The sequence below is a fragment of the Physcomitrium patens genome, chromosome 23 (genome assembly GCF_059467195.1).
Source record: "Physcomitrium patens ecotype Gransden chromosome 23, ASM5946719v1, whole genome shotgun sequence".
Lineage (NCBI taxonomy): Eukaryota > Viridiplantae > Streptophyta > Bryopsida > Funariales > Funariaceae > Physcomitrium > Physcomitrium patens.
This window is the reverse complement of record NC_143432.1, coordinates 4,303,166-4,375,254: the sequence shown is the minus strand read 5'-3', so window position 1 is coordinate 4,375,254 and position 72,089 is coordinate 4,303,166. Positions and strand designations below refer to the sequence as shown.

The 72,089-nt window shown below is 33.9% G+C and overlaps 3 protein-coding genes, 2 long non-coding RNA genes and 1 other non-coding gene across 16 annotated transcripts; 4 read left to right on the top strand and 2 right to left on the bottom strand.

Moving 5' to 3' along the window:
• The first annotated feature begins 1,610 nt into the window (after positions 1–1,610).
• Positions 1,611–2,517, top strand: LOC112275622 (protein DELETION OF SUV3 SUPPRESSOR 1(I)). Of its 4 annotated transcripts, none has more exons than XM_090246488.1 (2): positions 1,611–1,908; positions 2,226–2,517. In XM_090246488.1, the coding sequence occupies exon 1, from the start codon at positions 1,659–1,661 to the stop codon at positions 1,887–1,889; it is 231 nt and encodes a 76-aa protein (XP_090102614.1). In that variant the 5' UTR covers positions 1,611–1,658; the 3' UTR covers positions 1,890–1,908; positions 2,226–2,517. The 4 variants fall into 4 exon arrangements, with proteins under 4 accessions (XP_090102614.1, XP_024361902.1, XP_024361906.1 ...); XM_024506134.3 differs by having other exon boundaries at positions 2,219–2,517; XM_024506138.3 differs by having other exon boundaries at positions 2,150–2,517.
• A 19,718-nt stretch (positions 2,518–22,235) lies between these two features.
• Positions 22,236–35,141, top strand: LOC112276010 (protein MICRORCHIDIA 7). 8 transcript variants are annotated; one of them, XM_024506926.3, is made up of 24 exons: positions 22,236–23,208; positions 24,194–24,269; positions 26,375–26,803; positions 27,685–27,759; positions 28,146–28,180; positions 28,426–28,504; positions 28,722–28,814; positions 29,094–29,178; positions 29,456–29,531; positions 29,872–30,000; positions 30,270–30,368; positions 30,697–30,798; positions 30,996–31,157; positions 31,326–31,421; positions 31,631–31,682; positions 32,004–32,115; positions 32,234–32,310; positions 32,822–33,051; positions 33,223–33,279; positions 33,524–33,666; positions 33,905–33,980; positions 34,121–34,264; positions 34,442–34,500; positions 34,693–35,141. In XM_024506926.3, the coding sequence occupies exons 3-24, from the start codon at positions 26,392–26,394 to the stop codon at positions 34,754–34,756; spliced, it is 2,457 nt and encodes an 818-aa protein (XP_024362694.1). In that variant the 5' UTR covers positions 22,236–23,208; positions 24,194–24,269; positions 26,375–26,391; the 3' UTR covers positions 34,757–35,141. The 8 variants fall into 8 exon arrangements, 7 of the variants coding, with proteins under 7 accessions (XP_024362694.1, XP_024362688.1, XP_090102748.1 ...); XM_024506920.3 differs by lacking the exons at positions 22,236–23,208; positions 24,194–24,269 and adding an exon at positions 24,774–24,957; XM_090246622.1 differs by lacking the exons at positions 22,236–23,208; positions 24,194–24,269 and adding an exon at positions 24,774–24,957 and having other exon boundaries at positions 25,121–26,803.
• Positions 23,487–24,303, bottom strand: LOC149986493 (uncharacterized). The gene is made up of 2 exons (XR_016500295.1): positions 24,169–24,303; positions 23,487–23,950 (listed from the first exon to the last, which is right to left on the bottom strand). It is a non-coding gene; the product is annotated as an uncharacterized LOC149986493 (long non-coding RNA).
• Positions 35,142–38,954: 3,813 nt separating the features above from the next.
• Positions 38,955–40,964, top strand: LOC112276035 (large ribosomal subunit protein uL4). Its single transcript, XM_024506978.3, has 3 exons — positions 38,955–39,767; positions 40,049–40,407; positions 40,548–40,964. Exons 1-3 carry the CDS (start codon positions 39,029–39,031, stop codon positions 40,662–40,664), a joined length of 1,215 nt encoding a protein of 404 aa, XP_024362746.1. The 5' UTR covers positions 38,955–39,028; the 3' UTR covers positions 40,665–40,964.
• A 954-nt stretch (positions 40,965–41,918) lies between these two features.
• LOC149986492 (uncharacterized) lies at positions 41,919–43,832 on the bottom strand. The gene is made up of 2 exons (XR_016500294.1): positions 42,676–43,832; positions 41,919–42,572 (listed from the first exon to the last, which is right to left on the bottom strand). It is a non-coding gene; the product is annotated as an uncharacterized LOC149986492 (long non-coding RNA).
• TRNAG-CCC (transfer RNA glycine (anticodon CCC)) lies at positions 42,682–42,752 on the top strand. Its single transcript has one exon. It is a non-coding gene; the product is annotated as a tRNA-Gly (tRNA).
• Positions 43,833–72,089: the final 28,257 nt, after the last annotated feature.

Genomic DNA, 72,089 nt, shown 5'->3' with positions numbered 1-72,089 from the left:
AATTATACACACATACACACATATATATATATATATATATATATTGAGAGGGTTTTAAAACAAGTTTTCAAAAACTACAAGTATTTTTTTGTTTTTACTTCTTTTTTTGAAATTAAATAATAATATTATTATCTTTATATATATATATATATATATATATAAAAATCTTTTTTAAAACATTTAAAAGACATTTCTTTCAAATGTATTTTCTTCTTATGATATTAGATTAACTAGTAATTACAAACTAACAAACTATATACAAACCATATACAAACCATTTATAAACTATCAATTAGAATAAATATAATTATACCAAATGACTTTTGTATAAGATTAATCTATAATATATATGATCAAAGATTTTTTTTAGTAGAATATATTATTTTTTTATTATCATTTGATATATATATATATATATTTATGTATATATATATATATATATATTTATGTATATATATATATATTTATGTATATATATATATATATTTATGTATATATATATATATTTATGTATATATATATATATATATATTTATGTATATATATATATATATATATTTATGTATATATATATATATATATATATTTATGTATATATATATATATATTTATGTATATATATATATATATATTTATGTATATATATATATATATATATTTATGTATATATATATATATATATTTATGTATATATATATATATATATATATATATACATATATTATTATATCATTAAAAAAATCAATACATGAACTTTTGATGTCATCTTATTTTTAATCAATTAAAAAAATTACAAGATTTTTTTATTAGGTATGATTCTATCTATTTTCAAAAAGTAGATGTTTAATATTATATATAAATAGTAATAGTAAATATATATTATTAATATTTATAAATAGTAATTATATATATGTATATATATGTATATATATAAACTTGGAATTTTAGAGGAATGTAATGTAAGTAGCATCAACTAGTACCACTTAAACATTCTGAATTAAAAATATCTTCCCCTTGTCCTGCATCATTATCCTACATAATTGTGAACTTTTTATATTTTAAATTATTTTTGGAAGATATGCTTTATTACAGATTTCCATATTAGATGTTAAGTTTTATTAATATTATTTATTAATTTCTATTTTAAAAAATGTTAGTGCACTTGAGAATAAAATAAATATATTTACTGATGTAACTAGTAAGATGGTTGAAGAGAATGTTATACATTGTTTTTGAATTTTGTTTTAAAACAATAAATAAATAAATAAACCTCCACTCAAATGTATACTTTATTCTGGATACTGTAAATCATCAAATTCATGTACTTCTTACTTTGCTTTTGATTGATAATGAGTTTGATACCTTCAAAATTAGTTTGGGTGAAATAAATAACGTGGTTAATAACTAGTTCTATTTAAATATCTACACACAAGCTTGTGGTGTACGGTCTACTGAGACCGTGTACCTTAGTAGATCTACGAAATGCACAGAATTTGACGAATGAAATTAATAGATGAAAGTATCGTTGGATGACGGACTGGACGCAGACCCTCGCGAGCGATGGAGCTTTGTAAGCTGAGCTTGGGTTAGGGTTTGGTGTAGGACTCTCTGATTGATCGGCAATCGTCAACGGTGGTAGCGTGGAACACATCGTAGCGATGGCGGGGGCTACTGGTGCTGCGGCGACGGTGAAAGAGGCTGTGGAAGACCCCAAGCTGGACGTATTCGAAGATGACGACGAGTTTGAGGAGTTCGAGAACGAGGTGTGGGACGACGAAGACGAGGGGAAAGGCGCCTTGCAACAATGGGAGGACGATTGGGATGACGACGATGTCACGGATGACTTCTCCTTGCAGCTCAAGAAGGAGCTCGAGAAGGTGGACAAGTGAATGCACTGTGATCTTGAAGGTAGGCCTCTCTTCAATCGATGACCATGTGCTTTCCCTTCGTGAACCAGTCGGTAATACAATACCTAAAATCATGCTGATGTAATACGTAGGAGTCTTCTGATTAGGATGCTCTTCGACCACACAAGCCGCTTAATCTTGCACACTCTACAGGTGAAGAGCTGCATTGTTTTCTATTTAGATCATTCTTGATATTTTGTCGTACGTGGGCCTTCTCTAATTTGTTGATCTTACTTCCGTAGAGATTGTAGGGTATTGTTGGAAAAACCTAGAACATCTGCTTTCTCCGTGTTTTGATATGCGGGTTGCAGTTTCCAGTATTGTCGGACGATGCTACTTGCAAGGGAAAGGGACGACAAGAGCTTCGAGATGAGGAAGAGCTTCAGCTGTAGGTTTAACCCGTGGATGCCTCGTTCCTCAGGATGAGGCACGAACTGAACTAGACTGCAGGGATTTGAACTTGGGTAGGAGAATCTTATATAATTTCAAATTCTAGAGTGACAATTTTTCTTTTATGATTGGAAAGGGGGAAACTTAAAATTGAACTTGTTATAATTTTGATTCCCTATGTATGATCTGCCTTAAGGAACAGTTGGAAGCTTAATCTCGAGGAAGTGGATTACTGTTGCTGTTTTTGGTTGTTGTTGCTTCCAAGCGGATCCGGACTGGTCTTCAAAGAAGTTGAACAACAGTACCTGTGTTTAATCGTTTCTCCCTCTTTCTAGTTGCCACTTAGATTCATGCTCCAGTTCTCAATTTGGTGACTAGTTTTATTATGTCTTAAAGCCCGCTTCTTCTTCAAAATCTGCCTAATCTTTTCTCACATTGTTTATCTCGTTTTATTCGACAACTACAGCCTGTAACACTGGGCAGCACCCACAAACTGTTGCATAGATGTCTTCCCAGCAACCTTTTCAGCATTTCAATGCGCATTATGACTTTGCTCGTATGTTTCTTTTATCACTTACAATTTCAAGCTAAATAAATAATGATATTAGTCTGCTATATCAAGTCTACACTACGACAGATGTTTGAGTTGGGATGAAATGGCTTAGTTTGAGTAATTAGAAGATGGTGTGCTTTAAGCTTGCAGTTGTACACCGAATTGACTAGCAATTTATCTTACATTTGAAATAAGGTAGACGAATACAATGTAAACCGAAGAATATAATTTATTTTCGTTTTCCAGAAACCCATTAGTCTTTATACGTCAGTTCTTACTTTTCTGGAACACAAAGGCTTTACTACACTTGGTGATGCTTGAAAGGATGAATATGGAAATCCTAACAAATTGGAGATGCTTTCACATGAATGATATGATCACCTTATTACAGCCTTTGTTGGCTAACAATGAGAAATTTTAATTACAATTCTTGTTGGTTCCAATCACATGTATATTAAGTAAGATGTTCTTTGATGTGTTTTTAAACATCATGGGGCTAATGTGTAACCAAATATATTTAAGACTTTGAGGCACAAAAAAATGTTGAATACAAGCCATGCTTCTAAAAAAAAAAAAGGTTAGAAATGTTTATTATCTATAGTCTTCCAACTTTACTAATGAAATGCTTTCTATATGTATGATTTTTGCTATGTATTTTTGATATTCAATATTATATTTTAGATTGCCAAGTCTAATTCTACTATACAATTCCAATTGTTGCAACTTTTACATCCTTTATTAAAATAATTACAAATATAATTTTGCACGGAAAAAAAAAAAAAAAAATCACAACATAAAATTACAAAATACTCTTGTTGTTGGTAAAACTATTTCATAAAGTTGATCATGGTGTATTTTCATATTCATGATTAAGTTGTTAATTAAAATTCATATTTTTTATATCTTGTTTCTTTTTCTTTTCTTGATGTTACAAACATCTACTGTGATTGACACATAAATAGAAGTAAATAGAATAAATCTGTTTTAAAGGATTGTATAAACTTCTTTGAATAAAACACAACATTGATATAAGCAAATACAAAAATAATACTAGGATTTGTATATTCCATCTATTGACAAATGTTTTTCTATTATTTTTTAAATGTATATTATAATTTTAAGTACATGTCTTAGCTTCCACTGAGATATAAAGACTTTAAAATTTTCTTATAGTTTTATGTTTTAAGAACAATGTCTCTTAATATAACATCACAAAAAATAAGAGACTCAAATGTATTAATAGTTAGACTTGTTTTAAAAAATATACATTACAAATATTTTAGTTGAAATTCTTATTATTTTATACATTTTAAGTTATGATTTTATATTTATTGATATCTGTTCAAATATAAAACTATATATATATATATATATATATACCTACACACATACTAATACATATTTGAAATACTTTATTTATGAATTGTTACAAAAAAAATCAAGGATTAAATAAATAAAATTTAAAAATAAAATTTAAAAAACTGAATTTAAAAATCTCAACATTGTTAATCACAGCACAATTTTTAAAATTATAATGTATTTAATATGTTTTTAAAATTATATTATTATTATTATTATTATTATTGGTTATTTATGAAATAAAGTAGAAATAGCAAAAAATTAGAAATAATTTGTATCATTATGCATACATTTTTTTTTTTTTTTTTTTTTCATACAGAAAATCATGAAAACAATTAAGACATATACAAAATTCAATATGACTGTTTAATAAACTACTTTTTCAAATGATATAAAACAAAATCAATGCCCAGACAAGTTACATATTTATGGGCCTGTTTCAATAATGATTTGTGTACTACAAGCATATAAGATGTAGCAAACTAAAGACTTCTAGTTGGTAAGATTGATGCACTAAAAACAATGAAAATAAATATTTAGTATTCTAAAGCCTATCTAAATTTAAAAATATCCTTAGTATTCTAAAGTCTATCTAAATTATAAAGTTTGTAGATCTTTGCATCTAAGTTGTTTTGGTGTTGCATTGATGAGTTTATTATGTACTATCAAATAAATTAATCGTGATTATATATATATATATATATATATATAGAACAATGACAAACTAATGTGTTTTGCTATTAATGTTTTTTAGATTTTTAATTAAAAAATACAAATATTATATATGAAAGAGTTACTTCTGTTACTTTCTAAATTCATTTTTTTCTAATAATAAAAACCTGTATTCTATCATAGTTAGCAACCATTCATTTATAAAACTCATTATGCTTAAAAAATGTTTGTTAAATTTGATTTATGTTATTTTTATTCTTTGTAAATAGTTATAAGAAATCTTCTGAAATTCTTAACAAATAAAAAAGATATATAATTTCAAATATTTATATTAAATATTAAATATCTAAATAGGTTTTTGAAAAGTAACATATTACATGTGATTTAAGTGATTTATATGGAATTTCAAATAATTTAATAAATTAAATAGATTACTAGTCATATTCAAGGAATTAAATAAATTGAGTCATTAATTGTAGTTGCTAAAGTAAATCTATTTTGATAGAATAAAAATATAATATAAGTCTAAAACATAAATTTTAAACATACCTAAACAATAATATCTTTAATTTTAAATAGCAAATATGAAATTGATTCAAAATGCAATCTTTTTTTTATTTTGCTATAAAACCATTACATATGCTAGGCTACAATATATTTCTAATAGTAAAAAAATGCAATAGAGTTGAATACTATGACCTTATTTGTATAAGTTGACCAATTTGAAAACATATTGATTTTGATTTAATTTTTTATCATTAAATTATATTGATTAAAGTCAAGATACTAATTAATATATATATATATATATATATATATATATATATATATATTTGCATTTATTTAAGTATAGTTTTGAATATAATAATATTAAGATTTATCTTTAAAATAGTGTGTTTAATTCAAAAAATTAGTAGATTAATGATATTCATATTTATTGTCTAAATAAATTATGATATTTATTTAACAATTGAAAAACCTTATAAGAATATAGTTATATTTTTATAGTAAAAAATCATAACCAATGAGATTTTTGTTGTTTCTTATGTGGTATTATTTTTTATTCTTCAATAATAATATTTGGTAGAAATGTGAAAGTAATAGAATAATTAAAAATATAAATATATATATATATATATATATAAACAAAGAACTTATTATTATATCCATCTTGTTTGTTCTATTTTATATAATCTTTTATAATAAGAGATACAAATCTTTGTAAAGAAGTAGTTTTTTTGTTTTTGTTTTTGTATTTTATTTTATTTTTATAAAAATTATTTTTTTATAAGTTTTTTATAAAAATTACAACTTTATTATCTTTTAAATCAAGCATAATATTTCTAAAAGATTACTTAATTAATAAAATATAAATTTTAAAAAATATATTTTATTATAAAATACTTTTTTACTCCAATGTTTTTATATTATTTTTTAATAAAGAATGTAAAATATCATATCCAATATTTGATACTTTGGATTAGATTAATTTTGTTGAAATCTAACATTATCCTATTCTTAGTTTTCAATGCAACAATCCAAAATCTAATGTATATTATTATAATATAAAATAATACCAAGTTTTAAATTTTAAAATATTTAATATATTATGCAACCAATTAAAAAGTTAAAAATATAGCTTTTATGATTAAAAAAAATCATATTTAAAGATGAAATAATTGTATTTTGTTATAAGTAAGAAGAAGAAAAAGAAGAAGAAATATATTTTTTTGTTGAATTCAATTCAAAAATAAATGTGACTTGTGATTGAGTATTATTTTTGATTCACAATTATTATTATTTTTGGTTAAAATGGTATTTTTTAATGTACATAAAATTGATGTCAATTAAATGTGATTTTTTTATTATATATATATATATATATATATATATATATATATATATATTATTGTGGAAAATTTGAGTATTTAAATCTCTCATAAATAATTTATATGACAATCCAACTTACCTTAAATTCCATAATATTAAAGTCCTCAAATTTTGATACTTTAGTATATAACAATTTATTCATAATTTTACAATAAGAAAATACTAAATATACTCCCTCAATACTCTATTTCTATCCCTATGTGACTTTTAGGCTTCTTTTAAAGCACCTATAATGCTTAATATGATTATATCCTTCAAAATAGAATTTCCATCCTCTCCCTTCATGAGATTGTTAAATTGCCCCTAAATCACCCATGACAATGCCAAGTATATCTCTAAACCTCCAAACATTGTCAATTTCCAAACCTTCAAACATATTACTTCTACTTAAGAATTCTTATCCATCAAAAGAAGAAATGGTGCACTTTGTAAAGATATTTGTTTACACTCAAGATTATTTGTTTACAACTCTATGCTTTGATTTTCCTCAAGAGAAGATCATTTTAAGGTGTGATCATAGAAGCAAGTATAATCCAACAAAAAACCTAATAGATGCAAAGCAAATTTGCAAAGAATCTATGCAGAAGATTGATTGATCCTTTCAACTCAATGGATGCTTTTATAAGTCAAATGGATTTTGGAACATTATAGTCACCAAATATGAATATAACGACAAGCTTTTAAGCAATATGGCTAGACATTCTAGTGCATGGCGTCTTAAGCTTGATCAATGTAAAATAATGCAGTAAATGGCTACTACTAGCAATGCTTCAAAGGACATCTTGCTAACTTTAAGGCAAGTCAATCCAAATACACAAGCAATAGCATTACCATTTATAACAAGAAAGTATATATCTAAAAAGGTGAACCTAAAGGCTGCTTAACAATCCATACTCTGTCAAGGACAAAGACTCGATGAGGGAAAATATACACAAAAAGGCTATCTCGATATAATAAATCAAAATATAAACAAGTATGTATATTAAAAGGAAACTGGAATGGCTATTGCCACAAGACAAGAAACTAAAGACTCTTGAACCTAGACTAGACGCAAGAAAAGAGTTGACAAGAGTGAAGAAGCCTTCACTCTTGTCTCTATATATACTATCTAACTAGGGGCTACGTGGCGACGTTCTATAGGACCTCCAATATGTGTTGACTTTGTAGGACACATGCCTTGACTTACAAGGCAAGTTTTTCTACGTGTGGGCCACATAGTTAGCTTGATCTTCAAGCTAACAACATGTGTGGCACATGGCCAACTTGTTGACCACGTTTCTAATCCAAAAAGTCAATTAAAGACACCTATGAAGTCAAAGCAGCATCTAGGAAGTTTCTAGGAAGCTTCTATATTAAATATTATAGAATTAACTTACTTTTATCTACTTTTACTTACTTCTACCTATTTCTATATGTAATTATTAGCTTACATGATTATGGCCGTGACATTACCCCCCCTTCTAGAGACGAGTTCCACGAGGAGCGGTCATCATATGTTGAGGAAATCTATGATGCGACGAATTGTATTCGCCACATACTTTGATCTCTGTTTTCTTCGAAGATGATTGATAGGGCCTCTCAACCATCGGTAGTATCTCATACCAGGGCGGGAAGACCACCCAGTTATTTGATCATTGTTGAGGCCTTCGTAACTTCCTTCGAATAGAATATTCGGAACACCATCAGGAGTTGTTCCTACCTCTAGCAAAATCACCAAACATCGAGAGTCCCTTCCCAAATCGTGATACCAAACGCATTATAACTCACCATCTATTCGAGGAAGAACATGTCGTTCTTGAAGATGTTCATCTCGATTGCGTCGTCTTGAAGGTTGTGACAATCGTAATGTCTCGTCCGGTAGGTCAGCAAACGAAGGTTCTTGAGTTGAATCCGCTGGTTGTTGGCTCTCCATCTAATTAGCGTCACAAATGCAAAGAAGTTACAAACAAGGATAGGAAATTGAATGTTATCTTGCCTCAATCTTGTCTCTTTTATAAGAGAGATTTTCATCTTAGTTTTGATGGATGTCGTTGATGAAAAACTTTGACTTTAGCTGATGCATTTGCTAGATTCCTGGATGGCTCCCATGTGCGTTCACTAATATCATATCCGCGCCAATGAACAAGATATTCCAGCTTATTTCGGCGCCGCCTTGAGTCTAATATCTCTTCCACCTCAAATTCTTCATTATTATCTACTTCTATAGGAGGCGGTGCCATTTGTCTTCTTTCTTGTATATCCACTGTCTTATATGGTTCAAGAAGAGACACGTGGAATACAGGATGGATCTTCATTGACTCCGGTAGATGTAACCGATATGCAACTGGGTTGATCTGTTCAGAAACAGAAAAAGGGCCAAGCCTACGATAGTCCAACTTGTCACAAGGTCGAGTAGTCTTGATATTGCGACGAAGTAGCCATATCTTATCACCCACATTGATTTGTGGTTGCTCCTTACGATATAGATCTGCGTTTATCTTTTGTCGTTCTTGAGCTTCCTTCAATTGCGTCTTCATTATTGCATATAACTCGGACAACCGATTTGCCATATCTTCTGCTGCAGGATTATCAACTTTTGAAAAATCAAAAGTATCAAGTCGTGGATGATAGCCATAATTGGCAAAGAAAGGTGTTTGTTGCGTGGAAGAATGTACTGTATTATTATAAGCAAACTCTGCCAATGGCAGAAGGGTTGTCCAATCATCTTGTTGGTAGTTGATAGTACACCTTAAATATTGCTCCAAGACTTGGTTTACGCACTCTGTTTGTCCATCAGTTTGAGGATGGAAAGCCGAAGATAGCTTTATGTCTACTTTTAAAATCTTGAAAAGGGTCCTCCAGAATCTTGACACAAATTGAGTTCCCCTATCTGATATGATATCTTTAGGTAATCCATGATAGTGATAGATATTATCAATGAAAAGCTTAGCTGTTTCTTCACCTGTGATAGATTTTGTACATGGCACAAAATGTGCCATCTTGGTGAAACGATCTACTATCACAAATATAGAATCATAAGATCTTGAGCTTGGAAGATATGTGATGAAATCCATAGAAACAAAAGACCATGGTTGTTTTGGTATAGGTAATGGCTGAAGAAGTCCGTAAGGTCGATGACGAGGAATTTTTGATCTTGAACAAATATCACATGATTGTACAAAGTCTTTGACTGACTTCCACATTTATGGCCACCAAAAATCTCTTGATATGAGTTCCAAAGTCTTATTATATCCAAAGTGCCCTGCTGCTGGAAAGTCATGACGTGCTTGAAGAACACGTAAACGTGCTTCTCCTTCTGGAACATATAGGCGTCCTTCAAAATATAATAGATTATTTTTGAACTCGAACTTAGAAGGATCATAAGACTTGGAAGAATTATTCTCGATATCATAAATAAGAGGGTCTGAGGACATACTGGACTGGATTTGCTTGAGAAAAGTTGAATCAACAGTCAATGTTGATTTCATTGCTCGGAGATGAAATTGCTCCGGTTTCAAGAGGACCGTTCTTTGTTGCTCAAAAGCTGCATCTCCTTCTTTTGGTGCAAAATAAGAATGTCTAGATAGGGCATCGGACAAACCTTGTTGTTTTCCTGGCCGATAAGTGATAATGAACTCGAATCTTGACAAAGACATACTCCAACGAGCTTGACGACGATTCAACACGCGTGCTGACATGAAATATTCGAGGTTCTTGTGATCTGTATACATAGTGACTGGACTAGAAGCGCCTTCTAGATAATGACGCCATTCTTGAAAGGAATCCACGATCGCAAGAAGTTCTTTATCGTGGATCTCATAATTGATCTCGGCTGCTGAGAATTTTCTTGAATGAAAAGCTATCGGATGAAGTTTGTCATCTGTTCCCATTTATGATAAAACTGCACCCAAGGCAAAATCTGATGCATCTGTTTCCATAAAAAATACCTTGGAAAAGTCAACACGATATAAGACTGGTGCAGAGACAAACGATGTCTTCAAGGCTTCAAATGCTGCTTCCGCTTCTTGATTCCATTGAAATTTATCTTTACTAGTCAAGCGTGTAAGTGGAGCTGCAACTCGTGAGAAATCTTTGATGAAGATCCGATAGTAATTGGCAAATCCCAAGAAACATTGGACATCTCTTACTGTCCTTGGAATCTTCCAATCCATGATTGTTTGGACTTTCTTAGAATCCATCATGAGACCATCATTTGAAATGATGTATCCTAAAAAGTCAACTTGAGTAGTGTGAAATACACACTTTTCCATCTTGGCGTACAATCCTACATCTCTAAGTTTTTGTAATACTTGACGAACATGTATTTCATGTTCTTCGACGTTCTTAGAATAGATCAGGATATCGTCTAGATAGCAGACGACAAAATTGTCTAAGAATTCATGAAATACATCATTCATGAGATGTTGAAAAGCAGCTGGTGCATTCGTGAGTCCAAAGGGCATGACATTATATTCGAAATGTCCATACCTGGTTCGAAACGCAGTCTTCCATTCATCTCCTTCTTTGATCCGTACTAGATTATATGCTCCTCTTAGATCTATTTTTGTATAGATCTTAGCTTGATTCAATTGGTCAAGGAGTCCTGATATCAAAGGTAATGGATACCTGTTCTTGATTGTGATCTTGTTGAGTCCTCGATAATCAATACACATTCGTAAAGATCCATCTTTTTTCTTTACGAATAGAATTGGAGCTCCTACTGGAGATTTTGAATGGCGTATGAAATTCTTCGCTAAATTCTCGTCAATATATGTCTTGAGTTCAGCCATCTCATCTTGCGATAAACTGTAAATTGGTCCAAATGGTGGCTGAGTTCCTTCCTTGAGGTCGATTGAACAATCATATGGGCGATGCTCAGGAAGAATATCTGCATTCTTTTTCTCAAAAACGTCTTGATATTCCTGATATTGACTTGGAATGCCAATTGAAGTCTTTACGTTTTCAGAAATAGGTGCAGCATAAATAGCAAAAGTTGATCCTTCTTTTGCTGCGTGTATAAATGCTTTTGTACCTATCAGTACGGGTTTTACTATATTAGACTTATAATTTTTTACTTGGTTGGTAGAACTATTAATAACGCTTTGGAAAAAGTCAAGTTTACGTGAATTCCAATCTATTTGAGGGTTATATTTTTCTAGCCAGGATAAACCTAAAATAACTGGATTGGACGGGGATTTAATTATGTTAAAAGCTATGTAGCTATCATGACTGTCTATTGTTACTTTTATAGGATGAGTTTCATGAGTGACATCTCCAGAAGACAAGGGACGACCATCTATGACTTCTACATGTACTGGTTTAGGTTTCTGTACAAAAGGTATTTTACGACTTTTAACAAATTGTTCATCTAAAAAACATGCTCAGGCTCCTGAATCTAATAAAGCAGAGGCTTTGTAATTCTTAGGTCCTAAATATAAGTCTATTATAAAACAATGAGAGGATTTTGAGGAGAGGATAGGACCTTCATTAGGAATTGTACAAGGTTCCTATTGTAGCTGGACGAATCCGTTTTCTGACATGTTGTCTTCTTTGACCGTCGTACCCCTCATTTTATAGTTGCGTCGTTTCTTTGGACAATGTTGAGTAGTGTGCTTAGGTTCTCCGCAATATAAACATAATCCTTCTTGAGGACGACGAATCTTTTCTTGCTCAGTTAGGGATTTAAAACGTGCCGCGTCAATTTGCATGTCTTCTACTTTTGAATGTACGTTTGGCAAAGATGTTGATGTTGCCATTGAGTAATAACGTTGAGGTTCCCGTGAATGATTCTCAGATTGAAATTCGAAAAGTCGATTATCACATTTTACCACAAAATCGATTGCTTGACTCAAAGTTTGAGGATCAGGTAAGTTGAGCATCAATTTCTTTACTTCGTATTGCAATCCATAAAGAAATTGACTAATGAGTGCAACATCATCCCACTTGATGTCAATTGCAAGTTGTCAAAATTGTGAAGCATATACTGTTACTGAGCGATTTTCTTGTCGCTAAATTCGGATTTATTTGTTGCAACACGAGTTGCATCGTGTTCACCATACATAGATCGAAACTCCGCCAAAAAAGCTTCCAAATTGTCCAATATTGGATTTCGTTGTTCAAGAAAAGACGAAAACCATGATAATGCAGAACCAGAAAGTAGAGTGCCAATAAACTTGACTTGTGATCCTGGAGTTGGATAGCTTTGCGGTTGAAGTTCAATTGCCAATTGTACTTGATTGATGAACCCTCAAAACTTTGATCTCGTACCATCAAATTTCTCAGGTAAGGCAATTCTTGGTTCTCTAGTGCTTATAGGGTGTTGTACAATTGGAGAAGGAACGTGATTTGTTGTAGATGTTGAAGCAGCTCCGATCATCTCTATATCTCCAATTTTTGCTATTCTTGTTCTTTCTTGTGTTGGTGAATTGAGTTGATGCATCGCAAGCATTAACTCCCTCATTTGCTCTTGCATTTGTGCCATTGCACTCTTCATTTCAACAAGCTCTGCCATAATGACACTAAGAAGAAAAATTTGTTTGATATTGCTCAAGACAAAAGAAAAGAAAGACTTGATAACAAAGAAGATACTAAGAACAATATCAGTTTAGAAGTGGGTAATCCGCAAACTTCTAATACGCTTATGTCTTGTCAAGAGAAAGGGGTAATCCACTCTTACTCAAGAAAAAACAAAGCTCTGATATTGTAAGTGTACTCTTGTCAATCTGTCAAGGACAAAGACTCGATGAGGGAAAATATACACCAAAAGGCTATCTTGATATGATAAGTCAAAATATAAACAAGTAGGTATATTAAAAGGAAACTGGAATGGCTATTGCCACAAGACAAGAAACTAAAGACTCTTGAACCTGGACTAGAAGCAAGAAAGGAGTTGAGAAGAGTGAAGAAGCCTTCACTCTTGTCTCTATATATACTATCTAACTAGGGGCTACGTGGCGACGTTCTATAGGACCTCCAATATGAGTTGACTTTGTAGGACACATGCCTTGACTTACAAGGCAAGTTTTTCTACGTGTGGGCCACATAGTTAGCTTGATCTTCAAGCTAACAACATGTGTGGCACATGGCCAACTTGTTGACCACGTTTCTAATCCAAAAAGTCAATTAAAAAAACCTTTGAAGTCAAAACAGCGTCTAGGAAGTTTCTAGGAAGCTTCTATATTAAATATTATAGAATTAACTTACTTTTATCTACTTTTACTTACTTCTACCTATTTCTATATGTAATTATTAGCTTACATGATTATGGCCGTGACACTAGTCCAGGTTCAAGAGTCTTTAGTTTCTTGTCTTGTGGCAATAGCCATTCCAGTTTCCTTTTAATATACCTACTTGTTTATATTTTGACTTATCATATCAAGATAGCCTTTTGGTGTATATTTTCCCTCATCGAGTCTTTGTCCTTGACAGATTGACAAGAGTACACTTACAATATCAGAGCTTTGTTTTTTCTTGAGTAAGAGTGGATTACCCCTTTCTCTTGACAAGACATAAGCGTATTAGAAGTTTGCGGATTACCCACTTCTAAACTGATATTGTTCTTAGTATCTTCTTTGTTATCAAGTCTTTCTTTTCTTTTGTCTTGAGCAATATCAAACAAATTTTTCTTCTTAGTGTCATTATGGCAGAGCTTGTTGAAATGAAGAGTGCAATGGCACAAATGCAAGAGCAAATGAGGGAGTTAATGCTTGCGATGCATCAACTCAATTCACCAACACAAGAAAGAACAAGAATAGCAAAAATTGGAGATATAGAGATGATCGGAGCTGCTTCAACATCTACAACAAATCACGTTCCTTCTCCAATTGTACAACACCCTATAAGCACTAGAGAACCAAGAATTGCCTTACCTGAGAAATTTGATGGTACGAGATCAAAGTTTTGAGGGTTCATCAATCAAGTACAATTGGCAATTGAACTTCAACCGCAAAGCTATCCAACTCCAGGATCACAAGTCAAGTTTATTGGCACTCTACTTTCTGGTTCTGCATTATCATGGTTTTCGTCTTTTCTTGAACAACGAAATCCAATATTGGACAATTTGGAAGCTTTTTTGGCGGAGTTTCGATCTATGTATGGTGAACACGATGCAACTCGTGTTGCAACAAATAAATCCGAATTTAGCGACAAGAAAATCGCTCAGTAACAGTATATGCTTCACAATTTTGACAACTTGCAATTGACATCAAGTGGGATGATGTTGCACTCATTAGTCAATTTCTTTATGGATTGCAATACGAAGTAAAGAAATTGATGCTCAACTTACCTGATCCTCAAACTTTGAGTCAAGCAATCGATTTTGTGGTAAAATGTGATAATCGACTTTTCGAATTTCAATCTGAGAATCATTCACGGGAACCTCAACGTTATTACTCAATGGCAACATCAACATCTTTGCCAAACGTACATTCAAAAGTAGAAGACATGCAAATTGACGCGGCACGTTTTAAATCCCTAACTGAGCAAGAAAAGATTCGTCGTCCTCAAGAAGGATTATGTTTATATTGCGGAGAACCTAAGCACACTACTCAACATTGTCCAAAGAAACGACGCAACTATAAAATGAGGGGTACGACGGTCAAAGAAGACAACATGTCAGAAAACGGATTCGTCCAGCTACAATAGGAACCTTGTACAATTCCTAATGAAGGTCCTATCCTCTCCTCAAAATCCTCTCATTGTTTTATAATAGACTTATATTTAGGACCTAAGAATTACAAAGCCTCTGCTTTATTAGATTCAGGAGCCTGAGCATGTTTTTTAGATGAACAATTTGTTAAAAGTCGTAAAATACCTTTTGTACAGAAACCTAAACCAGTACATGTAGAAGTCATAGATGGTCGTCCCTTGTCTTCTGGAGATGTCACTCATGAAACTCATCCTATAAAAGTAACAATAGACAGTCATGATAGCTACATAGCTTTTAACATAATTAAATCCCCGTCCAATCCAGTTATTTTAGGTTTATCCTGGCTAGAAAAATATAACCCTCAAATAGATTGGAATTCACGTAAACTTGACTTTTTCCAAAGCGTTATTAATAGTTCTACCAACCAAGTAAAAAATTATAAGTCTAATATAGTAAAACCCGTACTGATAGGTACAAAAGCATTTATACACGCAGCAAAAGAAGGATCAACTTTTGCTATTTATGCTGCACCTATTTCTGAAAACGTAAAGACTTCAATTGGCATTCCAAGTCAATATCAGGAATATCAAGACGTTTTTGAGAAAAAGAATGCAGATATTCTTCCTGAGCATCGCCCATATGATTGTTCAATCGACCTCAAGGAAGGAACTCAGCCACCATTTGGACCAATTTACAGTTTATCGCAAGATGAGATGGCTGAACTCAAGACATATATTGACGAGAATTTAGCGAAGAATTTCATACGCCATTCAAAATCTCCAGTAGGAGCTCCAATTCTATTCGTAAAGAAAAAAGATGGATCTTTACGAATGTGTATTGATTATCGAGGACTCAACAAGATCACAATCAAGAACAGGTATCCATTACCTTTGATATCAGGACTCCTTGACCAATTGAATCAAGCTAAGATCTATACAAAAATAGATCTAAGAGGAGCATATAATCTAGTACGGATCAAAGAAGGAGATGAATGGAAGACTGCGTTTCGAACCAGGTATGGACATTTCGAATATAATGTCATGCCCTTTGGACTCACGAATGCACCAGCTGCTTTTCAACATCTCATGAATGATGTATTTCATGAATTCTTAGACAATTTTGTCGTCTGCTATCTAGACGATATCCTGATCTATTCTAAGAACGTCGAAGAACATGAAATACATGTTCGTCAAGTATTACAAAAACTTAGAGATGTAGGATTGTACGCCAAGATGGAAAAGTGTGTATTTCACACTACTCAAGTTGACTTTTTAGGATACATCATTTCAAATGATGGTCTCATGATGGATTCTAAGAAAGTCCAAACAATCATGGATTGGAAGATTCCAAGGACAGTAAGAGATGTCCAATGTTTCTTGGGATTTGCCAATTACTATCGGATCTTCATCAAAGATTTCTCACGAGTTGCAGCTCCACTTACACGCTTGACTAGTAAAGATAAATTTCAATGGAATCAAGAAGCGGAAGCAGCATTTGAAGCCTTGAAGACATCGTTTGTCTCTGCACCAGTCTTATATCGTGTTGACTTTTCCAAGGTATTTTTTATGGAAACAGATGCATCAGATTTTGCCTTGGGTGCAGTTTTATCATAAATGGGAACAGATGACAAACTTCATCCGATAGCTTTTCATTCAAGAAAATTCTCAGCAGCCGAGATCAATTATGAGATCCACGATAAAGAACTTCTTGCGATCGTGGATTCCTTTCAAGAATGGCGTCATTATCTAGAAGGCGCTTCTAGTCCAGTCACTGTGTATACAGATCACAAGAACCTCGAATATTTCATGTCAGCACGCGTGTTGAATCGTCGTCAAGCTCGTTGGAGTATGTCTTTGTCAAGATTCGAGTTCATTATCACTTATCGGCCAGGAAAACAACAAGGTTTGTCCGATGCCCTATCTAGACATTCTTATTTTGCACCAAAAGAAGGAGATGCAGCTTTTGAGCAACAAAGAACGGTCCTCTTGAAACCGGAGCAATTTCATCTCCGAGCAATGAAATCAACATTGACTGTTGATTCAACTTTTCTCAAGCAAATCCAGTCCAGTATGTCCTCAGACCCTCTTATTTATGATATCGAGAATAATTCTTCCAAGTCTTATGATCCTTCTAAGTTCGAGTTCAAAAATAATCTATTATATTTTGAAGGACGCCTATATGTTCCAGAAGGAGAAGCACGTTTACGTGTTCTTCAAGCACGTCATGACTTTCCAGCAGCAGGGCACTTTGGATATAATAAGACTTTGGAACTCATATCAAGAGATTTTTGGTGGCCATAAATGTGGAAGTCAGTCAAAGACTTTGTACAATCATGTGATATTTGTTCAAGATCAAAAATTCCTCGTCATCGACCTTACGGACTTCTTCAGCCATTACCTATACCAAAACAACCATGGTCTTTTGTTTCTATGGATTTCATCACATATCTTCCAAGCTCAAGATCTTATGATTCTATATTTGTGATAGTAGATCGTTTCACCAAGATGGCACATTTTGTGCCATGTACAAAATCTATCACAGGTGAAGAAACAGCTAAGCTTTTCATTGATAATATCTATCACTATCATGGATTACCTAAAGATATCATATCAGATAGGGGAACTCAATTTGTGTCAAGATTCTGGAGGACCCTTTTCAAGATTTTAAAAGTAGACATAAAGCTATCTTCGGCTTTCCATCCTCAAACTGATGGACAAACAGAGTGCGTAAACCAAGTCTTGGAGCAATATTTAAGGTGTACTATCAACTACCAACAAGATGATTGGACAACCCTTCTGCCATTGGCAGAGTTTGCTTATAATAATACAGTACATTCTTCCACGCAACAAACACCTTTCTTTGCCAATTATGGCTATCATCCACGACTTGATACTTTTGATTTTTCAAAAGTTGATAATCCTGCAGCAGAAGATATGGCAAATCGGTTGTCCGAGTTATATGCAATAATGAAGACGCAATTGAAGGAAGCTCAAGAACGACAAAAGATAAACGCAGATCTATATCGTAAGGAGCAACCACAAATCAATGTGGGTGATAAGATATGGCTACTTCGTCGCAATATCAAGACTACTCGACCTTGTGACAAGTTGGACTATCGTAGGCTTGGCCCTTTTTCTATTTCTGAACAGATCAACCCAGTTGCATATCGGTTACATCTACCGGAGTCAATGAAGATCCATCCTGTATTCCACGTGTCTCTTCTTGAACCATATAAGACAGTGGATATACAAGAAAGAAGACAAATGGCACCGCCTCCTATAGAAGTAGATAATAATGAAGAATTTGAGGTGGAAGAGATATTAGACTCAAGGCGGCGCCGAAATAAGCTGGAATATCTTGTTCATTGGCGCGGATATGATATTAGTGAACGCACATGGGAGCCATCCAGGAATCTAGCAAATGCATCAGCTAAAGTCAAAGTTTTTCATCAACGACATCCATCAAAACTAAGATGAAAATCTCTCTTATAAAAGAGACAAGATTGAGGCAAGATAACATTCAATTTCCTATCCTTGTTTGTAACTTCTTTGCATTTGTGACGCTAATTAGATGGAGAGCCAACAACCAGCGGATTCAACTCAAGAACCTTCGTTTGCTGACCTACCGGACGAGACATTACGATTGTCACAACCTTCAAGACGACGCAATCGAGATGAACATCTTCAAGAACGACATGTTCTTCCTCGAATAGATGGTGAGTTATAATGCGTTTGGTATCACGATTTGGGAAGGGACTCTCGATGTTTGGTGATTTTGCTAGAGGTAGGAACAACTCCTGATGGTGTTCCGAATATTCTATTCGAAGGAAGTTACGAAGGCCTCAACAATGATCAAATAACTGGGTGGTCTTCCCGCCCTGGTATGAGACACTACCGATGGTTGAGAGGCCCTATCAATCATCTTCGAAGAAAACAGAGATCAAAGTATGTGGCGAATACAATTCGTCGCATCATAGATTTCCTCAACATATGATGACCGCTCCTCGTGGAACTCGTCTCTAGAAGGGGGGGTAATGTCACGGCCATAATCATGTAAGCTAATAATTACATATAGAAATAGGTAGAAGTAAGTAAAAGTAGATAAAAGTAAGTTAATTCTATAATATTTAATATAGAAGCTTCCTAGAAACTTCCTAGATGCTGCTTTGACTTCATAGGTGTCTTTAATTGACTTTTTGGATTAGAAACGTGGTCAACAAGTTGGCCATGTGCCACACATGTTGTTAGCTTGAAGATCAAGCTAACTATGTGGCCCACACGTAGAAAAACTTGCCTTGTAAGTCAAGGCATGTGTCCTACAAAGTCAACACATATTGGAGGTCCTATAGAACGTCGCCACGTAGCCCCTAGTTAGATAGTATATATAGAGACAAGAGTGAAGGCTTCTTCACTCTTGTCAACTCTTTTCTTGCGTCTAGTCCAGGTTCAAGAGTCTTTAGTTTCTTGTCTTGTGGCAATAGCCATTCCAGTTTCCTTTTAATATACCTACTTGTTTATATTTTGACTTATTATATCGAGATAGCCTTTTGGTGTATATTTTCTCTCATCGAGTCTTTGTCCTTGACAACTAGAAGCAAGAAAGGAATTGACAAGAGTGAAGAAGCCTTCACTCTTGTCTCTATATATACTATCTAACTAGGGACTACGTGGCGATGTTCTATTGGACCTCCAATATGTGTTGACTTTGTAGGACACATGCCTTGACTTACAAGGCAAGTTTTTCTTCGTGTGGGCCACATAGTTAGCTTGATCTTCAAGCTAACAACATGTGTGGCACATGGCCAACTTGTTGACCACGTTTCTAATCCAAAAAGTCAATTAAAGACACCTATGAAGTCAAAGCAGCGTCTAGGAAGTTTCTAGGAAGCTTTTATATTAAATATTATAGAATTAACTTACTTTTATCTACTTTTACTTACTTCTACCTATTTCTATATGTAATTATTAGCTTACATGATTATGGCTGTGACATACTGTCATGGATTAACTTTGGGAGGAAAATTTGCACTTTTACTAAAGTCAATAGTATTGATCAAATGGAACACTAGTTTTTTTCACACCTTGGTTGGGTGAAGCTCGCTTTCTCCTATCTTTACATCCTAGTCATGGATTGCATGTATAGAACAAAATAATATTGATATGACCATTTTCAACATCTCTTTTATTATTGCAATTGCCTTCATACAAGAAGAAACCAAAATGTACTACTAATAGGTGCTTGAATTATTCACAAGTATTTACAAGGACATCAAATTAATAACTATTGTAACTGAGTACAAACTAACTTTCATAAATGCACTACCAATAATCTTTTTGACTACCACATTGCTTCTCTATGTATGACATATTTAAAGAATGTGCTTCCAAGCTATAAGAAATACTTTGAAACAAAATAAAGATTGGAGAACCTTTTAGCAATTGTAGAAAAATATTATTAAGTTGCCAACAATTGAAATCTTTATTACACAATAAAATATATTTTTTCAATTGTACATGAGAATCTTGGGTGCACTTTAGTAGCTTAAGACAATATAGTTAACAAATAAAGAGTGCTATGTGATGGCCTAGATAAATCGTGCATTACATTTCGGAAATGTCAATAGCTCTTGAGCAAAAGGCATGCATTCCATGGTAAAAAAAACTACCTACAAATCTCCACCGTAGACCTCAGATGTTCAAATTTGACTTTTTTAAGCCTTTGAAAATCATATTAAAGAAATTGAAGCACAAGCAAAGATAAAGTGGATTTGAGTTGGTTACCAAGGCAACCACAATCTATTCATAGGTATTGCAAGACATATCTCATTTTGTGCATTCAATTTAGTCTTAAAACGTGTCGAATATGCTCAAAAAGAAGACCTCACGAAGTGCTCTTATGCTTTTATGGCTATGATTGGCTTGCCTTCTTACTACCAGATATGGAGAAAATTAGAAGCAAAGGTGCACATGTCGGTTTATGATTTCCATCCTCTTTGGTACCTTCTCAATGTGCAATAGCTTAGACTGGAAGCTAGATCTACATATGAAGGTGTTTTAAACAGTACAAAAGTAGTGCCAAATATGGATAGCCTTAGACCCATCTTTGATGAGATTAAAGGCACCTATGAGATCTTAGTACCCCATGAGTAAGAACATGTGCACAATCAACTATTGGATCTAGCATTGTAGACAATGGCATTAAAGAATCTACCAATGCAGCATACTCGTGGATGTCCAAAAGGCTCAACTAAGCAAGCACCATATCCAAACAATTCTGCAGTTTAAAGAAATCCATCTCAATTTGAATTAGTCTAACCTGATGCATCTTCTCAAGCTTTGGACATAACTCTTATATAAAAGTGTACAGTATGTAATCAGAGTGGCCATAATGCATGTACTTGTTTTAATTGTATTGTATTCTCACAAGATCAGAGCGTAACATTATAATGGTTTGAATGTTGTAGAGTTTGGAAATTCAAGGATTTAGGAGTTGACAATATTTGGAGGTTTGACAATGTTTGGAGGTGTATTTACTATTCTCTTTATAATATTAAAAATAATACAAGAAAATACATTGTATGTACAACTCCAACACACAAGTAAAATATCTTTTTGTTTCATATTGCTCCACCTTGTGAATAACTTTTCTTTCAAACTGTCAATATGTTTTGAACACTAAAAGAATTTTAAAAAGATAACTTCAAGAAATTGTTCCAAAAACCAATCCCATAGTTTTAAAAATGTTTTTAAAAAAAAAAACACTTGTAGGAAAAGTAATGGCAAACCCCACCTAACTACTTATAGACAACACAATCAATAAGAATGATTTGAAGAAAACTGCACACAATATCTCAGACAAGTCCAAACAGAATCACAGCAGAAACCCTAGATATCTAACGACTAGCAGCGAGGAAACGAGTGCATTACTTAGAGCTCCAAAACCTAATTGACTTGTTGAGTTAGGCTCTGCAACACGATTCTCATTGTTTGTGGGAAAGACAAATCCTAGTCATGTTTTTTTTTGCTTTCTAGGAGACCCCACCTCATGTAAAATAATTGTGGAAAGACTGGAAAGACTGGATTAATCACTGCAATGTGCCGTCCCCATATTCCCCTATTGATTCTAATTTGCAGAGTTTTTGCAAGTCATCATTTCTAGAACTACACACAGTATCCTGCGGACTGCATCGTAGGGTTTCCGGCGCTGCATAAAAGTCCCGAAGAATCCCGAAGAACTGGTCAGTCGTGTTGCCTGACTCACACTTCACATGATGCGGTTGTGTTCATCTCCGGCGTCTATTCCTTCTCTCTCACGCAACCTGAGCAAGTCAAATGATACGAGAACTATCCTAGCCTGCATTCCCTCGAGGTTGTGCAGCCACTTCCACACACTGCTTATAGTATAAAACGAATCTCACGTGTTTTGTTTTTCTCTTATCCTTTGACGAGGCTCCATTACAGTTGGCCTGAAGCCGACTTGGCCTCCGCTGAGAATATTCCGACGGCTGTCAAGCAAGCGTACCGAAGCCGAGGATGAAATTCGCAGTGGGGTTGATGAGTTGGAGAAACCATCAAGCAGCAAGCGTTCATGATACTCGAAAGGAGTACCATCCTCGCACCAACAACCTCTTGCAGTGAGAGATTTTCCATGCACGGCGCATGTACTGCGAAGGGTCTGGTCAATTGGCCGCATACATGGCCGGCGTGGTCACATGGATCATTTCCCTTCCCCCCCTACGTGTCGACAAGGGTTTCTGTTCTGCCTGGCAGAGGGCGATCAGATGGCTCCAGTCCATCAACCAGAAACAGACGGTGCGAGTACTTCAACCAAACCGTCCTTAACTTTTTTTGAATTCGGTGGGTTGTTGTTATCTGAAGAAATCTTCTCTGGACTGGTGGTTGCCCCTTCGTTTTTGCTACCGGCGTCTTCGGTGGGGGATTGCTGGTGCTCTGGCGATTGTAAGTAGCAATCGTTGAATTGTACTGTTCAAAAGAGTTGCGTGATGGTGCTAACGACAAAGCCTCAGTCGAATTTTGTATCACAAGCTGCAGTAGAACTGGAGATGCCCATGCGATCTCTTAACAAGTGGCATTGTCGATGTTCTCAGTCGTGTCTCGTCATCACCTTGATTTAAGATTTTTATCTTTATTATTAAGCCATTCTTGTCAGAAATTGTCTTCCATTGATTAACGTAGAACCATGTGTTTTTCCTGCTCTTTTCGTAGGAAATCGTATCTTATGTATTATCAATTTCGTCAACTAAGCGGATATACTAGGTCCCCTAACCTGTGGGAGAATTTAGATAGATCTGCAAATACAGTGTTTCTTGTCTGCATCTAACCATGTACTGTAGAGACTTGAGTTCATTAAAGAAATTCGAGGAACACTCCACATACTGTTGCTTTACACATACTCTTGTGGATTCTCTTAGGATTTGAAAACATGTGGAGCCTGCATTTTAAAAAATGAAAAAAGTAACGAAAAATCCAAATCCACACCCTTGAAATCTGTCAGTTGCATCCCTTGATGTTATACCGACCCCATCGAAGCTCCCTGAAAGAAACAAAGTATGTAAACCACTGTAAGGAAAATAAGAAAAAGAGAAAAAAAACACAAAATTATAGCAGACACCTCTCAATTGTCCGCAAAGTCTTGGAATCTCTGAAACATATACCAGTGCATAGGCTTGTATTTTTGGGTTTTTGCACCACTACCAAAGCCTGAGCCCCATAGGAATTTTGGAGGTTTGTGATCATGCGACAGAGACTCACACTCTTTTCTTCTCCCATACTGCAGTTGACTTTGCGGAATGCGACAAGCGCAAGGCTTTCGAACGGAGTTGACACAATCTCGGTTTAGTTTCTGCGCTGCAGTAAGTTACCGCTCTCTACTGAGGTCGGTTCGAAACTTGGATGACGTCGGGTTTGTTTATCCCTTTGGCAAATCTCCCACTGGAACTTTCGCTGGAGTTTATGAACATTCTTCGGTGACGCAAGCGCCCAGAATAGATGCAACTGTATATGAAGTCCAGCTTGGCTCAGTCCAACGTCATGCCAGCAATGGAGTCTCAAGTGCGAAGCAAATTTGACTCGGAAGTATGCAGAGACGGAATTGTTGATGGCGTGATCCTCGGAGGGTAAGGAGTTCGATGCGCGGAAACCAGAACCAGTCCTCGCGTGTGGCCGTGAAAAGCAAGGATGGCGAACCTACACGGGAGCTTGAATGAACGAAGTTGAAACTTCATCGTCTTCCTTTCCTCTAAAAAAAAGTCCTTGGGAGCTCCTGGGACGGAAAAAGGCTCGTCGACACATGGGCACGGAAAACTGCGAACGATTTGAGAAAGCTCTCGTGGCCGTTGTGGCCCCTGTCTCCTCTCGGAGCGTGTGGGAACTCTCCCTCCATTTCGGTGCACGGTACCAAAATGCAGTTGTAGAGACGATCGGCAGATCCTTTGGTGCCGTACGGTAGTAGTTACGGTACTCCCAGGGTTTCGAAGGTTGAACGTGGTGTGGTGTGGTGTGCCGGGGCTACTGATGGTTAGGACATGTGCGGTGTTAATGGTGCGTGGTTTCGTGTGAATTTAGTTGGCCCACTTGGAGCATAGGAGGACTGCTTGAGAGCGATACTTTTTTTTTTCTTTTTTTTTCTTTTTTTTTCCATCATTGTAGTTAGACCCGAGCTCACACACTTCGTTCTTTTTCGTGTCCTGGTTGCGTGGCGTAGTTGGGACGGTTTTACGCTGCTTCGGGCTTTGAGGTTGAGATGGAAGGACTCAGAATGGAACCGTTCCTTTGGTTTTGAGCGTGGATGTGCGGTTTTGTCTCGAAAATGTGGCACTTGAAGTGTGTCTGGTTCGGTGAAGACGACCAAGGGGAATGAGTGAGTGCTGAATTTGCACGAGGTTCGTAAGAAAGTGAGTGGAAGGTGAGATTAAGGCGTGAAGGCCGGTTCTTAGGCTTGGTGTGCTCTTAAATGAGCATTATTGAAGGTGCTCAGTATCTGAGGGACAGCTGGTGGATGGAATTGGCGTTACGTAGGTTCATTTCCTGCTTCGTGTTGCGTTAGTATGTGCTGAATTTGCAGCTGAAGTTAGTGCTGGATTTCGCTGACTGTCGGGTCGTTTAGACAATGATTAATAAATGCTTAGGGAAGAAGTGGTAGACTTGGGCGTTTTTTTGAGCTGGTTAGCTGCCGTTTCAACTTGCTTGCTGTGAGCACTCAAGGACTCCAGGTGTTTCTTGAAAGCAAGCTAAGTATATCGAAAACTCGTAATGCTGGAATGCTCGTCGCGCAGCTCCTGGTGCTTTTGCAAGCAATAATTCTTCACTGCTCTCCAAAGGGGTCTTTTGTGACCTTCTGTCAGGGAATGGTAAGGGTGCATGTTCGCAGCTTCAAGCGACTCCGTACATACACTGCATAGAACTCATCTTGATTGCGGCAGTTTTCTGTGAGGCCCTCCAGGACTGTATTGGTTCAAGTCATTCCGTTCTTGCGAAGCTGGTAATGCCTACATGATTGGTTTACTCCGCTTGCCCACGAGGAGTAAAGAGAGAACGAGAGGGATTTATTGAACAGGTACATCGAGGTCCGTCAGAAGGTGACTTAGGCGGGTGCTTATCTCAAATATATTTGGTTTGATGACTCTAAGTTGTGGTACTGAGAGAAAAATTGACTGCAAGTCGTGGTTGGTGCTCCAGCAATGCAAATAGACTTGAAAATGAATAACTTCTGATTAGCGGTGTATCCGTCGTACCGAGAAGCCGAACTCCGACAGCAGTACTATAGACCGCCACAGGCTCTTTTTTCTTTGTAAAAGCCAATTATTAAATCTTGTTCGAGTTGGCCAAATATAGGTTACTGACCTCAACAGTACTTCGCTCTTGCAAAGTCTAAGCAGGTGCTCAGTTGGAGTCACATACATGATCGCTTTAGCGAACAATGTTTGAGTCCGCCCTCTGTGTCATATATTGGATGTAGGTATACAGGGTGCAGCAATGTCTGCACTGGGAGAAGTTACGAAGGAAGAAGAGGCAGATGAGATTTATGAACTCAGTTCCAGCAGTACCAACAGTGATGATCTTAGAGAAGAGGAGGAACTGGTTAAAAGAGTCAGTCCGCAAGGAAGCCCTTGGAGTGAAGGATTTTCGCATAAGAAGCAGAAAGTAGAGCCTGTGAATGTTTTGCGATTGAATTCATGGAGATACGAAGACTTGAAGAATGAAGCGCTTGGGGATTTAGGCCTTGATCATGAAGCGAAGGTCGATTCGTTGGTTGCACTACCTTTCTTCCCTCAACCCTCTCCCGATGAGTCTGCGCGGAAGCAGACCGAGTCTCGAGCTGCCTGCAAGCAGTTTTGGAAAGCTGGGGACTATGACGGTCAGCCTGCTATTGTCATGCAACAAGCAGGTGAGAACTCTTTATCCTGCAGTCTTGTGCTGGGATTTGTTCTGATGTTGGCGTGATCACGTGAGAAAATGGAATTCGCTTCTTGTACGAATCTAGAATTATTTCTCATACTTTATTTCTGCTACTCAAACTCCCTTGCCCTATCAACAACCCCTTGGAGGCCGTCAATAGAGTGTTTATTACGTATATCCTTTTGAGTCACTCCTTCATGTTCTCATTTCTACAATTCCTCCAAGTTCCAATCCTCTCGAGAAGCTACTTGATGCATAATCCCAACGTCAGCAATCAATGCCTAGAAAGAAAATTGTGTTGTTCATAGTCTCCACTTTCAGCACTACTTATGAAAATCTGTCGATTTTAGACGTGCACAAATTTAATAAGTGCTGCTTAGTGCAGACAATATCGTCATCCGTTGTTTAGCTCTAGATTATGAGGTCGGCATAGAGTGTAGAGAGAAGAAAAGAATTAACCACAAGTAGGAGCAGCCATGTTATTTTGTCTTTTCGGGATTGGTACCATAACTATCCACCTTGGTACTAGGCTGTATTATTAGTGTATTTCAGAATTGAATTTTTGGTAGATGGAGAATACTCGGTGTTAGTATGGTGCTACTATTGTGATACTCGGGTTGATACTTGGGGTGAAGGAGGTTGAGGTCTTAAAGCTGCTTGACGAATCCGGATTTTTATTTCTTTCTTTTTGTGCAAACTCCGCTAAAACTAGCCTCGAATTGCGAGAGGTAGCACTTGAGAGGCTAATTTACGAAGAAATAGCAACGCTGATTGGAAGTTTGAAGAAGCGACATTGTCTAACTAGTATCCCCCCCTCCTTTTTTAAACAAAAAAATCTTGAATCATTAATTTTCTTTTTTGTCCATGCAGGTGCAATTGATCACGTTCGGGTTCACCCAAAGTTCCTGCACTCCAATGCAACCAGTCACAGATGGGTGCTTGGGGGTAAATTCCACTCAATTCGTTTACTTTATGTTCTAAGAGGGATTCAATTTGCTAGAGTAGTAGTTTGTAAATATTCACTGGATTCATGTTAATTTATTCGCATCTTGTTTGTGAATATCCTAGTTGTGTGTATATTGACAGTTACATCTGCCGGTTTTGTTCTTGCTGGGAATTGCTATGTAGAACACAAATACGGTAGAAATGTTAGTACACGAAGCTTTTGTTAGCATGGCTACTGATGCCTATTATTCAAACTTAATGGTGAATGCTGAACCTGTTTCTCTTTGAATTTGTTTTTAATTTTGGAAAGAGATCCCAGCAGAAGCTTATCCTGATTGCCTTTTACTTCTTAATTTACATCTAAGAATAAGGTAGATGTTTTGCAGCTGTTGCTGAACTAGTGGACAACGCTGTGGATGAGGTACGATTTGTCTTCATAGGCAATATGATGGTTGGAGATCCTGGACAGTTGATGGCTGATAAACTTGACCATCTTGCCATTTGGAGTAGTGATTGATTCATTTGGCTTGGAATTGTTATGTTATGCGCTATGCAGCATGCTAAGTACTGCTGCACACTATTTGTCCCTGATCTCGCTTCCGATTCAGAGGTTTATTAGAATTTAAACTAACTCATCAGTAGTATCTCATTTCACACATCCTCCAGGTTATGAATGGCGCAACATTTGTGAATGTAGACGTGTCCTTACACCCGAGGAATCGCTCTCCTATGCTTGTCATTCAAGGTGAGCACTTTCTGCTGACGCTCAATCCTATGGACTGAAGCAATATATCTGTGTTCTTGACTACAATAGAATGGTCCTCCAACTTTCTTTAGCATATGCAAATACGCAAAGTTGTTCTTCCAAATCGTGTTCAATTTGTGATGCTTGCTGGAAAGTCACTGTCGTTTTTACAGCTGTATTATCGTCGAGTCTACTTCACTTAAACGTTTGGTTTTAGATGATGGCGGTGGAATGACTCCCGACCGAATGCGTCAATGCATGTCTCTTGGATACTCCTCAAAGAGCAAAAGTGATAACAGTATCGGCCAATGTACGTTCTTCTGCCTTACAATACCATTTCTTTTTCCCTCTATGCCCAAATTCTGATACCATTTTCTTGGTTTGTTGTCTGCACCGAACAATTTTAGACTCTTATATTGACATGCTTTTTCCCTTGCCGGGAAGGCGTTTGTTTACAGTTTTGAATACTTTTTGCGGTGTTTTTAGTCGACTTGCTATTGCTATTGCTATCGCTATTCTTTCTGGATCAGCTTCTGCTTTCAGATCACTGAGGTAGATATGATAAAATCTTACTTGCTCAACTTCGCAGATGGAAATGGTTTCAAGACGAGTACTATGCGTCTTGCCGCTGATGTGATTGTCTTTTCTCGATCTCGTGCTTCCAATGGACACAGGTAGGTTAATCCCTGGACTACTTAGATCTTTTACGAATTGATAGTTTTAGATAATGTTTTAACCTGTTTTTTCTCTTTTAGCCTTCATTGTGCTTTTCATGCTTGCTTTGAATTGTCTTTTCACACCAAATTTTTTTATCATGGTAGTGCATAATATAAAGGACTCTGTCTTGTTCATGTCAAATCAATGCAATTGGAAAATTCTCTTAGTTTGGCAATCTGTGAGTTCTTGTTTTTTTTTGACGACGGGATTATTTTTATTCTTGTTGCCTCACAGAGCTACTCAGAGTATTGGTATGCTATCTTTTACTTTTTTAAGACAAAGTGGTCATGACGACATTATTGTTCCAATGGTGAGTGCTGTTGCTGCCATCAAAGATAATTTTCGTATCTTTGATTGTCTTTTCCGAAACATGGTTAGAATGTGACATTGCTTGAAGAAAGATGAGAATTCTTTAGCTTAATACTGGAGTTGCTCCATTGAAAGACATCCTGTTGTTTCATGTTTGTTTCAAGTTTTCATGTTATTTTTGGTTTCATGTTCTCGTGCAGAGTGCATGTGCATTGATTACCCCCCTCTTCCTTTTACAAGAATTTGGGAAATTTACAAGTTTTGATAGTTACATTCAGTCAAGACTGGAATGATTTTTTCATGTATAATACACTCTCAGAAGTGGTGCTTACCCTGTGCAGATCGATTATGAAGTCGGAGACGGCGAGGTGTGGAAAATAATGAGGACATCTTTGAAGGACTGGACCCACAATCTGGAAACAATTCAGACCTGGTCTCCTTACAACACTGAGGAAGAACTATTTGATCAGGTTTGTTTTGTACAAGCTTGGTACGTTACCTGCTGGCTTCGAGCCTTGTAGTTAGGTGTACGGATTCCTGAAGGAAACGTAAGGTTTACATTGAGTTCAATTTTAAGCAGTATCGCATGTACTTCAAGTTTCCATCTCTTGGAATTTTAAGACCTTACCATTATGGTCACATCAGTATTATCATGTTCGGTGTTTCATCATACAAGGGACCCTTAAGGTTGAGAGACTTGAGGTTTACACCCGTCATACAAATCCTGGTCCTACTGCAGTTTACAGGAATGATGGACCATGGTACAAGGATTGTTTTGTACAATTTGTGGGAGGACGATCAAGGTCAACTCGAGCTAGATTTCGATACAGATCCCAATGTGAGCAATTCAATCAATTTGAACCTGAACGTGTTGAAAACTCCAAACACTCCATATACTACAGGAGGTTGAGTGCTTTTAGTGGAATATTATTGTGGCCACAATAGTTCTATCAACGGTGGTTGTGAACATTTTTATAGTTTCTAAAATGGTCAAAATTGCTGCTGAAAATTTGGAAGACTAATTTCTGTTGTGGCCTCTTTTGAATAACTCTGGCCTATACTATATGGAATTGTTGGTGCAGTATTCTTCTTATTCAACAATACTAAAAGTCCCAATTTCAGCATAGTTGTAAGAATGGCATAATTGAGCGCTTTGGGAATTTTAGGATATTCAAATCAGAGGAGCTAATCGTGACGAGAAGAAAATTCAAATGGCTCAGCGATTTCCAAACTCCAGCCATTTCCTCACTTATCGTTACTCCTTGCGGGTATCTCAAATCTCTTCTTTACCGTACAGCAACTCTTTACATCCAGTGTCCCGCTATCACATAAACCTGCCACTAAATTTTACGTTGGTCATATTCTGAAAAATGTTATTAAGTAGCTCTTCCCATTTCTCGTCTTGCATTTTTTTAAAGTTGAGGCTCACGAATCAGTTTCGCTGGCTGATATGATGGTGTGACAGAGTTATGTCTCCATTTTGTACTTGAAGTTGCCTCCCAAATTTAGAATCATTCTACGGGGACAAGAAGTTCAACACCACAGCCTTGTAGACGACTTGATGTTTACTCAAGAACTCACATACAGGCCACAAAGTGGGGCTGAACATGTTACGAAAGAAACCGATGTAAGGGGTTGCCTACGTCTACTATTCGCATACCAGAGCCATTCCCTTTTACTTTGAATATTTTTTGGCGTGTAGCTATTGATTTTGTCTTAATTTTCAATGTTGAAAAGTGAAACTCAGTATTCTTTGTGTAGTGAAATAATATGTGTGTGATTTGGGCTTATGCAGATGTTGGCAGTTGTGACCATTGGGTTTGTAAAGGATGCCAAGGATCATGTAAACATACAAGGTTTCAACGTTTACCACAAAAACCGGCTAATTAAGGTAATGGTTGGACTATCATCCAATTCTACTCTTATGTTATGGTTTCGAAATGTTGAGTAAATGTTCTCTGATTTTTGGCTTACGTGTCACCTCAATCAGAATTGGTTTGAGATGACATAGGATTTTGGCTTGAATTCGTTCTTTCATGCCTAAATGTCTTACATTAGATAGATAAATGGATGTAAATGTGATCCTCGTTCTTTTTGTAGCCATTTTGGAAGATTTGGAATTGCACTGGTAGCGATGGGCGGGGCATTATAGGTAAGTGAATGTCTTGCTTGCAGGCCTTTCTATTATGCTTTTTGTTGTTTTACTGGGAAGCTACAGCAGAACATGGGTCAGAGTTGATTAGGATTTAGTGAAATATGGAGAATTAAAGATAGGAGGTGAGAGTTCAAAAGTACAAATCATTGTATTTGAAAGATCGATCAAAGCCAATGCGAGAATATTTTCTTGGAAATTTCGCAGAATGTTGACACCTATATTTTCTTGTATGACGTTACTGATAAAGTTCATGGTTAGCACTGCCTACGAGCTTGAACATATTTTATTCTGTAACTAGAGACTATCATTTCTCTACAGGAGTGCTAGAGGCCAACTTTGTGGAACCTGCTCATGATAAACAAGGCTTTGAGCGCACTACAGTGCTGTCGCGACTAGAGTCACGCTTGTTGCAGATGCAGAAGAACTATTGGTCCTTCTCCTCAACCTTGAGTTCAGCACATTTTAAGTGTAGTTAACCTCTGGTTCTTTTCCAACAAATCTTTGCTACGTGTGTAAGCCCTAACATTTCATCACGTGTACCTCTACAGGGCAAATAATTGTCATAAAGTAGGCTATGTAAGCAAAAGGAGTAAGAAGAGTATTCCACCTGCCCCTCTGTCTGGAGGTATATCTAACTATTTATGTTTTCTGTGGCAAATACTTATTTCTGTGGCAAATAAATATATTACACTACCCATCGTTACAAACACAGATTTTGCACTGTGGTAGTCCTCTTTCTGAGCTCTAGGATGCTTACATGAAATCTTGTGTGTGTGTGTGTGTAGAGAGCTGTCTTTGTTGGTCTCTTTGTAGTTGTCTGATTTTCTTTACTGTTGGAGTCTGTATGTTGCATATTCGTGGTTGAAATACTGTGATCAGTGATTTCAATTCTACAAGTCTGCTTTTACACTTCGTTTAACGGTGATGTAGAGCCTTAATTTGTTTCCTTATAGTTGTCTAACTATCTAGGTATAAGCTAGACCTGGATTTTATTGCATTTACTCTTGAAAATATGCTTCGTATGATGTGATCTCTGGTTTTCTTGTGTCTTTTTGTGCATGTGTTTTTATATGATATCTTATTTTCCTGGTGTCTGTTTCCATGCGATTAATTTATGCAATGCTTTTGATTTGCAGATATTATCATGAATAGGGGACAGGGGTCAACAATGTCATCTCCAATTTCAGACCCTTATGCAGAACTTCGTCTCTCTTTGCCTACCAACACATTAAGTGAATGCCGGAGAGGAGGAGGAATTTTGCGGACTTATGGAGAGGGAACATCAGGAAGGCTACGGCTTGAAATTGAACCTGCCGCCGCAGTATCTAGAAGTGGATCGCTTACCAATGGCATTTTTGTTGCGAAGGTGCTTCCAAAACTTATATTGTTTCGGCTTTGCCTTCAAACTGCAGGAAATGATATTTTTAGTTGTAGGGAACAGATGATCCTTGCTCTGTGAGTGATTATTGCACACTATGTCTATTGGTGATTGGTCTTCTCTGTTTTCTGCTAACCTGTTCCTCCCATACTCCTGCAGGTTAACGACTCTGTTCCGAAGGATAGCCGGAAATCATTGGAAGATCTTGGAAGAATGGTGTTGTCCTTGCTCTAGACATTTGCTTAGAACTGCATCAGCATTGTCATGGTTACGTCAAATTAGGTTTCTAATGTGGCTGTATGAATCATGGTTGTACAAAATTGTATGTATCAGGTGTTGTTGGAGTCGTGAAATTATTTACTCTTTTGGAGGTCTAATGAATTGAGTTACAGTGCATGGCATTAAATAGTGTTGTCTAGCTGTATTGGTCTTATAAAACATATCATGGTCGGTTGTTCAGTTTGTAAGGAGGGCTGCTGCTGCAGAGGTTTCCCATCCTCCACAGGAACAGCAGCGTCCAGCAAACTCGAATAGTCATAGAGCATCAATGGAACTTGAGATACTGAAGCAGCTCAAAGATGAAAATGATCAAATTCGAGGAAGGTCATTATCTTCCAGCAACCCAGCTTCTCTTCTAGATATAGATTGTGGTTGCAGTCTTATTTTCCAACATAGTTCTCCGATTTGTACGATTTCTGTAAGCATCGTAATCACGAATTTATCCTTCTATAAGTCAAATTTGCCTTTCTCGAATGGACAAATATATTATTCTGTTGTTTGAATTGCAACGAATTTTTCTATTTGAGATTTAGAAACAGACTCTCCCTTCTGCTGCCTACAGATGTCAAAGGTTGGAGGAGGCAAGTGAGCAGAGTCTCATGTTTGAAGTTGATCGAAATCGTAAATTAGAGGCTCAGGTAAATTGTCTTGTTCTGTCTGAAGTTGATCTTTTACTTTTGATATCTAGGCTCTTAGCAATTAAGAATGAAACTTGACGATCCTTTTCCTGATGATACATGCATGTGGAACACCTAATGTTTATCCTTGGCTCGCACAGCTTCTGGATCTAGAGCAACAGCAAGCGGTTTATAGGCGCAATTTAGAGAAATGTGTTCGAGAACGGGATAGTCTGCATATTGCATTGGAGGAGGAGCGACAGATTCGAGAACATGATGATGAAAAAATGAGAAAGAAACTTAAGGTTGGTTAATACATTGACATTCATTGCATTTGACTGCAGCAGATGCAGCTTGTGCGGATTCCCTCGCTGGTAGTGTCATTATAGTTGAACCTGTTGCACGGAAATAAAACTCTTATCTTGTCGTTTCAAGTTATTAACCTGGATGTTTTTGTTTTATTTCATCTTCCTGGATAACAGGTAGCACTCCTACGTGTGCGAGAGCTGGAATCTGAAAACCACCGCTTGCGTTTCTCAAGGTGCTGAATTCGTAGTTGTAAGTTGGTGGTTCGTCCATAAAAGCATAAAAGAATTTTGTGCATTCTTTTATGTTCAGACGCATTGCTCTTTGTACAGTTATTTCATGACCTTGGTTCCTCTTCATCGCCACGGGTGCGCTTGTGGTGAGCAGCGGTGCACTTAACAAACTGGTCGTGGTGTTATTGCTGCAGCCGGGTAGGGTTTAGCTTGATCTTGCCTCCACCTCTTACCACCATTGCAAAAATGGATGTCTGATCGGGGTGAGCAGAAGTTTTGTTTTGTTTAAACCCAGTTTAAACATTCTTACATGAGGTTTGCAACTCTGAATCACTAAATCTTTGATCAGGGAAGCTGTGCTATTTTACTCCTTTTCTCAATCTCAGGCTGTAGATTTCATGGTCATATTTTTACATGTGCATTTCTTTGGGAAGAGTTAGTTTCTTGCACAATTCAAAGTCCAGCGTATATAGCAATTTTTCCAGAAGCTTGTGGAGTGGAAACTTACTTGTATCCAGTTTTTTGTCACTGGTTCTTTTGATGAGTAAGTTCTACAAATCTACAGTCGACTGAAACACAGAATCAGGTTATCAAACCAGGTTATTAATTTTTTTAATTCACTTGTGATACCACTTATTGTCAAATCACTAACCTCTACAGGAACAGGTATGTGTTATTTTGTATGTTGAATCAATCATTCAATTTGAAAAGAATAATTGACCATTTTGTGTAGTGTGTTCTTGAAAGTCTTGCTCAAACCAGAATTAATTGTAACTATGTAACAACTAAGCAAAAACAATTGCAAAGGTCTTAAAATGGAATTCTTTTTTATATTGTTATCATGATGTAGTAATGTACTTTGAGTTCAAATTTTTGTAGAAATAATTTATTAAGCTTCAAATTATCTATGTATTTTATTAGATAATTATTCTTATTACCTTGTTCATTTTCTAATAAACATATTATATCATAAAAACAATAATTACTGCAAGAAAACATTGTGATCAACAACCATTAGGAAATTTAATGTAATACTTTCATGTAGGTTGTGGCATTTTGGATGTAACTTATAGATTGATATGAAGGCCTAAAGATTTCGTTGGTGCATCTTATATATTATGTTGTATGCTTTAGTATACTTTAACTTCTGATTAAATAATAACTTATTCTTAAGAATATAATTGTGATTTTTTTATAATATAAATATTTTTTTTTTAGTTCTTTGAATAATCACTAAATATTCTTTTTTTAGTTCTTTGAAAATAGATGTTTTTTGTACAAATGAACGATAAACCAGTGGTTTGTGCTTTTGTAGAAAATATCACCTATGCTTTTAAGGCAACATAATGAATAACATGAATTCGTAGTCTTTACAAAGATGATGGTTGTATTATGCACAATATGATTGACCTCAATTATTGCAATCTAATTTGTGATACAAATATATAAAATTGATAAGCTATAATAAATTCAAATTCTAAACTTTGATAATTTCAATGTATTGGTCAATGATTTTACATTGTTTTGATACAACATGTCTTTTTTGAACGGATTTATTTAATCTAAAAGCCTTTGATTTTGAGAGTCAATTTATGAGTGTTTAATCTTGTCCACTACTAATTTGGACAAATTACATGAAGAATACTTACAATTATCTTTTAAATATTCTTCAATTCAATCTAATGTGGTGGTTGAATCATGTCTTTTACTATCTCAAATCCATGTGTTTTTTTGCCTCTTAAGTAGAAAACAATCTTTAAAGCATTAAATTACATTGACCAAATTGAAGGAGATAAAATGCAAATGCTTCTTTTGAGTCCAAAGTGGAAACTCTTGATAGAACTATTTGTTTGATATTGAATCATCTAGCATTTGAAATGAAATTAAATATAATGTCTAAATTTAAATGATAAAAAATGCCAATAAACAATCCCAATTTTAGTTTCATTTCTTTCAACACATGCAATTCTACTCATGAGGTGATAAGGTCAGTACAATTCAAAATTGTAATAATTTGTAATATGATACTCTATTCTAGTGGTTAGAATTGTAGTTTTTAAATGCTTTAGATTTTTGCTAATTTGTTGCATTGAGAAGCTTATAACCACATTTGGTTTACATTTCTTTCTTGTGCAAGTCTCTTCAAAAGTATTTTCTTATGGTTAATACTTATATTTATAAGGATAACTTGACTAGATGTCTAGAATCTTGGTGGTATTTATTTTATTTTATGTTTGTCACATAATACAAACTTATGCATGGAATTAGTCTTCAACTTTGTTTTTGTTTTTGATTTTTGGCACATACATGAAGATTTTTTATAGCAATAATGTACCGAAAGAATAAGAAGTTATAATTCATTTTATATCCTAAATTTTATGTTACAAATTCATATAATTTAATAATTTTGAATTAAATAGCTTAAATATTTATATAAATAGATGGCATAAAGTAAAAACATATTAATAATTAAAAATATATAATTAAGTTTTTTGGAAGATTTTAGTTATTCATCTAATTATACTTTTAACTTTATTTGATATTATATTTCTTTTTATTCAAAGATAGTTTCATCAATATATAAAATTAATCCAAAATCTTGTATTTTTTTATCTTTTAATTTATTTATATTTTGTAAAAACCATATCTTTATATCAAACGTGTTCCATATGAATTGTTAAGTGTGTTTGTTCATTTAAAGGTTACTTTAAAAAAACCATGGTATTTTTTTAGATCTATATTATTTATATATATGTTCTTTTTAGAAATAAGTATATAGATTTGGATTTTTTAATATTTAACAAGAAATTTTAAGTAGACAGCATTTGTTTCTAAGATAATACTTTCCAAGACTTTCTATGCTAAAAATTTATATTAGATAATATTGATAATATTTTAAATAAGATTAATAACATCTTTATTATGTCTTTTTACTTATTTTTAAAATTATAATCTCCTTTTAATAATATTTCTTGTTTTACATAGTTTTATCTTATATAGAAATAGCCAACAAATTTTGATCATTAAGTCAATTGTTCTATGAAGTGTTTTTCTCTTCAATAAAATGTATCATTTCTACATATTCAACAAAGAATTTTATTTCAACAATCACAATACGATTTATGTTTTTTTAATTTTTACTAATACACCTAAGATTATTATATATTAAAAAGCTTAAACTTATAAATGGATTTTTTTTTTTTTTTTTTTTCTTTTAAACAATTTACTTCAATACATTCTAATAAAGTATATGTAATAGGCTTTCTATTGTGTGCAAAAGACGATTTCCATTTTCTATTCTTTGTATATGTTTAGTCTCTTGATTTTGTCCACTATGATATTATTCATCTTCTTGTCTCATGGATCTTTGCTATGTTAAAACATTCATGTTTTGTCTTGGTTTGTCTTGTAGTTTATTAAAATTAATTTTTAAAACAGAATGATATTACTGATTTCAATTTAAGATGATTTTTATGTTATTTTCGTTCACTTCTTGACAAGAGTAGCATTATTTTTTTTTATTTCTTTCGATATTTATCTTTTTCATAATGTATTCAGGAGTTTTTTTTGTAAATCATGTTTTTATTACATAAAAATCAAAAATGAAAACAATTAACATGTATTTAAAAAAAAACTACAAATGCCATGTTTTAGAATCTAACGTTACCAGGACTAACATTTATGATAACTATTCTAAGATGGTATTTATTAGTAATTAGATTACAACCAACTAATTGATAAAATATGATCTATACACAATTATTTGAACTTTATTAAAATTGTTATCATTCATATTCAGAATGTTGTTTAAGGTATCTGAAGGAATGGAACTCATTAAAAATTATCTATTTTATTTTCTTATAAGTATTTGGTGTAATATATAATTAAAATAATAAATAAAGTATAATTAAATAATAATAATAATATATTCTGAATCAAATTTTGATTTGGTTTTAAAACATGTAAATTTTCTGAAAACGTGTATATTATTTACATACCAATTAATCCACAAATTCACCAATTTTAGACCATAAAAAACAATACTATTTTTTTTTTTAAATATCAAAATAAGTGAAATATATCTAAAAGCTAATATTTAAACATTGTATAGATTTGTATTGATTCTATGATATGTCAACAAAGATTTTTCCGAATTTTCTTTTGTAAAAGAACCAAACACACTAAAATTCGAAAAATAATAGTGTCCCTCAAACACGTTGATAAGTACCCCTTTGGTTTAACTTAAGTTTAAATGATTAGGGTTTTACGAAGGGTATGTGAGCAAGTATTAAGAACGGAAGACCAGAACAAAGGGAACTCGTTGGGAACAGAGAGCTTCAATTCGCCGATGGACGGCCACGATTAGGCGAGACCTGGAAACCCTAATTTGGCGATGGAGGCTCGCGGGAGGTGGGCAAGAGGTCGCGAGGTCGTAGAGCCGATTCCCTTTCCCAGTAGCCCTGTGGTGGTGCAGGGGTTTGTCGATCAGGTCAGTGGCGTGAGAGTTTGGAGATCGTAGCAATAATCGTGATGGCAACAACTGCAGCTGCTCGTCCTTTGGTGACTGTGCAGAGCGTCGACGGTAGCGAGAAGGGCGCTCAGGCGACATTGCCTGCCGTGTTTCTGGCACCAATTCGCCCGGACGTGGTGGGAGCTGTCCACTCTGCCTTGGCGAAGAACAAGAGGCAGCCCTACGCTGTGAGCGTGAAGGCTGGACACCAGACATCTGCGGAGTCATGGGGTACCGGGCGTGCCGTGTCGCGTATTCCCAGGGTTCCAGGTGGTGGAACTCACCGTGCGGGACAAGGAGCGTTCGGAAACATGTGTCGTGGTGGACGCATGTTCGCGCCCACCAAGGTTTGGCGCCGGTGGCACAGGAAGATTAACCTAAATCAGAAGAGGTATGCCATCGCCTCCGCTCTTGCAGCCTCTGCTATCCCTTCGTTGGTGCTCGCCAGGGGTCACAAGATCGAGCAGGTGCCCGAGGTGCCCTTGGTGTTGGCCGACGGAGCTGAGGGTATTGAGAAGACGTCTGCCGCTGTGAAGTTGTTGAAGTCTGTTGGAGCTTATGCTGATGTAGAGAAGGTTAAGGCTAGCCACAGCATCAGGGCTGGCAAGGGTAAGATGAGGAACCGGAGGTATGTTTCACGCCGCGGGCCTCTTGTCGTCTACGGTACCGAGGGTGCCAAGCTGGTCAAGGCATTCAGGAATATTCCCGGTGTTGAGGTTGTTTCCGTTAATCATTTGAATCTTCTGCAGCTCGCTCCAGGTGCGAATGAGTTCCACTCGGAATTCCACATGCAATGTTCTGTGTGTTTCTGCGGGTTCAGTTCTTAGGGTTTAGTAGGGTTTCTACATAATGAGACGGATATATAGAGCAATTCTAGTGGCTGTATCTGTGATAGCTATGCTCTTTGGAATATGCTCATGTTCACTTGTAATCTCATAAATTCATGGTTTTATTTAAAGTTGTAGTTTTGTTGCGACCTTCTCCATCATGAATGAATGAATTGGATGCACTCAGCGGAGTTGTGAATTGTTTTTCCGCAGGTGGTCATCTGGGTCGGTTTATTGTGTGGACGAAATCCGCTTTCGAGAAGTTGGATGTCGTCTATGGTACTCAGGAAAAGAAGTCCCTGTTGAAGAAGAATTACATTCTTCCTTACAATATCATGAGTAATCCAGACTTGTCTAGAATCATCAATTCTGATGAGATTCAGAGCGTTGTCCGTCCTACGAAGGTGGGCGCTAAGAGACGTGCCCTGAAGAAGAATCCATTGAAGAATTTAGGTGCCCTCCTCAAGCTTAACCCATATGCGAAGACTGCCAGGAGAATGGAGATCTTAGCTCAGGAGAGGCAGGTCAAGGCTAAGGCCGAAAAGTTGCAGAGCAAGAGGACTCAGCTCAAGGTATTGTTTCCTTGGATCCACTTATTTAGCTCTATCGTTTGATAATTGATTGGTCGTGTATTGAATGACGATTTAGTTTTCATTCTGATTCTGATGATTTTGGTTTTTTACTTGCCTTCGGTGAATAATGTTTTGTTCAGCCTGAGGAGAAGGAGTTGATCAAGAAACAGGGTGCCTCCTGGTACAAGACTATGGTGTCAGACTCTGAGTACACAGAATTTGAGAACTTCACCAAGTGGTTGGGTGTCTCCCAGTGAGTTGGGTCCTCATGGTCCATTCTTCATGAAAATTTTGCTTTTTTTTCTGGTTTGAGGATAGAGTTACGGTCATGTGTGCTGTAGATTGACCTTGTAATCAGGCATCATTTCCGGATTTACAGAATTTGGGTGTGGCTGCCCCCTTTCATACACGGGATCCCAAATTTGAATCGTGTGATTGTTCATGTTCTGGCCCAGTACATTTAGTGATGTTAAAATTATCTATTAATTGTGGAATATCAGTCAAGAGCTTCAATACTTGTTTATCTTAACAACAATAAAAAGAAAAACGACTTTTCCTTTGTGGTGTGGATTAGTAGGTGAAAAGACCTAAGACGCTGTTCAGGAAGGCATTTATTGTGATTGTGTGCCTGGTTCGGTTAGTCATCATTTGTATTTTTCTCACGAGCCATTGTGTTTAGAATTTGGGTCTTCACTTAGATTGCTTTCACGATTGAGTACTTTGAATTGCTACATTTAGTTTTTGTCCAATTGATCAACAAGAATGTCGTTGCATCATAGCTTCTTCTGTCACTATAGTAGTATTGGTCCTGGTGTTGCGCAAGTATTGCTCAGCAAGAAGTCATCGACAAATATCACAATATGTTAGCTTTGGCCATTCGGTCAACTCTTGACTAAATATAGAAACAAATCCATCAAAACGCATGTACAAAACCTTAGTATTAAAATAGAGTAATTTTTACTATTATGAAATGACAAGCGGTTAAGTCCAAAACGCCTTTAAAACTATAAATTATATTAATAACAAAGTAGTCTAGTTAAAGACTGTGTTAACCATATACATATCAAATACTAATGCCTTCTAACCCGGAAAAACGATTAAAAATAAAATGACCTGTGAGGATAATTAAATTGAAGTAAGGGAGCCCATATAAGTTCTTTAGTATCTTTCTTACTTCAGTTCCGTAGTTCATTGAGAAGCCTTAAAGAAGGTAGAAGGTGTTCTATTAATTATCAAGGCTTTACTTAGTATATTAGCAGTGGCAAGTATTGATAGGATTTTTTTTTTTTTTTTTTTTTTTTTTTTTACATTATTTTGCATTCCAAAAGAGTTACGCATCACAATGTTAAGTCGTGGTCACCCTGGAAGGGCTAATAATAGATCGACGACATCGTCAAATTTAATCAGATACATTATTTCTATCATGAGGATCTACATATTTATTCAAGAGCATGGAGAAATGAAAAAAATCACGAACAAAAAAATATTTAAATAAATAAAAATAAAAATCATGCTACTTATTAGATCAAATTATTAGATACTTAAAATGTATCCTTATTTTCTTACAATCACCGATTGATATACGTATAAACAGAAAATTTAATATTAGAATCCTGTTAACCTAAAAACCATTTTTTAATTAACTACTTCAGTTTATTCCACACCTTTTAAAAAGCTTTATAGTTCTAACAAAGAATGCGTCGATCGTTATCGTTAACTGCCTGAATTGTTCAGCTACCCCAAACCATCATTTTTAATGATTACGTGATGACATACAAAACATGGCTCACCCTAGTTTCAGAGGACTATGTTGCAGCACTCATGTCTGCCTCCTTACCAGCGCACCAATTCGGAAATATCACAGAAAATGCAGGAACGCCATATCCACCATCGAAGATTATAAACAATAGCATTCCTCAAGGAACCCACTTCATAGAGATTGCATAAGCATGGAACCACATAAGCACCCAAAGGTGCACACACCAGTTTGTCTGCCATCACTCTTAAAGGCTCAATAGATACCCTAATACTTCTGCTGCTTAATACAATCCTAAGTTTACCATAAAGGTTCACATTGCCGCTTGTAGAAACTTCTGCAGTCAAAACTCTCCTATTCCTTAGGAGAAAAGTCTTCCATCCCTAACCACCACTTCTGAGTAAAGGACCTGCAGTCAAAATCTCAAAAAAGAGAAAGAAAGAAGAAAAAACAGATATCTATGTATATTTTATTCCTAAATCATTAATGTCAAGGGTTAGAGGGTCTTCCACCTTTCTGCGCAGCTGGTGTAGTGGTATCATAGTACCCTCCCACGGTACTGACCGGGGTTCGATTCCCCGGCTGCGCAGATCTTGACTCTTTCAATCTCCCGAAGAGTGTCGTTGTTGAGGAGTATTGTAGCTCAGTTTTTGTTTTCGAATCTCGCATCCAGTATCCCTAGCGAAACGGGGGCTCATGTGGCACTGGGCCAGTTTCAATATACTAAATGTGGAAGGAGCAGGTCACGCTCTCCGACCTTACCCGATTATATCACCGCCCTCTCCAGTATAGCATTCCCAAGCAGCTCTATACTCCAGTTTCGAGCACTCCCCCAAAGGCTATGGCTCATCTGCCCACCCCAAACCTCCAATGTCCTGTGAAATTTCACGATGTGACATGCGCGATGAAAAAATAAAATAAAATGAAATAAAATGAAATAAAATGCTTGGTTGAATGCAACGTTGCATCCTTTTTAACAATGTTAACATGCTCAAAGGTTGAATGCAAATTAAGTCCTTGCTTTTACGATCTAGTGTACTTCAGTGGATGCTATTCATGAATGAGTGAGTTCTGATGGATGACTTGCTGCTGCATCTTCCTTCTCTACACAGTCATCAAAGTCATTTGTTTATTTTGAGATTATGTATGGTAAATATTGTCAACATGCAAACTTAGGCTTCTACCATACAATCTTGCTCAAACTTTGAGCGCTTGGTTAGGTTTATTTCAATAAGGTTGATCAAGTCTATGGACAACTTAAAATTATATATATTACAATTGATAGCAAGGAGGTTTGAATTCTAAAATAAAAATAAAGATGGTAAAAAGGATGCATGTCTTCACTGAAATCTAGATGCAGATGCGTTGCGTAGAAACCTGCAGGTTTGGACCGCAGAGAACTGAATCGTCAATTAGTGTAGATTTCTCGCCAGTTTGTTTTCTGATCGGAACAGACACAGTAACACGCATTTGGACTCACAGCAGATCGAGGTGGGTAGATCGCTTAGGTTAACCGTATTCGGCGGTTCCGGATGGACGAGCGCCTCCAGTTGTTGCGACACTGTTTTCAAAGAGGCCAAAAGCTCATTCGGGCAAGTCTCAAACCTCGGTGTGGATTGCAGAAATGCGGCTTCTTGTGACATTCTCTAGTGGAAAAGAGCATGCAACTGGTGCAGGTGGAATAGATGATGTGCAGGTATCCACGACAGGTTGCTAAGACCATGAAACCATTCCATAGTCTCCGGGTTGGACAAGTGTATGAACATTGTTGAGATCGACAATCAGATGAAACGCAGTTTCTGTGCGACGGAATCCTATTTGGCTTCCATTGCTGCAGTGCTGTAAATGGAGCAACGATCCCATGAACATTTTGTGCAGTATCCAATAGTCTGAGAGACTGATTTGTAAATAACAAGCAATTATTTATTCTTCGTAAACACTTGATTTAAGAAGAGGTAACTCAACGCTCACGGGCTACTTGATTCTGGACCCTGGATGAGCTATTACACTCATTCTTTGCTGAATTTACCCCAGAAAGCTTTGAAGCGCTTTTTGGTAAAAGACAAACATGAGGTTAAACGTGGGAGAGCATCCGAATTTGGTTGTGAATTACCCAGTCCTATTGCTCACTTACTCTCGGACGCTACGCCATTATATTTTTCCTTGATACTAATCCAGTTGGTATTATACCTACTGAAGTCGTTAATCTTCTTCATTTGCAATCAGAAAATGATCATTCTCTTGAGAAAGTGTTCCTTGTGTCGGGAAAAGAATCTGGCACCAAAGTGAACCAAAAAAATGCGGTTCGGATTCAATCGGAAAAGTAGGCAGCCAGTGTCGCAAGCCGAGGTTGAAGACATTAGGCTAGAATCCCATGATTCGGCCTACAACTCGCGCCAGCATGTTCAAGAAACGCGAGACCCAGATGTCAATCTACTAATAATCCATCCAACAAAACTGATGGGGTAGCAACGTTGTCCACATACACTGAGTCGCTCAGGGAGACATGCTACCAATGAAAGGTTCATGATGAGTATATCTGCAGCCAGGCTCATTTTCATGGAGTACTGACCTCGTCTAATTGCAAGGGGCAATGCAGAGGAAATCTAGCTGCGCGCCAAGCTTGTCATGAGCCATCACCTGTAAAACAAACCACGCGTCAGGAAAAAGCCGAATAAAGTCAAATCTGGAATGCAAAAAGCTTTCTGACATGAGCATCAGGAGCAGCGCTTTCGGAACTTCCACTTGTTGGGCATGGAGTCGGAAGAGAGAACTTGCTCAGAATTCAGTGTAATGAGCCAAAGACACAAGGCTGCTCCAGAATCAAGTATGCAGCACACTCTGAAGGATTATGTAAAGCTTACGCTCAGCATAAAGCTGCTTTGTGGGGGTGAAACTCCGGTGATGGCGGTCCAATTGAGGTGCCCATCACCTACAAACCCATCATCTCCCACGAGCTCTGCATCTCGTCTACACAACATCTATCTATCTAACTATCTATCTACACATGCATGTGTCAATCAACTCATCGACACAGTGTATATATATATATATAATTTTTTTCTTTATTTCTCCACATACTGGAATAAAAAATTAAATAAGCTTGGGATCGTCTCTGCAACAACGTCCACGTCAAGCTCTAATTTGCTCCCACCAAGTTACGAAAGAAAGTTTTGTTTGAAGGAGAAACTTATTAAACAAACTTCTTAGCTTTCTGTGTATTTTTATATTTAGAAATATCTAGAAAAAACTGTCGAGACCCAATATGATCTCTGTGCTCAATGTGTTGGTGGTCTTAACTCTTTTTGAAGAAAGTCGTAAAAAATTAGACAGATATCATGGAGCAACAAATGAAACCCAGTCGAGAACAACTGGTATGAATACGATGAAGTTTGTTGGTTTGTTGAGTGGAGCCACAATTGCCTTGTGGAAAGGCTAATCACATTCATAACACATTCTTTTTTCTTTGGAGATAAAGATAAAAAAAGAAAAAGATGAAAGAGATGTATTTAACCATTGGTGAACGGAGAGTTGTGGTGGCAGCAGCAAAAATTGTGGTGGTATTAGTAATATTATATATTTATAATACACTTATAATGTAATTATTTCAATTTCAAAATATCTAGAAATATTCAAAGGAGTTTATTTTTGAAAAAAAAAATCAGTTATAATAATATTTTTAATATTTTGAACACAAAATCTCTTAATTATTTCTGATACTTAAAAAGTAATATTCAAGAAATCTAAATTAAAAAAATATATTTTTATATGTTTTGCAAAACCTATATACAATTTATTATATGTATAATTTACAAAAAAATTGATTAATTAATTACATATCTTAATCATCAATGTAATTTTAGTGTATTATAATTTCTAGTATTTTTAAAAAAAATTGATGTTTTTGCCACTAAGACATCATTCTAATTTATTGAAGTTATTATAAAAAAAATAAAAAAGTAAATGTAAAAGCTTATAAATTAAAATGAAATAATTACAAAAAAAATATTTATATTTTGTACTTTTAAATTTTGTATGAAAAATTCATCTATTTAATTGTAATTTTAATAACAAATGCAACACTAATATTAGGGACTTTTAGTCTTATTTAGAAGTAGTATATTGAAGTTAATCATTCATACATTTTATTAATATATATATATATACACATACACACATATCTATACATATATATATACATCAATCAATATATAAAAAATAAATTTAGTATTAGAACTTGCAAATGAGATTTTTAAAATTATTAATTAATTTTAATTAATTTTAGTTTTTAAATCTAATAATACTATTTTTTAAGTAAAAAAATATTAAGAAAAATTTTAAATTATTATTTTTTTATTCCAAATATATATTTATAATTTTATTATCATATTTATTAAAATTTATTTTTATATAATATTAATAGGACATATTTATTTAATTCTAGGTTATATTGTTTGTATTGTGATTCATCATTTTTTATGTCATTAGCAATTTCAAAAGATGTACTTTAACAAAAATTACTAACTTTAGTTTGAATCATATTACATGAAAATCCAAACATATATTTTTGATCAAATTCTATTGATTTATTTTGGACAAATTTGATTATACACACTTATGTTAAAACTTCTAAATATACTTTTGTTTTAAAAATTATAAAAAATATCATGTTGATTAGACTCATGTAATATAATTGATTCCATAAAGAAAAATTCTATGTATATATATATATATATATACATATTTTAATTTTATTCAATAATATTTTAATAATTTTTTATATATATATAATTTTGTATATATATATATATATATATACTATTTTTACACAATTAAGTGCCAAATTTAAAAAAAAATAAAACTCAATAATTAAATATTTAGCCTATGTTGTTTTTTTATTCAGTTACAATCCAACTAAAAATATTTGAATAGTGACTATTTCTACTATTAATTTCATATCAGTGCCTCCTTTAAAGCTAGTCAATTATTTGTTAAACATTAATTAGTATACAATAGTACAAGGATTATTAAGAATCAATCTCCAAAAAGGTCAATAGAAAGATAGTTTAAGAAGAATCCAACTATGAGAGGAGCCTTAGTGAAAAATCTCAGATCCTGAAAATAGTATGGAATTGCAATGTCAATAGTAACCACAACCACCAAAATTCAAGTCTAAAATTATCCACATGAGATCGAATTTTAAAATAAAATCATTTATTCAAAGGAAAGACAAAGGCTCGCAATTCTTCCCCACTACTCAATTGTTGCCCACAAATATACTATAATCATGCAAATGATATTCTACCAACTTGTTTGACATTATATTAAAAATTTGAAAATGTAAGTTGAATGAACTGCCACACAAACATAGCCCACCAATCCGATGTCCAACGTCAAAATAAGGTCTGACATGGACTCGACGAAGCTGCCACAGTGGACATCGCGACGACGAGGCCAACCACGAATTCAACAAAAAGCTTCTCTCTCCCAACCCGATCGCCTTGAAAATACAGATGTGGAGACGGAGAATAGTGGCCGCGATGGTAAGGTCCACAGGAGATGGAAGCCTGTGGGCACCAGCATTGAATGCAGTCACGGCGTGTTGGAATAATCAGTGAGGACCAAGCGGAAAGGTGTGAGAGAGAGCTGATTCGAAGATGTGGCGGCACTGATCGCGACGCTCATTCAATGGGGTGGGGGACCCAGCTTCAAATCCAAAGATAAGTGCGCTACCATCGATTGATATTGTTTTCATTATAACAATGGTCGTGGACATCCACTACGGAATCTCTAGATTGTAAAGGATGTCGCCACATCGCGCTGCGCTTTGCTTACCCTCCTCTCGAGCCGCCATAGCCGCTGGTGGGTTTTAGCCCTCTCAGACGATGGGTCTAGAATCGCTGATTGAGATTGTGTCTAGATCTTTGAGTTGCTCGTGTTACCAACTGCTCGTGAGCACGCTGAGGACGAATTTGAGGGGCTGCGCGTAACGGTGTAGGCAAACCTGGCTTGCCGAAGCAAGGCCGCCATTTGTCGGCTCCTTTTCTGGCTCTTACACTTGGAAGCTCGTCAGCAAAGTGCTCCGAATGGATGGAAAAACTACAGAAAGAAGTGGAAGCCAATGTCCCGGACTCCTGTCTTTAAAGCACGACGAGATCACTGGTAATGCCGCGATTCCTGGGAAATGAGGGAAAACTCCGCTGAGTGGCTGTCAGCACCAATCGGGTGTCATTCTAGTGCAAAGAAACTGCACACCTTTTCGGGAATTTCCACGCGGCATTATCAGGATGTGCCTCGTCGTTTTGATGGTGCTCGCTACTTCTTTTTCTTTAATATCATGCAGTTTCGTATCCCGAATGCGTGCCATCTGGCATAAAAGAGCTTAGCGCCATCAATGCAGTAAATGAAAGTCAATTCGTTTCGATGTACCTGCCCATAAGCAGCCTCCAGATGAGGACATGCAAGTCAAAAAATATTCTTGTCTCTGTCGATGGTGCTATTATCACAACTGCCATTCTTGTGTCATCATTCTTGACCATCTGATTTTTAATTTTTAATACTTTCTTTTGACACGATTTTTTTTTTTTTTTTTTTTTTTTTTTACATCTCTAATACAGGTAATTTAAAAGTTACAAACCCCAACCAGGTCCAATCAGGGGTATTAGATATTTACCTATATACTATTGAAAAATGTACTAATTGGTCCTAATAATTTCTATTCAGGTCTATTATGTACCCATATTGCCAAGGTTCCATTTGCACACCAATGTTGAAGGAAAAATTGAGAATATTCCACAAACTGAAGGGGACTACATTTTATACACACTTATGTTTTGATCGAGAAATTCCTTCCATAATCAACTAATTTCAGCCATATTGTGTGGTATACTTGTTCTTCGGACTACAAGGGCTCGTTAAATATTACATCAATTTTTTCTATGCAAAGCACCTACATGACTACTCTATAGAGTACAATCTTAACTCGACTAACCTACTTGAATCTTCTAGAGATGCAATATGCAAAGATCAATGCATCCACAAAGGGGTGAATATTGTGAGTCTTTATTCTTATAGGCAATTAGATGAGGTATTACTTCGTGGCCTATGTGTCAAGGACAAGAACTCGATAAAAAAAAAATTCAAACAAGTGAGCATTCACTCAAGAGAGGTAACAAAATATATATAAACAAGTATATATATTGAAAGAGAAACTAGAATGGCTATTGCCAAAAGACAAGAAAACTAGAGACCCTTGAAACTAGACTAGAAGCAAGAAAGGAGTTGACAAGAGTGAAGAATCCTTCACTCTTGTCTCTATATATACTATCTAACTAAGAGCTACGTGGCGACATTCTATAGGACCTCCAATATGTGTTGACTTTGTAGGGCACATGCCTTGACTTACAAGGCAAGTTTTTCTACGTGTGGGCCACATAGTTAGCTTGATCTTTAAGCTAACAACATGTGTGGCACATGGCCAACTTGTTGACCACGTTTCTAATCCAAAAAGTCAATTAAAGACACCTATGAAGTCAAAGCAGCGTCTATGAAGTTTCTAGGAAGCTTTCATATTAAATATTATAGAATTAACTTATTTTTACCTACTTTTATTTACTTCTACCTATTTCTATATGTAATTATTAGCTTACATGATTATGGCCGTGACACTATAGCCTTCATCTTGTTGGGTGCCATGATTCAAGTTATTTCATGACCTTAGTCAAAATTCTCTATTTATTGTTAGATTTAGAATGAGAAGGTAGAAGACGTATACTCTCTATCTTTGTAATAAGGTAAAGATAAGATATTTGTATTATTAGTAGATAGGGATAGATAGTTAAAACTATGGAAGTTTCTAGAATTGGAGTTAGATTAATGGACTAAGTAGAATCCATCATGGAACATTCTAAAAAGAATTTAAGATGGATATTTAGGTGGGCCCACAATAGAATCTTCTAAAAAGATTTAGGATAGTTATCTAGATGGAGTCCACTATAGAACCTTCTAGAAGGAATTTAAGGTGATTATTTAAGTGAGATCCATTATCTCAAAACATTCTAGAAAGTCCAAGGTGATAGAACAAAGTATAAATAGGACTAACGAGGGCCTTTTGGGGCATTTGGTCAAGTATGGCTTTGGATCCTTTCTCTTAATACAATTGGATTTTGTTTGTTCTTGTTTTATTATGTTCTGTTCTAATTCTAGTGGTTCAATTTTGTCTTCTGTGTCCTATTTTGTTTAGTTTTATTCAGTTTTTTTTTTGGTCCAATTTGTCTTACCTTGTGATGAGGTTTTATGTTGCTATGGATAAGAAGAGACTTAGATACTTGAGATAGACCGATCCTATTTCATTGATATCAAAGCGAGTGTTAGATTATTTTTTTGGTAGTAAGTCGATAGTCATCATTTAGTCCAAGGTCAGTTCTTGTAGTCACATTAGATACAATGTTGAGGCTACTATGAGCTATTCTTAAAAAATCAAATGAGAAGTGAGAAGATATTACAATAGTGAAGTCCAATGGAGAAATTAAAGCATAGAAGATATATCAAAGCAAATCTAGATGGAGGTTCAAATACAACACCTCTCAGGCCAAATAGCTACTTTGCAAAGGCAAATAAAAGCCTCGAGGACAAAGGAGTCGACATTTGCTAGTCTGAAATTGAGTAAGCCTAGTACATACTTTGGAACTTCAACACAAGAAGATGTATGTCAATAGTTCATCAACATGTGACATTACTTCCAACTATTTGGAGTAAATACCATTGAAAGAATTGTGTATGCAACGAACTATTTGAGAGATGTGATAGCTATTTGGTGGTGACATCATATTCAAAGCTATGGAGCTCAAGGTGGATTTTGTAATTAGGAGGAGTTTGTGACTGATTTTAAGAATCAATTTTGATCCATCAATGTGGAGAAGATTGTTAACTGATCAATTAACAAATCTTACACAATCTAGGTTGGTATAACATTATGTCTCTTGATTCAAGTCCCTATATCTCAAAATTGGTAATATTTTTGAGGCGAAGATAATAGATCAACTCCTATAAGGTTTGAAACTTGAGGTATAGTGAGATGTCGAATTAAGGGATACACAAACATTTGAAGAGACAATTTGGATTGCATAGAGGGTCAATGCTATAGATTTCAAAAATTATAGAGTATGACCTATAGCATAAGGTTCTATGCTGTTATATAATACTATGATACAACAACCAATACTAATGGAGATTGATGCCTTATAAGGATCATTGATAACACAAAAACGACAAATATTGGTACAAAAGATATTGTATTTTTTTATTATCAAGAGTTAAGCTATCAAATTAGAGATTGTCCAAAATGTCAAAATTCAAGCATTAGTAAAACAAAGTGGGTTCATATTCTTGAAATTCATCAAGTTGATAATGAAATAAATTAGGAAAACAAGGCTTCTTAGTAAAGGTGCCAAGGGCCAGTATTGGGGATAACTACTATTTTTTAAAGACAAATGGCATAGCCTTAGACAACTATAAGAAGAGTCAATTGGTACATCTTATGGGACTACTAAGAAGACAACCATGTTGAGTGCTTGTAGATTGTAGCTCTATAAAAAATTACATCTCAACTTAAATTATCGATCGACTTGGAATTAAAATTAATGTAATTAAGGAAGGAAGTATATACCTTGCAGATGACTAAGTGTCAAAGACACGAATCTTAAAAAAAGAAGATCCTTAATACATTCTTGTATCATTGAAAGGAACTAAAAAGTCAATCAAAGATGATATAATATTGAACTATAATGGCTATTACCAAAAACAAGAAGTCTAGAAAATCTTAGAATAAAACTAAGGACTAAAAAGGTATTGACAAGAGTAAAGAAGGCTTCACTCTTGCTTCCATATATGCTCTTAACTAAGAGCTATGTGGTGATGTCCTATAAAACCTCTAAAACATGTTGACTTTGCAAGACACATATTTTAACTTATAAGACAAGTTTTCTATATGTATGCCACGTAGTTAGCTTCTCTGTAAGTTAATAGTTCATAGTTAACTTGTTGACTAAGTTTTTAATCTACCAATCAACTACAAATATATGTGAAATCAAAGCAACATCTATGAAGCTTCTAGGAAGTTTTTCTAGAAGATCTTATGAAATTAACCTACTTTTATTTATTTTTATCTACTCCTATCTAATCATATAGATATTTACTAGAGTACCTATATATGTTTGTGACATTATCCCCCTTTTTAGAGAGGAGTTCCACAAAGAATGGTCTTCATACATTGAAGAAATCTAAGATATGACAAATTATATTTATCACATACTTTGATCTTTGTTTTCTTCGAAGATGATTAATAGGTCTTCTTAGCCATTAATAATGTTCCATACTAAAGCAAAAGATCATCCTATTATTTGATCATTGTTGAAGCCTTTCAAATAAAGTATTTAGAACATCATCAAAAGTTATTTCTACCTCTAATAAAATCACCAAACATTGAGAGTCTCTTCTAAGGTTGTGATACCAAACACATTGTATCTTACCATCTATTCAAAAAAAGACATGTCATTTTTGAGGATCTTCAATTCGATTTTGTTGTCTTGAAGGTTGTGACAATTATAATGTCTCATTTCGTAAGTCCACAAATGAAAGCTCTTGAGTTAAATCTATTGGTTGTTGGTTCTCTATCTCCTTAGCATCACAAATACACAAAAGCTACAAAGAAATATAGAAGATAAAATGTTATCTTTCTTTGATCTTATTTTCTTTATAGCAAAGATTTGATATTTTTCATCTTGATTTTGATGGATGTCATCGATGAGAAGCTTCAACTCTCTTTGTTGCATTTGCAAGATTCTTTTTTGGCTCCCATGTGCATTCACTAATATCATATCTACACCAATGAACAAGATATTTTAATCTATTTTGGTGCGGCCTTGAATCTACGACTTTTTCCACCTTTAAATCTTGATCATTATTTATTTTTATAGGAAGAGATGGCATTAATTTTCTTTCCAAAATATCCATTGTATTATATGACTTAAGAAAAGACACATGAAATATAAGGTGGATTTTCATAGATTGTGATAGATGTAATTAATAAGCAACAAGATTGATTTATTCACAAATAGAAAAAGGTCTCAGTTTACGATAGTCTAGCTTATCATAAGGACGAGTAGTCTTGATATTGTGACAAAGTAATCATATCTTGTCATTCACATTGAATTGTCATTGCTCCTTACAATAGGCATTGACGTTAGTCTTTTGTTATTCTTGAGCTTTCTTTAATTGTATCTTAATTGTTGTATGTAGCTTTGACAAATAATTTACTAAATCTTTCATCACAGGATCATCAACTTTTGAAAAGTCAAAAGTATCAAGTCGTGGATGATAATCATAATTGGCAAAAAAAAGTGCTTATTGAATAGAAGAATGTATCGAATTATTGTATGCAAATTTTTCCAATGGCAAAAGAGTTATCCAATCATCTTAATGATAGTTGATGGTACACTTCAAATATTGCTTTAGAACTTGATTCATTCTTTTTGTTTGACAATGTATTTGAAGATGAAAATCCAAAGAGAGCTTTATATCTACCTTTAAAATCTTCAATAAGATTCTTCAAAATCTTAATAAAAATTGTGTCCCTATATCCGATATAATATCCTTTGGCAATCCATAATAGTGATAGATATTCTCAATGAAAAGCTTAGTTGTTTTTTTACTTGAAATAGATTTTATACATAGTATAAAATGTTCCATTTTGGTAAAAAAATCTACAATTACAAATATAGAATCATATGAAATAGAACTTAAAAGATTTATAATAAAATCCATAGAAATAGAAGTCTATGGTTGTTGAAGTACAGTGAATGGTTAGAAAAGTCTATAGAATCGATAACATGGAGTTTTTGATCTTAAACAAATGTCACATGACTGGACAAAGTCTTTTACCGCCTTTCACATTTAGACCACCAAAAATCTCTAGATATAAGTTCTAAAGTCTTGTTGTATCCAAAATGTTCTACTATTGGAAAGTCATGATATGCTTGAAGAACACGTAAACGTACTTTTCCTTCAAAAACATATAGCCATCCTTTGAAATAGATTAGGTTGTTCTTGAATTCGAACTTTGAAATATTATGAGACTTAGAAGAAAGATTCTTAATACCATAAATAAGAAGATCATAGAACATACTTGATTGAATTTGTTTGATAAAGATCGAATCAACAATCAATGTTAATTTCATTGCTTGAAGATGAAAATTCTCTAGCTTCAAGAAGTTTTTTCTTTATTAATCAAAAAATATATATATTTTTGGTACAAGATAAGAATGACTAAAAAGAGCATCTGATAAATCTTGTTGTTTTTTAGGTTGATATGTGATCTTGAAATCAAATCTTAATAAAGTCATGCTCCAATGGGCTTGGTAATGATTCAAAATATGTGCTAACATGAAATATTTGTGGTAGTAGATACAAGATGACTTTTTGCACCTCCACATTAAGTGAAGAAAAAAGACAATCTATAATCAAAGACTTACTTGTAGATACAATTTTTATGAAGAAGCAAATACAACATAAGAAACCGATATATATATATATATATATATATATATATACGGTGGTTTCAAATCTTACATCAATGGTAGGAAAGATAGGTGAAGTAGTAGAATAGGTGAATCAACTCATATGAAAATATTAGAATATCTTCTCAACTGACCTACCTAATGGAGTGTATCTTAATCGAGGTGCCTCCTTTCAAATAAAACTATTGCATAGAGCTAAACCAATAATTCAATCAATTTATTTCCTAATACTAAAAAAAACTTGAAGAGTTGTAGGAACATTGGACGAACTCTTGGAGGAAGACCTCATTTGAGAAAATACATCATTATGGAAAACACTTGTATTCTTTGCATCCAAGAAAGATGGTAGACTCTGCTTTTGTACCAACTATCAAGGTCTGAATAAATAAAATGTTAAAAATGCATATCTACTTTCATGCATAGATGATCTTTTTGACCAACTTCAAGGTGCGATCATCTTTAGTAAATTAGATCTTTGGAGTGGCTATTGACAGATACCTATTACAAAAAAAAGATATAAAAAGATGGCATTTCATATGCACTATGGACATTTTAAATAGTTGGTATTATCTTTTGGCCTCACCAATATTATAGCTCTTTTCATAAGTCACATAAACAAATTGTTTTGAGACCTTTTGAACAAATATGTAGTTGTCTTCATTGATGATATCCTTATATGTAGTAAAATCTTTAAAAAGTATGAGCAACACATATAAAAAATATTGTACCAACTACAAAATAATTGCTTCTATTGTAAGCAATCAAATTATGAACTTTAGAAGTTGAAAGTCACATTTTTGGAGCATGTAGTGTCTTCCAAAGGCATGCATGTAGAGCAAGATAAGATGAAAGTGGTTGAGGATTGGCCAACCTCTAAGGATGCTTTTGAAGTCTGCTCATTTTTAGGTCTTGCTCAATATTATTATCATTTTGTTTAATGATTTACACATATTTCTACCTCATTAACAAACCTTTTGAAGAAAGATGCTTCATTTGAATGGAAATTGGAGCAGCAAAATGCCTTTGATAGGTTGAAGGAGGCACTCATTATTGCTTCAATATTGCAACTATATAATCATAATCTTCCTTGTATGCTTGACATTGATAGTTTTGACTTTGCTATTGAAGTGGTCTTTCAACAAGACTTTGATAGGAACCTTCAATTTCTAGTGTATGAATTATGCAAGCTGAAAAAGATAGAGTATAATTACTTTATATGTGATTGAGAGCAATTAGCAATTATATAGACTATAAAGGTGTGGGAACACTATCTATTGGAGAAGCCACTGGTTGTTTGAACTGATCATTGATCCTTGCTACATAATTAACATATGAAAAATATGAAATTATGACATCATTGTTGAGAAGAATAGTTGAAACTTTTTAACATGCAACTTGAGTATAAGCAAGGACAACAATATACCGTGCCAAACAACTTATTACAAAAATCAAACTTCAAAGATAAATTGAAAGATAAGATAGTAGTCACTACCATTAATAGTATCATTTCAAATCTAACTAAGGAGGCAGAATGAAAAGAAGCTATGGATTAGAATGCTTATTTTAAAATGGTTAATAATCAACTCAAAGTGGGCAATATATAGTATTAAGATTACACTCTCAGTGATGGCTTCCTCTATTTCAAGAAGCGGATTTATGTATGTGACAATGCTATACTCCAAACACTTATTTTTCAAGAAAGACATGACATCCTAATATTTATACATTTGGTATGAAAGAATACTCTAAAATAAATCTTAATGATATGGTTTTGGATAAGTTTGAATCATGATGTTCAAGCCTTTATATGCTCTTACAAGTCATATCAATATAATAAAGCATGCAATATAGCATCTCCTAGGCTATTGCAACCAATTTTACTATCTATGGCATGTTGGAAGTAGATGACTATGGCTATGGATCTCATTATGTGTTTGCCGTAGACGCCTCATAATCATACCATGGTTGCTGTCCTTGTGGATTGACTCTTGAAGCAACTTTACTTAGATGCTCCAATACTTGTATGAGTCTTTTTGATATTGTCTTTTATTGCCATAGATTACCTTGTGTCATCATTTTAGATTGAAATCTACACTTCACAAGAAGTTTTTAGTAAGCCTTATTTAAGCTATTAGGCATATGACTTTCGATATCTATAATCTTCCATCTCTAAACAAATAGACAAATAAAGCATACAAATCAGATCTTAGAAGATATATTGAGAGTATTTGTGGTAATTCATCATAATGATTGGAATGAATACTTAACGTCCTTGGAGTTTGCTTATAATGATAATATTCAAATAAGTATTGGTCATTCATCATTTTTCTTTAACTTTAGTTAACATCCAATTATGCTAGCAACTTTCTATTGTTCCTTTCACACCAATAATTTTACAATAGAAGATTTTATATAAGAACTTATAATGGCTTGACAAAAGGCATAGCATCACTTCTTTACTGTACAAAATTGATAAAAGTAATATGCAGATAACCATTGACAACACAAGATCTTTTGGGAGGGTGATCAAGTGTTACTCTCCAATGCCAACTTGCTACTTGTTACATCAACCCAAATCCATAAACTAGGACATTAGTAGCTTTGATCTTTTTATATTTCTGTAGTAATTTTTGATATTCCATATTACCTCGAGCTCTACCACATATTTGGGTCGATTTAGTCTTCTATGTTTTGCAACTAAAAGAATTTCAAACCAAATTAAAGCACTTTTCAGATCGACACCAATTACCAATACCACTAGTTGTAGTTGATGACCAACAAGAATATGAAGTAGATAATATTTTAGAGCATTGCTATCTTCATTGTGGCAATGGATATCTACAACTTTAATACAAAGTTCTTTAGAAAGGTTATCTCATCTACGATGTAATATAGGAACCTGTACAAAACGTCACCCATTGCCAAAAGATAATTTAGAAGTACCATTGTAAATAAAACAAAGATGTTCTACATTAGTGGAAGAAGATTAATTGTAACAAGGTATTGATAAGATATTTATATTACCGACACATAGAGATAGATAGATAGAACTATAAAAGTTTATAAAATTGAAATTAAGTTAGTAGACTAGATAGGATCCACCATAGAACATTATAAAAAGAATTTAAGGCAATTATTTACATAGAGCCCACTATAGAATTATCTAAAAAGAGCTTAGGATGATTATCTAAATAAAATCTATCATGAAAACTTCTAAAAGGAATTTAAGGCGGTTATCTAAGTAGGATCCATTATCTAAGAACATTCTAGAAAGTCCAAGGTTATAAAATAAAATGTATAAATAGGATTGATCAAGGCATTTTGGAGCATCTAGTCAGGTATGGCTTTGGACCTTTTCTCTTAATATAATTGAATTTTATATCTTCTTATTTTGTTATGTTTTGTTCTAATTCAAGTTGCTCAGTTTTATCTTCCATGTCCCATTCTGTTTAGTTCTATTTAGTTTTATTTTAGTCTAATTTATTTTATCTTATGATGAAATTTTATGTTGCTATGGATGAGAAGGGTTTTGGATACTTCAGACAGAGTAGTCTTGTTTCAATCTCTAGGCATTTTTTGTTGCTCAACACTCCCAAAATTAATGGAGTACTAACTTCCTTATTTCTACTATGCAAACTAAACAACTTTGATCAATCTTATTACAAATTTTTCTTTATCATGAGTTGATCGCAACAACTCTATGACAAATTAAGCAAATCAATCTAGCTTCCTTCTACATCTTCTTTGTGTTTCATGTATTTCTTCAATTCAATTTAAACAATGACTATATAATGCATTTTTATTTAAAAATATTTTTTTTAAAAATGATACATCAATTTTTAAGTATGGAGTAGCTGAGGTGAACAAAGTATTCTATGAAAGGCATTTTTTTTCTCTTTCATTGAAACTAATTAGGATTCCATGTCAAGCAATTAATTTATCTATGGCAAAAAAATAACTCCTATTAAACTATTTATTCTTCGCTATTGTAATGTAGACTCTCTTAGATAAACCAACAAGATAAGTACTACTATTATTTTCTAGTATACATGCAAGGAATTGAGCCCTTCTTCCTTTCAATGAGAATTCAGAGAGTCCATTCTACCTTCTTTTGGATTTGTATAAGAAAATGTAATGAAGAATCTAAAATTCTATTAGGCTTAGATTTCTTTAGTAACTTGCCTTATATTTTTAAATCATACTTGATGATTTTAATACTTCATCCAAAAATAAATCAACCCACTCATCTTTTCTAAGCTCAAGGATTAGGTTTGATAAGTTTAGATATATTTATTATTATATTGTTATGATTAAGGCTTCTTATGCTCTTTTTTCACATAGCATCAATCCAAAGCAATTTATACCTTTTTCAAAGCTTAAGAAGTTATTATTTTTTCAAATATTGCCATATAATTTCATATCATATTTATGTGGTTTTGTAATTCTTTGTTTAAAAAATCCAAATCCAGTATCATTGAATTCTAGATTATGCCAAATATGCCAAGAACATGAATCTTGAAAAAAAGAAATCTAAATACACTCTTGTATCACTTAAAAAGACTAAAAAATCACTCAAATTTAATATAATATAAAACTAAAATGACTACTGCTAAAGACAAAAAGACCAAAAAGTCTTTAAATAAGACTAAGATTAAAAAGGTATTGACAAGAGTAAAGAAGGCTTCATTCTTCCCTCCATATATATTCTTAATTAGGAGCTATGTGGTGATGTCCTATAGGACCTCTAAAATGTGTTGACTTTGTAAGATAAATATCTTAATATGTAAGGCAAGTTTTTTATATATGCTCTACCTACTTAGCTTATTCCGTAAGCTAGCAATATGTAATTAATTTATTGACCAAGTTCCTACCAATCAACTACAAATATATGTGAAGTCAAAACAACATCTATGAAGCTTCTAAGTATCTTTTCTAAAAAATATTATGAAATAAATTTATTTTTATTTATTTCTTCCTAATGATATTGATAAATATTAGAGTAAACATGTATATCCATAAAATTAATCTCCCTTTTAGAGATGAATTCCAAAAGGAGTGGTCATCATATGTTGAAATAATCTAAAATTTGACAAATTTTATTTGCCACATATTCTAATATTTATTTTCTTTGAAGATGGTTGATAGGTCCTTTCAACCATTGATAGTATTGTATACCAGGGCAAGAAGACCATCCTATTATTTAATTAAAGTTGAGGCCTTTGTATCTCTTTTAAAATAAAATATTTGAAATACCATTAGGAATTGTTCCTATCCCTATTAAAATCACCAAACATTAAAAGTCTCTTCTAAGGTTGTGATACCAAATATATTATATCTTGCCATCTACTTCAGAAAGGATATGTTATTTTTGAGGATCATCATGTTACGAACATAAATATATATTATGATATTTATCTATATGATTAAATAGAGATAATTAAAAATAAATTTATTTTATAATATATTTTAGAAAAACTTCTTAAAAGCTTCATAGATGTTGCTTTGACTTTATATATATTTGTAGTTTATTGATAGGATAGAAACTTAGTTAGTAAGTCAACCACATATTGATTGCTTGTAGAACATGTTGATAGCTTATAGAACAAGCTAATTATGTAGCATACATATAAAAAAACTTATCTTGTAAGTTAAGATACATGTCTTGTAAAGTTAATATGTTTTGGAGGTCCTATAGGATATTTCTATGTAGCTTCTACTTAAGAATATGGATGGAAGTTAAAGTGAAGCCTTTTTTATTCTTTTCAATGCCTTAATAGTCCTAAGTCTCATTTCAAGACTTTTTAGTTTTCTTCGTTTGACAATAGTCATTCCAATTTAATACTAAACTACCTTCAAGTGACTTCCTAATTCTTTTGAGTGATACAAGAGTGTATTGAAGATTTCTTTCTTCTAGCTTTATGTCCTTGAAAAGTTGAAAAGAATGTCAATTTATTATTTTTGTCTTGTTTTGAAAGTGAGTAAATTATTCTACTTTTATTGTTGTATTTTAAAGATTATAAATCATCTACCTTTAAAAAAACCATTTAATTTTTTAATATCAAATTTTTTTATTTTAAAGAGAAAAAAATATCCTTCTATATAAAAAAGTTCATTTGATATTTGAGGTTGCGGACTACCTTCCTCTAATTTGACTTAAGTATTTGTTAAGTTATTTGAAATAGAAGAAAAAATCATGGATGCTATAATTGATAGAAGTACGAATAGATTTGTAACTAATGCAAATCTTTACCAACTTGTCAATGCTCTTAGAGTAGAAATTTCATGCATCACCTATGTTAATGACAAAAATACTAATCCTACACTTATGAAAGAAGTTCAAAACCTACAACAAAAAAATTTGTACTTGAAAGAAGTAAGTAAATCAACCTCACAACCAAATTTAGAAAGTTTTGCTCCTATAAGTACTTATTAAGGACATGAATCTTGAAGAAAGGAAATCTCAATACCCTCTTGTATCACTCAAAAAGACTAAAAAAAATCACTCAAAAATGGTTGTGTTAAACTAGAATAGCTATTTTGAAAGACAAGAAGACTAAAAAGTCTTAAAAAAAGATTAAAGACTATAAAGGCATTGACAAGAGTGAAGAAGGCTTCACTCTTGCTTCCATATATATTCTTCATTAAAAATTACATGAAAATATTATATGGGACTTTCAAAACATGTCAACTTTGCAAGACACATTTTTTAACTTACAAAATAAGTTTTTTATATGTGCACCATATAATTAGCTGGTACTGCAAGCTATCAATATGTAGTCAACTACAAACATATGTAAAGTCAAAGTAACATTTATGAAGCTTCTAAGAAACTTTTTTAGAAAATAATATGAAATAAATTTATTTTTATATATTTTAGATTTATCTTATAGGTAAATATTATGATAAATATGTATATTTGTGACATTACCTCCTCTTTTAAAGAGAAGTTCTACAAGGAGTAATTATCATATGTTAAAAAAATCCAAGATACAATAAATTGTATTTACCACATACTCTGATCTTTGTTCTCTTTAAAGATAGTTGATAAGTCATCTTAGCCACCAATAGTATTCTATATTAAGGTGAGAAGATCACTCAATTATTTGATTGTTGTTGAGGCCTTTATAACTCCCTTCAAGTAAAATATTTAAAATATTGTCAAAAGTCATTCTTTCTTCTAATAAATTCACTAAATATTAGAACTCTTTTCTAAGGTCATAGTATCAAACATATTATATCTCGCCATTTATTTGAGGAAGCACATGTCATTCTTAAGGTTCTTCATCTCAATTACATCATCTTGAAGGTTGTCACAATTGTAATATCTCATCTGATAAATCAACAAATGACAGCTCTTGAGTTGAATTTATTCATTATTGATTTTTTATCTCTTTAGCAATACAAATATACAAAAGTTACAAAGAAGAGTAGAAGATAGAATGCTATCTTTTTTAGATCTTACTTCTTTTAAAGAAAAGATTTATTAATCTTCATCTTGATTTTAATAAAGGTCATTGATGAAAAGCTTCAATTCTTTTTCCTCTCTTTATAAAATTCTTTGTTGGTTTCTATGTACATTCACTAATATCTTATCCTTATCAATGAAGAAGATATTCTAATCTATTTTAGCATCACCTTTAATTTAAGACTTCTTCTACCTTGAATTCTTGATTATTATCTTCTTTTATAGGATGATGTAGTATTTGTCTTTTTTTTAAGATATTCATTATTTTATATGGCTCAAAAAGAGACAAATATCATAGACATACTCATATAAGCCAGTAATTACATATATAAATAGATAGAAGTAAGTAAAAAGAAATAAAAATAAGTTAATTCTATAGTATTTGGTATAGAAGCTTCTTAGAAGCTTTATAGACACTACTTTGACTTTGTAGGTGCATTTAATTGATTTTTTGGATTAAAAACGTAGTTAACAAGTTGGCCATGTACCACACATGTTGTTAGTTTAAAGACTAAGCTAATAATGTGGCCCATATATAGAAAAACTTACCTTGTAAGTCAAAGCATGTATCCTATAAAGTCAATACTTATTGGAGGTCCTATAGAATGTCGCTACGTAGCCCCTAGTTAGATAGTATATATAGAGACAAGAGTAAAGGCTTCTTCACTGTTGTCAACTCCTTTCTTGCTTCCAGTCTAGCTTCAAGGATCTCTAGTTTTCTTGTCTTTTGGCAATAGCCATTCCAGCTTCTCTTTCAATATACATACTTGTTTATTTATATTTTTTTACTTTTCTCTGAGTGAAGGCTCACTTGTTTGAATTACTTTTTCATCGAGTTCTTGTCTTTGACAGATTGATAAGAGTATACCTACAATATCAGAGCTTTGTCTAATCTTGATTAAGAGTGGATTACTCTTTTTTCTTGATAAGATATAAGTATATTAGAAGTTACAGATTACCCTCTTCTAAATTGATATTTTCTTTAGTATTTTCTTTGTTCTCAAGCCCTCTCTTTTATTTGTCTTAAGCAATATTAGACATCTTCTCATTTTTAAGTGTTATCATAACAGAACTTATTGAAATGAAGAGTGCAATGGTACAAATACAAGAGCAATTGAGGGAGTTAATGCTTACGATGCATCAACTCAATTTACCACCACAAGGAGCAACAAGATTGGCAAGAAGTGAAGATATAGAAATGATTGGAGCTGCTTCAACATCTGTACCAAATCATGTTCCTACTCTTAAGGTAAAACACCCTTTTAATATTAAAGAACCAAGAATTATCCTAATTGTCAAGTTTGATGGCATTAGATCAAAGTTTAGGAGATTTATCAATCAAGTATAATTTGTAATTGAACTTCAATCCCAAAGCTATCCAATTCTTAGATCACAAGTTAGTTTCGTTAGTATGCTTCTTTTAGGTTCAGTATTATCATATTTTTCATCTTTACTTGAACAATGAGATTCAATATTAGATAATCTGGAGGCTTTTTTGATGAAGTTTTGATCCATGTATGGAGAACGTGATGCAATTTGTGTTGCAACCAACAAGATCCATATTTTACGATAAGGTAATCGATCAGTAATATTGTATGCTTCACAATTTTGACAACTTGCAACTGATATCAAGTGGAATGATGTTGTACTTATTAGCCAATTTCTCTATGGATTATAATATGAAGTAAAAAAATTAATGTTCAACTTATCTAATCCTCAAATATTGAGTCAAGCAATTGACTTTGCTGTGAAGTGTGACAATCGCCTTTTTGAATTTCGATCTGAAAACCGTATAAGTGGACCTCAACGTTACTATAATTCAATGACAACACCAACACATCTTCAACACATACATTCAGAAGTATAAGATATGCAAATTGATGTAGTACGTTTCAAACTTCTTACTCAACAAAAAAAGACTGGTCGTCGTCAAGAACGATTATGTTTATATTGTGGAGAACTAAAATAATTTACTCAATATTGTCCAAAGAAATGATACAACCACAAAATGAGGAGTATAGCTATCAAAAAAGACAATATGTCAGAAAATGAATTTGTCCAGCTACAATAGAGATAGTGCGGCTAGAACCTTGTACAACATCTAGTAAAGGTCCTATTCTCTCCTCAGAGCCCTCTCTTTGTTTTACATTAAACATTATTTTAGGACCTAAACATTACAAAGCCTCTGCCTTGTTAGTTTCAAGAGCTTCAGCGTGTTTCTTAGATGAAGAATTTACTCAAAGACATAGCATATATTTAGTAAAAAAAACTAAAATTGTTTATGTAGAAGTCATAGATGGTCGTCCATTGTCTTCTGGAGATATTATTCACAAAATTCTTCTTATAGAAGTAATAATTAATGGTCATAATAGCTTTGTAGTATTTAATATCATTAGATCTCACTCTAATCCAATCATTTTAGATTTATCATGGTTAGAAAAATACAACCCTCAAATAGATTGGATTTCTCGAACTCTTACTTTCTCTAAAAGTATAATTAATAGTGTAGTTAATCAAGTAGAGAGTCATATGTCTAGTTCAATTAAGCTAGTGCTTGTAGGTACAAAAGCTTTCTTACATGCTGTTATGAAAGAATCACCATATATTATTTATGCCACACCTGTTTCTAATGGTGCAAAGACTTCACGTGACATTCAAAGCCAATATCAAGAATTTCAAGATGTATTTGAAAAAAAGAATGCAGATACACTCTTGGAACATCATCCCTATGATTGCTCAATTGACCTTCAAGAAGGAGCACAACTGCTATTCGGACCAATCTACAGTTTATCACAAAATGAATTGACTGAACTCAAGGAGTATATTGAAGAAAATCTAGCCAAGAATTTCATACGCCATTCTAAATCTCCGGTAGGAGCTCCAATTTTATTTGTGAAGAAAAAAGATGGATCATTGCAGATAAGTGTTGATTATCGAGGACTCAACAAGGTTACCATCAAGAATAGGTATCTACTCCTTTTAATATCTAGACTTCTTAATCAGCTGAATCAAGCTAAGATCTATACAAAAATAGATCTCCGAGGAGCATACAATCTAGTACGCATAAAAAAACGAGATGAATACAAGACTGCATTTCGAACTAGGTATGGACATTTTGAATACAACGCCATGCTTTTTGGAGTTACAAATACATCAGCAGCTTTTCAACATCTAATGAATGATGTTTTTTGAGAGTTTTTGGACGATTTTGTAGTTTGTTATCTAGACGACATCTTGATCTATTCTAAGAATCTAGAAGAACATGAACTTCATATTCGTCGTGTGTTACAAAAATTAAGAGATGCAAGACTCTAAGCCAAGTTACAAAAGTGTGTATTCTACACTACTCAAGTCAATTTCTTAGATAACATCATTTCAAATGATAGACTTATGATGGATCCTAAAAAAGTTCAAACTATTGTAGATTGGAAGATCCCAAAAACGGTAAGAGATGTCCAATGCTTTTTGGGATTTACCAAATACTATCGGATCTTCATCAAAGACTTTTCTCGAGTTGCAGCTCTACTTATACATTTGACTTGTAAAGACAAACTCGAATAGAATCAAGAAGCGGAAGTTGCTTTAGAATCTTTGAAGACAACATTTATTTATGTACCAATTTTGTATCGTGTTGATTTTTTCAAAGCGTTCTTTATGGAAATAGATACATCAGACTTTACTCTGGGTGTGGTTTTGTCACAAATGAGAATAGATGACAAACTTCATCTAGTAGCCTTTCATTCAAAAAAACGCTTAATAGCAGAAATCAATTATGAGATCTATGACAAAGAACTTCTTACAATTGTGGATTCTTTTCAAGAATGGCATCCTTATCTAGAAGGCGCTTCTAGTGCAGTCATCATTTATACGGATCACAAAAACCTCATGTATTTCATGTCAACATGCATATTAAATCATCATCAAGCTCATTGGAACATATCTTTATGAAGATTCGAGTTCATCATCACTTATCGGCTAGAAAAATAATAAGGTTTGTTTGATGTCTTGTCTAGATATTTTTATCTTGTACCAAAAGAAGGAGATGTAACTTTTGAGCAACAAAGAATAGTTCTCTTGAAGCTAGAGCAATTTCATCTTCAAGCAATAAAATCAACATTGACTGTTGATTTAACTTTTCTCAAGCAAGTCCAGTTAAGTATGTCTTTAGACCTTCTTGTTCATGATATCAAGAATAATTCTTTTAAATCTCATGATCCCTCTAAATTCGAGTTCAAGAACAACCTATTCTATTTTAAAGGACGCCTATATGTTCCAGAAGGAGAAGTACATTTACATGTTCTTCAAGCTCGTTACGACTTCCCAACAGCAAGACATTTTGGATACAATAAGACTTTGGAGTTGATATCTAGGGATTTTTGGTGGCCTCAAATGTAGAAGGCAGTCAAAGATTTTGTACAATCATGTGATGTTTGCTTAAGATCGAAAACTACTCGTCATCAACCTTTTGGACTTCATCAGCCATTATCCATTCCAGAACAACCATGGTCTTCTGTTTCTATGGACTTCATCACGGATCTTCCAATCTCAGGTTCTTATGATTCTATATTCGTGATAGTAGATCATTTTACCAAGATGGCACATTTTGTACTATGTACAAAATCTATCACATGTGAAGAAACAACTAAGTTCTTTCTTGACAATATCTATCGCTATCATGGATTATCCAAGGATATTATATCAGATAGGAGAACTCAATTTATATCAAGATTTTGGCAGATTCTTTTTAAGATCCTAAAAGTAGATGTAAGACTATATTCGATATTCTATCCTCAAACTAATAGATAAACGGAGAGTGTTAATCAAGTTTTGGAACAATATTTAAGATGTACTATTAACTACCAACAAGATGATTGGACAACTCTTTTGCCATTGGCAGAGTTTGCTTATAATAACATAGTACATTCTTCTATAAAACAAAGACCTTTCTTTACTAATTATCATTATCATCCACGACTTGATACTTTTGACTTTTCAAAAGTTGATAATCCTGTTGCGAAAGATTTGGCAATTCATTTATCAGAGCTACATGCAACGATGAAGGCGTAGTTAAAAGAGGCTCAAGAACAACAAAAGGTCAATGTGGATGTCTATCAAAAGGAACAACCACCATTCCACTTGGGTGATAAGGTACAGCTACTTTGTCACAATATCAAGACCACTCATCCTTGTGACAAGTTGAACTATCAAAGGCTGGAACCATTTTCTATTTCTATACAAGTCAAACTAGTTGCATATTGTTTACATCTACTGGACTCAATGAAAATCTATCCAGTATTCCACGTGTCTCTCCTTGAACCGTACAAGATAGTGGACATACCAAGAAGACAACAAGCTCCACCTCTTCCTATAGAAGTGGACAATAATGAAGTGTTTGAAGTAGAAGAAGTCTTAGATTCAAGGCGGTGCCGAAATAAATTAAAATATCTTGTCCATTGGTACGGATATGATATTAGTGAATGCATATGGAAGCCAGTAAAAAATCTTACAAATGTAGCAAAGGCGATGGAGGCTTTTTATCAACGACATCCATCAAAATCAAGTTGAAAACCTTCCTTATAAAAGAAACAAGATTTAGGCAAAATAATATTCTACTTTCAATTCTTGTTCGTAGCTTCTTTGTAGTTGTGATGCTCAGGAAATAGAGAACCAACAACCAGCAGATTCGACTCAAGAGCCTTCGTTTATTGATCTATCGAAGGAGACATTACCATTGTCACAACTTTTAAGACGATGCAGTCGAGATGAAGATCTTTAAGAACGACATATTCTTCTTCAAGTAAATGGCGAGATACAACGTATTTGATATCACGACCTTAGAAGGGACTCCTGATGTTTGGTGATTTTACTAGACATATGAACAACTCCTAATGGTATTCCAAATGTTCTATTTGAAGGAAGTTAAGAAGGCCTCAACAATGATCCAATAATTAGGTGGTTTTTTCACCCTGGTATGGGACACTATCGATGGTTGAGAGGTCCTATCAATTATCTTTGAAGAGAACAAAAATCAGAGTATGTAGCGAATACAAGTCGTCGCATCATAGATTTTCTCAACATATGATGACCGCTGTCATACTGTAAATGCTTACAGTATGTAAAAATTAGTTAGAACATATTATATGTTAATAAATCTAGATGTGTGTTAGAGTGGCTACTAGATTAAATTAAAAAGAGTTGGTATAAAAAACTTTACTTTGTTTTATTACTTGTTTTGATTTTGACATTAAATATATATATATATATATATATATATAGGACCTAAATATTTAGTATAAAACATAAGAGAAGGTTGGGATCTAAAGAAGAAAATCTTAACTAATAGGAGGTTTAATGGGAGGGATGAAAGCAAGGCATGGTTGGATGAAAGCAAGGAATGGAAAACTTCATTCCTATTGGTCGGAGGCCATGCCCAATGGGCTTTAAGGAGGCTGCCCGAAAATTTTTAGGGATTAGGGTTCCTCTTTCGAAGGCATTCAGAGATTTTAAGCTAGGATTGTAAAGTTTAGGGTTTGGATTAGAATTTGTGTGCAAAAATTAGAGGATTTGAAGTTAGGATGAAGAAGTTATTGCCGTTTGAAATTAAGGTATTAATTTAAGACATACTGTTACTCTTTTGAGGATACGAGGAGTTTTACAGCAGTTTTTGAAGATCGGAAGATGTGACTGAAACGGCGATTTCAAGGCCCACATCTTTTATAAAGGAATTATTATTTTTAGAGTTTATATGAAGGAGTTATAAGGAATTGAAGGCGGCGCTTCCAAATCAAAGGCAGTAAGTAAGCGGTTTTGTTTGTAGTAATGTTTGGAGCCATAACTTGAGTATTTGGAAAATTTTATGGCTCAAACTTTTTGGAGAATGTAAATTTTTGTGTTAAGAAGCTATACATATAAATTTTGTGGCATTTGAGCTTATATTTTGTGAGATATGAAGAAAATTTCACAAGGGTATATAAAGACAAGGGTATGAAGCAACTGTTAGGGTTTTCAAGATATCTCAAGATCTGCAATGAATTTGCAGTTGAAAATTATTGTACAAGGTAATAAGCATAAATCAATACCTCATGTAAAATTTGAGTTTGTTTGGACGGTCGGATTAGGAGATATGAGGTGTTGAAGTTCAAAAAAATCTCCATATAAGAATATACAAGGTTTTAGAGGATTTTATCATATTTTGGGTGTTGTTGGTTACTTAAGGCTTGTGTATTTGGTGTAATTTCTCAAAAAGAGAAAATTTATATATAAACTTAGGACTTTCCTTATTTTCAAGCTTGATTGAATAATTAGTGACAGGGAAAAGCCCAGTATTTTCTTGAGGCAAACGCTCTCTATCCCGACATCGCACCTCGTGAAACTCGTCCCTTGAAGGGGGATAATGTCACGGACATACTCATGTAAGCCAATAATTACATATATAAATAGATAAAAGTAAATAAAAGTAGATAAAAATAAGTTAATTTTATAGTATTTAATATGGAAGCTTCTTAGAAGCTTCATTGATGCTGCTTTGACTTTATAGGTGTCTTTAATTGACTTTTTGGATTAGAAACGTGGTCAAAAAGTTGGCCATGTACCCCACATATTTTTAGCTCGAATACCAAGGTAATAATGTGATCCACATGTGGAAAAACTTGCCTTGTAAGTCAAGGCATGTGTCCTACAAAGTCAACACATATTAGAGGTCCTATAGAACGTTGCTACGTAGCCCCTAGTTAGATAGTATATATAGAGACAAGAATGAAGCCTTCTTCACTCTTGTTAACTCCTTTCTTACTTCCAGTCTAGCTTTAAGGATCTCTAGTTTTCTTATCTTTTGAAAAAAGCCATTCTAATTTCTCTTTCAATATACATACTTGTTTATTTATATTTTGTTACCTTTCTTTGAGTGAAGGCTCATTTATCTGAATTATTTTTTGATCCAGTTCTTGTCCTTGACAACACATTGAAAATATGGTGGATCTTCATAAACTCAAGTAGATATAATTGATAAGCAACATGATTAACTTATTTACAAATATAAAAGGTACTAAGTCTACAATAGTCCAATTTATCACAAGAATGAATAGTTTTGATATTATAATGGAATAATTATATTTTAACAATCTTATTGAATTGTGGTTATTCCTAGCAATAGGCATTTACATTGATCTTTTATTATTCTTGAGGTTCTTTTACTTCTGCCTTCATTATTGCATATAGTTCTGACAAATAATTTGCCAAATCTTTTGCTACAAGATTATCAACTTTTAAAAAGTCAAAAATATCAAGTCATAGATGATATCTATAATTAATAAAGAAAGGTGTTTTTAGAATAGAAGCATGCATGAAATTATTCTATACAAAATTTGTCAATGATAAAAAAAAAAAAAAAAAAAAAAATCCAATCATCTTCATGATAATTAATTGTATATCTCAAATATTGCTCCAAAACTTGATTTATCCATTTTTTTTGTCTATCAATTTGAGGATAAAAAGCCAAAGAAAACTTTATATCTACCTTTGAAATATTGAAAAAGATTTTTTTAAAATCTTCATATAAATTGAATCCTCCTATCTAATATAATATCCTTAGACAATCCATGATAGCGATAAATATTGTCAAAAAAGCTTAGCTATTTCTTTACTTGTGATAGATTTTATACATAGTATAAAATGTGCTATCATGATAAAATAATCTACTATCACAAATATAGAATCATATAAACCTAAGATTAGAAGATCTATGATAAAATCTATAGAAATAAAAGACTATAATTGTTTTAGAATAGGTAATGATTGAAAAAGTCTATAAGGTCAATAATAAGGAGTTTTAGATCTTGAACAATTATTACATGATTGTACAAAGTCTTTAACTACCTTCCATATTTGAAGCTACCAAAAATCTCTAGATATCAATTCCAAAGTCTTGTTGTATCCAAAATGTACAGCTTTTAGAAAGTCATCACGAGCTTGAAAAATACGTAATTGTACTTTGCCTTCTAAAATATATAATTGTCCCTCAAAATAGAGTAGATTATTTTAAAACTTAAACTTTGAAGTATTATGAAATTTAAAAGAACTATTCTTCATATTATAAACAAGAAGATCAAAAGACATACTTAATTAAATTTTCTTGACAAAGATTGAATCAATAATTAATGTTAATTTTATTGCTTAAAGATGAAAATACTCTAGCTTTAAGAAAATCATTCTTTTTTGATCAAAAAATATATCTTATTCTTTTGTATAAGATAAGAATATCTAAAAAAAGTATCTAATAAATCTTTTTGTTTTTTAGATCTATAGATGTTTTTGAAATCAAATCTTGATAAAGACATGTTTTAATGGGCTTAGCAACGATTTGAAATATGTGTCGATATGAAATATTTAAGATTTTTTTAATTTATATATACAGTAATTGGACTTGAAGCACCTTTTAAATAATGATGCCATTCTTTAAATGAATTCATAATTATAAAAAGCTCTTTATCATGGATCTTGTAGTTAATCTTAACTACCAAAAATTTCTTTGAATAAAAAGCAATGAGGTGGAGCTTATCATCTACCACCATTTGTGATAAAAAAACACCCATATCAAAGTTTGATGTGTTTGTTTCCATAAAGAATGTCTTAAAAAAATTGACATCATATAAAATTGGTACAGAAATAAATGTTGTCTTTAGGGCTTCAAAAAATATTTTTTCTTCTTTGTTCTATTGAAGTTTGTCTTTACATATCAATCATGTAAGAAGAACCACAACTTGGAAAAAAAATTGATAAAGATTTGATAATAATTTACAAATCTCAAAAAATATTACACATTTTTGACTATTTTTGGGACCTTTCAATCCATGATAATTTGAATCTTTTTAAGATCTATCATTAATCC

Bases quoted from the DNA above. Each gene is read 5' to 3' on its own strand.
- LOC112275622 (XM_090246488.1), top strand. From the start codon at position 1,659: ATGGCGGGGGCTACTGGTGCTGCGGCGACGGTGAAAGAGGCTGTGGAA.
- LOC112276010 (XM_024506920.3), top strand. The intron at 28,181-28,425 runs GTACGATTTGTC...CACATCCTCCAG, and splicing joins TGGACAACGCTGTGGATGAG to GTTATGAATGGCGCAACATT. The intron at 33,052-33,222 runs GTGCTTCCAAAA...ATACTCCTGCAG, and splicing joins ATGGCATTTTTGTTGCGAAG to GTTAACGACTCTGTTCCGAA.
- LOC112276035 (XM_024506978.3), top strand. From the start codon at position 39,029: ATGGCAACAACTGCAGCTGCTCGTCCTTTGGTGACTGTGCAGAGCGTC. The intron at 39,768-40,048 runs GTGCGAATGAGT...GTTTTTCCGCAG, and splicing joins TCTTCTGCAGCTCGCTCCAG to GTGGTCATCTGGGTCGGTTT. The intron at 40,408-40,547 runs GTATTGTTTCCT...TGTTTTGTTCAG, and splicing joins GCAAGAGGACTCAGCTCAAG to CCTGAGGAGAAGGAGTTGAT.